The 68,643-nt window shown below is 51.6% G+C and overlaps 2 protein-coding genes across 2 annotated transcripts; one reads left to right on the forward strand and one right to left on the reverse strand.

The window, feature by feature from the left end:
- The first annotated feature begins 14,120 nt into the window (after positions 1-14,120).
- LRIG2 (leucine rich repeats and immunoglobulin like domains 2) lies at positions 14,121-38,459 on the forward strand. The gene is made up of 18 exons (XM_051808541.1): positions 14,121-14,385; positions 19,614-19,685; positions 20,180-20,254; positions 20,738-20,872; positions 21,387-21,530; positions 21,657-21,800; positions 22,535-22,678; positions 22,914-23,057; positions 25,699-25,779; positions 26,558-26,629; positions 26,762-26,830; positions 28,164-28,327; positions 29,667-29,987; positions 31,086-31,367; positions 32,283-32,732; positions 33,227-33,376; positions 34,240-34,521; positions 35,386-38,459. The coding sequence occupies exons 1-18, from the start codon at positions 14,132-14,134 to the stop codon at positions 35,601-35,603; spliced, it is 3,201 nt and encodes a 1,066-aa protein (XP_051664501.1). The 5' UTR covers positions 14,121-14,131; the 3' UTR covers positions 35,604-38,459.
- Positions 38,460-38,658: 199 nt separating this feature from the next.
- On the reverse strand, positions 38,659-45,102 carry LOC127480401 (uncharacterized). Its single transcript, XM_051808518.1, has 2 exons — positions 44,716-45,102; positions 38,659-39,285 (listed from the first exon to the last, which is right to left on the reverse strand). Exons 1-2 carry the CDS (start codon positions 45,082-45,084, stop codon positions 38,659-38,661), a joined length of 996 nt encoding a protein of 331 aa, XP_051664478.1. The 5' UTR covers positions 45,085-45,102.
- Positions 45,103-68,643: the final 23,541 nt, after the last annotated feature.

Below are 68,643 nucleotides of genomic sequence, written 5' to 3' on the forward strand. Positions count from 1 at the left end.
AGTCTGGAGGATTATTTTCCTTAGGTATTTTTAAACTGGAGCCTGGCAAGTACCAGAGGGCTGGGATTTCCTGGCTTGAGCCCACGGCCGTGGACGGCGTGGAGCCTGCTCCTGCCACTCCACCTGGGAGCCCTGTTTGCCAGTGCAGCTGCACTGGGATGGCCAAGTTGGCAAGCCCTTGGGAAAGAAGCCACTGGTGGAGTAGGCCATGAGGGTCAGCCCAGGGCCATGTGTGCAGCTCCCCAGGGATGAGCACCCATCCATCCTTGAGGGAGGCACCGAGACCTCTCCCTCTGCCAGGCTGGCACCAGTGCAGATCCCTGTGCTGTGGAGCCTGGGCTGCTCCATGTCTGGGAGACTGTCAGGGAGGAAAGGCAGAAACTGCAGGGAGGAAGGCAGGGACATGCTCCCATTCTCCTGCACCACTAAAGGGGATGCAGAGCCCTCATGAGCTCCTGGTGGTTCAGACTGAGTGTCTGAGCAGGAGCACCTCTGGAGCCACATTTATGTGTGTGGAGTGAACATGACCCTGCTCATGGGGCTGCGGGGAGGTGGAGGGGACAACAGTCTGTGTATTGTTCCCTGGCATCCCTGCCCAGGTGCCCCTGCCACTCCTGCCCAAAGGGATGGCAGCAGTGTGGGACCATCCAGCCCCACTCTCCTTCTCTGGGCCAGCTCAATACCTGAATATTCCCCCAACATAACCCCCCAGAGCCCATCAGTGATGAGAAGGGAGAGAAAGGCAGGACCTGTGGCATGTTGTGCCAGCAACACCCCAGACGGAGCAGCTGCCTGTCCCTTCCCTGCAGACACCACTTTCCTGGCCACATTCCCAGCACTGCCACAGGGCACTGGGCACTGCTCTGCTGTGAGATCACGGGGCACAGGGGAGAGCAGAGCCTGGCTCGGAGGAGCAGGGGAGGTGTTTAAATACCCAGCCCTCAGCCCATCAGGCTGCAAGGAGGTGATATGGATAACAGGAAAGCAAATGCTGGCAGTTTCCTCGTGGCTGAATGTGGCTGCTGTTTCCATCTTCCCCTCGCTGGTAGGGCCTGGCAGCAGGATGGACACGATGTGCTCTCATCCTGCGCTGTGAGCACACAACCCATTGTGTCCACGTGTAAATACACATTTGTGCTGCTTGTTCCAAAACCCCACTTGCTTCGTTCCCAAAGAGCCAGGACTGACAATGTCAGGAAAGCCTCTGACCCCCTGGCTTTGTTCGACTGTGCTTGTTTGGAGGAAAGATCCCCGGAGAGGAGCTCGCAGCCGCTCCGTGCCCTGACACAGGCTTGCTGCTGACAGGGAGCAGCCCCCAGCTGTGGACAGGCAGGACACCCTGCAGGCTCTGCTCCCTCCTGCCCAGCCCTGGGAAGGAGGGAGCAGGGAGCAGTGCCCGTGGTTGGCAGTGGGGCCCCAGGCACTGGCCGGAGCCCGTCCCAAAGGCTCGCTTGGAGCGGCTTCTTCTGAAGTGAGTCAGGTGCTTTCCCTGCACAAACACGGGCCTAAGTCTGGCACCACCAAAGTACACTGACAGCTGGAGGCAGCCCTGGCCCCAGGACAGGCTTTGGGGACTTTGCCTTTTGCTGCCTTTTGCCTTTTGAGAGTGGGGCAGGTGGGGATTTCATGCCGTGCCAGCAGCAAGGCTCGGGGTGGGAGGCAGGTGGTTTGTCCCTGGGAAACTGGTGCTGCTGCTTCTTCAGGGGCCTGTTCACTGCCACATTCACCACTCATCAGCACCCACCCCATCCCACTAGGATGCTCTGCCCATTCTGCCCTCTCTGCCCACTGTGCACATCATCACAGCACCATAGAAATATTTGGGTTGGAAGTGACTTTACAGATCATTTCACTTCCAACCCCACACCATGGGCAGGGATGCCACTCACTAGATCAGGTCCCACTCCTCCCTCTGAAATAGTGCTGTCCATAGTGGTGAGCAGCAAGAAGGTTGTTTTGGGAGACAAAACACATTTACAGACCTCAAATCCTGCCTTGCAAGTCCACATTAACACGGATAAGGTTTGGGTAAACACTGTGAAGTGTCCATCCAAACTAGCTCCCGATGGCAAATTCAGTCCTGCCTCGTTCACATGCTGTTTGTGTTGGTCTTACACACACTCCAGAGGCTGAGCTCTACAGGCAGGAGGAATTGCATAAAGCAATTTAATGAACCTTATGTGCAAGCCAGAACTGCTTCCTCACCTGGGCAGGTGCCCTGTGAACTGACTTCTGACCCACCGTGGCAGCACAACCACCCACAGCTCGACTGCTACACGGGCACAGGGCAGGTGCACCGTGCTGACTCCAAAAACCCTCAGCAGAAAATCCTTGCAACAGCCCCAGCAACAAATCCCAGATCTTCCATAATCAGAGAACAGGGTTAAATGTGCCTAATAAGCTGCTCGTTCCGAATTGCCATCCCCTCTCTAATAATAGCTGATAAGCCAGTCTTTTGTGGGACAACAAACATTTCTGTTATTCCCCAAGCCCAGCTTGGGGATAAATAAAGCCAGCCCTTGTTTTAAAGCAGGAGGTCATGCTTCATCTTAGGATAAAGGCGCTGCTACCCTTTGCCTGGTTTACAGGCTTAAAGGAACAAAATGCACTGAGTGACACAAAAAGTCAGAAAAATTTAGAAAATTAGAGCAGGAGCAGCTGAAGACAAGTCAGACACAGTGGCACTGAGCTCCCTCCACATGTGTGTTTAGCAGATAATTTGTTATCATCCCAGTTCAAAGTTAACCTGCTGGAAAGCTGCTGGGGGAGATTTGGCTGATCTGCGGTGTTTCAGATTTCCATGTTTCAGCCGGGCACAAACAAACCAAAAAACACCCCAGAAGCTTGTTTTTGATTAAACCTGTTTCTGCCGGGTACAAATACTTATTTTCTGGGTGGAAGTTCGTTATGGCACAAACACCAAAGATGATTAATCCCCGGGAACACACACACTGCGTGCCCGGTGCTGTGGCTCGGGCGGTGGCAGCTCTTGATGGTGCCCTTTTTTCACTTCCCCATCCCGAGGGAGGAAGAGGAAGGAAGATGACAGTTTTCTACCACCCTCTGGCTTGAGGGATCCAGCCCTGGTGGGCTGGGGTCTCACACCCCTGCACCGGCCACCCTCCCCTCCTGGCAGTGCCCCGAGTGCCCGTTTGGCCGCGGGTGCCCCAGTGCGGGACAGTCTCCACCAGCTCCATCTCGTCGGGGCAGTGGCAGGAAGCTGCGGTCGCTCGCGGTTGTTTGTCTGCCCCAGCTCATCTGCTATTCTTACACACGTCGGGGGGGCGAGCCGTGTTTTCGCTGCCTCTGAGGCGGGCTTCGCCTCCGTTGTGCCTTGGAAAAGCGGCCAACTTGCGGTGCAGGGAGCGGAGGGGGAGGCGCGCGGTCTGGGCTCGCAGGAGGGGTTTGTCACAGGGCCAGCAGCAGCCGCAGACCCCGCTCCCAGGTCTCCTGCAGCACCCCAGCCCCGCCAGCCCCCTCTGCCTCGCAGGATGCCCTGACCGTGCTTCCCGGGATGTTCAGGTCTCCCAGGAGGGAGAATTTCCCTCTCTAGGTCTGAGCTCTGCCGAAACCAGCCCAACACTGGTGCTGCGTCCCGGGCTGGGTGGCCACTTCTTCCCTCTGCCCAGGGGTGACACCCCAGCCCCAGTGCCACCAGGGCAGGAATGGCCACACTGCCACATGCCAATGCTCCTCGTGCACCTTCCACAAAGCCCGGGCATCATGTCCCAGCCTCTTGTGTGCCTTGGAGAACCCCAGGTCCCAGCTGGCACCAGCCACCCTTGGCTAACTGACCCCTCCTCTGCCATCTGGTCTCAGACTGAGCCTCGGCAAAGGGACATCCCAGGCAGGTCCTCATGTGTCACCAGCCCTGGGCACAACAGGGCTGCGCGTGCACGTGGCTGTGTAATGCCCTAACGAGATTACCCTGTGACATGATGGCTGTGAAATAATCCACAGTATCATTCAGTAAATCCCGGGATCCAATTACCCTCCCACATGACACCCCTCCCCGGGCGCGGGGAGGCCGGGGGGCTGCAGCCCAGCTCCCTGCCCCTCCAGCAGCCTCCTCCGTTCGGTGCCGCGGTGTCATTTGAGATTATCAAAGTTTGCGTTTCCCCGCGGGAGCCCCGACCCTCTGCCAGGCTCTGCTGTGCTTCCTCGCCCGGCTGTTCGCTCCCCAGCACCGCTGCCCAGCCAGCCTCAGCTCCCTCACCACCCTGGCAGCACCTGACCCAGCTGAGCAGCTCCCGGAGGGGGCCAGCCTGGCTGGCCGGGGGGTTCCTCTGGACACGGGAATGCTGAGCACGCTGCGATGCTGTACCCGGGAGAGCCCCCGCGCGCTCCCACGGCAGCGCTGCTGTTTGCAAACATTTTTATTTATTTTATTTTTTTTTCCCCAAGGGCATTTTCCTGGCCCTGGCAGCCGCTCCCTGCAGCCAGCGTATCCCTTTCTGTGAGAATAAAGCTCGGGGCACAGGTACGGCGGTGCCAGGGCACGCACGGTGCCCCGCGGCCGGCCCGGCGCGCTCCTGGCCCTGGCAGGTGTTCAGACACCGGCGCTGCTGCCAAGCCAGGCAGGGAGTGTGGCCAGCTGCAAATTTCGGCTTCGTTCTCTTGGAGCCGTTGAATCGCTGGCCGCCCGCCAGGGTTGTTATTTGTTAGTCTAAGTGTTGGTTGTTTTTTTTGTTGGTTTTTTTTTTTTTTTTTCCCAAGTGAATTTCAAGCTGGATCCGGGCGGGGTGGGGTGGGGTGAGAGGGGGAACACCTTGATATCTTGAGAGTGGGAGGAGTGGGGGTGAGGGCAGGACGCTGTGGAGTGGTCTGCCCTGCCCGAGAGACCCCAGGCTGCAGGGCAGTGGGCTGCAGTGGTGCTGGCAGAGCCTTCGCACCAGGAAACCTTTAATTTTTCATCCCTCGTGAGGGAAACTCCCACTCCTGGGGTGGAATCCATGGACCAACCTGTCTGAACCTGTGCATATCCCTAAAGCTGCCCAGGCCTTGGTGAGGTGTCAGAGGCTGTGACCCCAGGCGTGGATCCCTGGGGTGAGCAGGGGATTCATAACACCCATTTCTGCCTGAAAAAACCCCAAATCCCACCTGAAGCAGGGCTGAGGCCATATCAAAGCTGGGGGCTGTGTCCCAGGTGGATGCTGGAGCCCACAAACTCTGGCCCTGCTCTGAGCTCCCACACTGCACACCCACCCTCTGGCACGGGGGGATGCTCTGAGCTGCAGCTTCATGCTCGGCCAGTTTGCACTTGCTGAGTCCAGGGGTGCAGGCAGGTCCCTTGGAAAAGCAGCCGGCTCCTGCATCCAGCAGAACCATGGGCAGAGCTCACGGTGGGCTCCCACTCTTCAGGGTGGCCCTGGGTGCCAGCAGGAGCCACCACAGTGCCTGTGACCTGCCCGGGGGGGCAGCAGCCCCGGCTTCCAAAGCTCTGTGAGCAGAGTCAGGAAACAAAACAAAACGGGGGCAATTTGCGGGGGAAGAGATTGCTTTTCCACCTTGGAAACCTGAGCCTCAGATCCATCGGTCTCCAGAGAAGGGAAACAAAGGCTTTGGGAGGGAAGGGCCAGGCAGCTGCCTGGGAGGGCAGGGAGCTGTGGAGCAGGGATGGAACTGTGGCCAGAGGCAAGTGACAGCAGGAGGGGGCTCTGGCAGGGGCAGGGCAGAGGGGACTGGAGCATGTCCTGTCATTCTCCCCCGCATTTCCCAGCTTCCCACGGTCTTCCCTGTCATTGTTCGGCAGCCCCGGGGGTGAGGCACAGCGTGGAGAGAGGCTGCCCTTCCTCCTGCCTCCTGCCTGCCCTTCCGTCCAGGACATGTGCCACCAGCTCCTCAGGGACACGGGTCTGGGGCACCCTCTGCTCCTGCCTGCCCTGACACCCCTCCACTGTGGGGAGCAGCAGCTGGCTCGTCCCAGGACAGGGTGACAGTGACCAGCACCTCCTCAGGAGCCAGTCCACGGCCAGGAACAGGGTCAGGATCTGGCCCCACACAGCCAGGGACACCCACAGCAGTCAGAGGGGCTCTGGCGATCCCCTGGTGCCCCACGGGCCTCTCTGTTTAGATGGATAAATCCTCCGTGATCCCATCTGCAGGCAAAGCCATTTCTGTCACGTTGCCTCATTCCCCTGACATTCATGTGGATTTTGTAAGGGACGTTTCCACTGAGCTGCCTGAGTGTCTTTCCTGTGGCTCAGCAGTGGCCACTCCACGGCCACCACAGCCACATCAACCTCTGTCCCACCTCTGTTCCAAAGGCAATCCCAGCCCACATGATGGCAGATTGAAAGGCTGCTCCTGCTGATGGAGTGGGAGAGACATCAGTGCCCAGTACCTGGTGCAGTGGCCTGCAAATCTGTGCTGGGGGCCAGTCCAGACCCTTGGACACTGACCCCACTGGCACTGAGCACAGAGCTGGCAGCTCATAGCCCAGGAAGCCTCGCAGGCAGCAAAGGTACCGGGCAGGGGGGCACGCGGGAGCCCCCAGTGCTGCAAGTCCCACACGAGCCTGAAAGATTAATGACCTTTTTCCAGTGTTTGCTTTAGGCAGAGGCTCGTGCTCCAGGGCTTTGCTCAGATAACGGTCTGGTATGAGAATGAGCTCCCCTGGTGAGGTGCAATTTGGAGAACTTGAATGGGGGCTCCAAAACCGGTTGCAAAGAAGGAGATTAAGATCAGTATTTGTCCTTTTCTTTTCCTTTTTCCTTCCTAGTAGAGCAAAAATATTCCTGTTTATTGCTATAAACCCTTGGGGGCTGTATGGTAAACTCCCAGCGGGAATTACTGTCTCAGGAGATCAGAGTTCCCGAGAACATCCCCTTGCCAAATTTACACTTATTGTTACCTCTAATCAGCCTTGTTTATCTCTCCCTGCGGTGGTATTTGAGCAACCAGCTCAGGTCAAACACGGGGCACTATTGTTACCAGATATCCCAAATCTGCCTTGAGGCCACACCGAATCCCTCACTTGTGGACACCTTTCCTCACACCTCTCCCAGATCCTGGCTCTGGGATTCCATGTGTCAGGGCCCAGCGAGCAAAGGGCTGCTCCTGCTCCAAGGGAGCTGCTGGGAAAAGACCAGGAGAGGAGGAGACCCCGTTATCCCAACCACAGCACAGCCCCCAGGCCTCCCCAGCCGCTCAGCTGCGACGCCTGGGTGTGCTCACACCCTCCCTGCTCTATATTCTTCCTAAGAAAATAAAGCATCACTGTGCTATTAATTATGTGAGTTCTGGAGCAATATTTTTCCCAGAGTCACCTACTGGTTCACATATTCGTTTTCCAGGCAGCTTAGCCAGTAGCCTGGCAACAGGGTGACCTTATGCTCTGCTCAGCTTTGAGCATTTTATTAGCCACACTGGACTCTCTCCACCGCTCCATATTGCTGAGTCCCTCATTAGTACAATTAATAAGCTGCTTCTGTCAATTCAATCAAATGCCAGGCTCGACAGCAGGAGAAAGCTTTGGCAGATCAAGTAGGGGAGATTCTGGGTAGCACTGGGAAATTGTAGGAAACCTTTCATCTCCCCCAAGGAGCCGAACAAGAATGGAATTGTGGGATTGGGATTCTCTCAGGTCATGTTTATTTATCGCTGGCTCGTTAGTATAATAAATCAGGTCCCCTGTCACTTTGAATGAAGTCATAGGTTTGCTGGAAGGAACTTGGCAGAACACCTTGATATTATTAGTGGTGGTGTGGACAAAGCCCCATGAAAGGCGATGCCCTGGCTGGGGCACACGGACACCCTCACACGCACTGGGGGCCGGCGCGGTCATCCCAGGGGACGGGGATGGTCTCGGGACACACCACACAGCATGTCCCAGGTAGCTGGTAACCACAGGAAGGGATGCTTCTCCCTGCTCCTGTGCCTGCTCCAGGAGACATGCATGGTGGGAGACATCCCTGTCCTGTGCCTGCTCCAGGAGAAATGCATGGTGGGAGACATCCCCATCCCGGCCCCGCTCTCCACGCGTGTCATCAGTGCAGAGCACTGTGGGTGACGTCCTGTGCCCACAGTCACGTGGATCGGGCACATGTGACAGCACTTTGCCTTTCACACCTCTCTGTGTCCTGCCAGACTTTGTCCCTGGCTCTGACGTCGGTGTGCTCTTTGGATCTCACGCTGGCTCCTGGAGCTCCTGCCGCGGCGGTGCCAAGAGCTGCTGGACAGGACACGGCTGTGGGGCACAGGGGTGGCAGCAGAAGGCCCGGTGCTCACATGGTTGCAGCTCCTGAGCCTGATCCCTGTGCCCTCTGAGCAGGACCTGCCAGCAGCAAGGGATGAGAAGGTGGCTTTGCAGAGCCTTTGGTGTGGCACCGCCCCAAGCACTCTGTCGTGGTGGTCTGCCAGAGATGCTGGGCGGTCATGGTCTCTTTCTCCCTGCCTGGATCCGGTGCTTTTCCACACCAGAGAGCAGATCTACAGGGTGGTTCCAGCCCTATCACTGGAAATAACGCTGGGTGATGGGAAGGAAGAGTTGTGGCTGGTTGCATAGGCTGAGTGCCCCAACTAAAGTAACATCACAGGTGTATGTCCCAAAAACACTCCTCAAATAAATTCCCCAGGAGACCCTTTGATCTGGTCTGATGGTGAAAACGTAAATGTGAATAAAGCCAGAACTTTTAAGAGATTGATTTCCATTTAGTTTAAATATAGCTTAAAGACTATAAACCAACAGCTCTGTTTTGTTGTTTAATTCATCACAGTATTCAGTCTCTACACTGGGATAAATATTAAACTGCTCCTAATTTTTTTACCCACTTTCACCATGGGTTGATTCCATGGTCTCTGCACTGGACCTGCACCACCCTTGAAACCTGGGGATTCCCGACTCAGCTGTGTGCTGCAGAGCATTCCCCAGGCCAACCCCTTCCCATTCCCACCCCATTCCCATCCCCAGTCCCTAACAGCCTGGGGAGTGCCCAGGGCCATGCTCCTGCTCATTAGCTCTCCTGACTCCAGCTGACCTATAAATGCCAAAGGAAACAAAACAAACTGCTGGGAGGGAGAGGAAGGGCTGTAGGTGTTGGCCATATGTCAGCAGAGCCAAGATGAAGATGCTATTGTGTTGCACTGATTTCCCTGGAAAAAACCAGGTCTGGATATCTCCTCACTGTTCCTGGGAAGCACTTGATGACCGGGAGGGTGTGGATTTCGGGGCAGCCCAAAGGCTGCGGGGGGGTTTTGGGGCTTTTGCTGTTACTTCATGATGATGCTGTGAATGTGACCCTGAGCAGAGAGGACTGCAAAGCCACAGCTCTGTGTCTCCTGCACAGCAGCAGTGCTGGATGAGGCACCGGTGCCCACTCACATGGCTGGCAGTGCCAAGGCTTGGCTCCGGCTCCTGACCAGAAAACATGGTCTGAAAGGATGTGCAGACACTGCACTTGGAGAGTTGCAGGGATAGAGGCACATCAGCTGCTGTGGGTGGTGGTCCAGTGGCCACCAAACCCACAGACCTGGGGCCAGGGAGGAGGTTGTGGCAGTGGGGTGTCTCCATGTGTGCTGTGAGCAAGGCCTGTGAGCCCTGGCCAGGCCCACAGCGGCTGCTCTTTGGACTTTGCCGGCCCTTTGAAGGGCAACATCAAAAGTCCAGTCCTAGTTTGTTGTCAGAGTAGATGTGGGAAGCTCAGTGTCCCTCTCCAGCCTTCGGGTCGACCCTCTGGAGCGGGTGTGTGGCAGGTTGCTGCATCCTGGGGGTGCTCAGGGGAGGCAGCAGTGCCACCAGTCCTGGCACTCACCCCTTCCTCCCAGCCAAGCACAGTGCCCTGGACAGGAGGGCACATAGCCAGGATCACCCACTTGCATCCCGCCCCTCGGGGCTGGGGTGGTGCAGACACCCTGGGAATGGGCTGGAGGGGATGGGGACACTCCACCAAGTCTCAGTCAGAGCCCATCCACGCCCCATGCCCACAGGAGGGTCTGTGGGTGATAGAGTCCTCCCTGCAGTGCCAGTTGTCTCCAAGTCTTCTCAGGCAAATCATTTTTTCAAAGTCTGGCCTAACCCACCACCTGAGCATGCCATGGATCCCCAGTCACTGCCCTTGCTCAGCGTGGTACATGGGAGGCTGTCTGGGGACACAATGCTGTCCCTCTCCTGCACCACAGGGGAACCTCCTGCATCCGCCACCCCTGGACAACCAGAAAATGCCCCCTCCCTCCTTATCTTTCCTTTAGCAGCAGGGGTCTTGGCATCTCCTTAGCCCCCGTTTCCTCTCCCAGCTCCTGTTGACACGGTGGCCCTGGGAGAACAATGGGGCCAAGGGCAGCAGAGAGACACCCTGTCCCTTCCTCTGGCTGCCCGCTCACCCTCCTGGGCACAGCTGGGGTGCCAGACCCCACGGACCCTCAGCACAGCTGGGGCAAAGCCAGGGCAGGGTGACCCCACAGGGGAGCCACAGCCTGGGCACTCTGGTGCTGCCCCACCCCAACACCACATCACCGGGCACGAGGCCACCTGGATGCTGGGAAGGGACACAGAGGTACCTCTGTGCTGGTGAGACCCCCAGAGATGGGAGAACAGGGCTGTGAGGGCGACAGGGGCAGACAGAAAAGTGGCTGGTCAGGGATTGTGGAGAGAGAGGGGGTTTTGTTGTGAGTTATTGGCCAGGCTGGCACCCTCTGCCTCCCAGCAGAGTTGCTGGCACGAAGGACAACATTAAATAAAGAGCCTGTTTCAGCCCGTGCTTTTCAAGGCCAGCAGGTTCAAAAACCTCCCTGGAATTCCAGCCTGTGAGGAGCAGGGAGGTGAAGTCGCCCTTATCTGCAGGGAGTGCTGGTCAGGAAGAGCCTTGGGTGCTCCCGAGGAGCGGCCAAACGCCCGGAGGTGCAGCAGATACCGTCCAGCCAAGGTCAGAGTCCCGCTCCGAGCCAGTCACGAGCATTCCCGAGGGCAGCGAGGAGGGAGCACACCTGTGGAGCTGGGAGTCCAGCACCTCCCAGCACCTCTTGGCACCCTCTCAGCACCCGCCGACACACCCAGCCCGGAGCTGACAGGGTTTTGCTCAGCTCTCGCAGGACCACCCAGGCTCCTCTGCCGAGGCTCGTGTGCCATCCAGTGGTGAAGGCACAGGCTGAGCCTTCCCAGCACAGGCTGAGCCTTCCCACGCTGCAGCTCAGCGCCGAGGAGAGAATGCTGGGCTGGAGACATGCTGGCCTGGAGCCTGGGAAGCATCTTCCCCAGGGAGGACCCTCTGCAGAGGCTGCAGACAGCAAGGGGATGTGCTGAATCTCCACTGCCACCCAGCCAGGGAGGCATTCCCCTTCCAGGGATGCTCCTGGAAGGACTGGGGTTCTCTGGCAGATGCTGCAACAGGATCCCAGGCTTCCCCTCGGGATGCTCAGGGAGCAGTCCAGGTGCTGGGAGAGGAGAGTGGCCCAAGGGGGTTGAGCAGGGCTGGGCTGCAGCAGAGCCTCCTGCCCCTGCCACCTGTGAGTGACCTGTGATGGGGAAGAGGGACACTCCTCATCTCAGGGACAGGGAGACATGCAAGTGCTTCCCTGGAGAGCCCCTGGCCACTCCACCCCTCTTGAACCAGCCAGGGACAGGACAGGCACCGAGTGCCTCCCCCATGTTAAACCACACCAGCCCTGCTGGGCAGGCTTGAAGTACCTCCAGCAGGATCGTTTCGTCTGGAACCCCCGGGTGTGCAACTGCCTCCTGCTCTGCAAGGGCTTGTGCCCAAGCACGGTCAGCAGGGCTGGGATTTGGGGTACCTGGAGGGAAGCACAGGCAATCCTGGGCACACAGGAGGTGCCCTGCATACAGCACCAGCCCTGCGTGTGCAGATGGCTCCCAGAGGCAGGATGAGAGCCCAGGATTTCACTGCTAAATGGATGCTGTGGGCGACTGCACAGATTCCAGGAGCTGCACCGGATTGGGACTGGCAGAGGGAGCAGGAAGGAGAGCTTTAAGGAACTTGGCTGGGAAGGCAGGGCCTCCAGCAGTGGCAGTTGCAGCTCCATGAATCACAGCAGGCTCCTTTCTGCTCCGAGGCATTAGGAGCAGCTCAACAATTAAGACTGGCTTCTATTAATATGCAAATTTATGCTGCCATGGCAATACTCTTGTAAATGCAAATTGCAGTGGGAACTATTGTTGGAGAGACCTGTGCTGGACTTTGTCTGAGCAGATGCTCTTTATTGAGCTCCCCTGGGCAGCCCGGACTGCACTTCCAGCGGCCACCCCGATGCAGGGAGCAGATTCCCAGCTGGCAGCATCCCTGTCCCTGCTCAGAGCTGGGGCGTGTTTGCACAGACCACAGCATCAGAGAACATCCTGAGCTGGAAGGGACCCACAGGGATCATCCAGCCCAACTCCTGGCCCTGTACAGGACACCCCAACAATCCCACACTGTGCCTGAGATCATTGTCCAAACACTCCTGAAGCTCTCCCAGCCTTGGGGCCGTGACCACTGCCCTGGGGAGCCTGTTCAGTGCCCGACCACCCTCTGGGGGGAGAACCTTTCCCTGAGATCCAACCCAACCCTCCCCTGGCACAGCTCCAGCCGTTCCCTTGGGTCCTGTCCCTGGTCACAGAGAGCAGTTTCCTCCTCTCAGGTCTGAACAGCCCAAGTGACCTCAGTCACTCCCCGTATGGCCCCTCCAGACCCTGCACCATCTTCACAGCCCTCCTTTGGACACTCTCTGACAGCTTTACATCGCTGCCAATGTGCCAGCAGCAACAGGGCAGGGCGGCTCAGCCTCGCTGCTCCGTGGGAATCTCCTTCCACCTGCCACCGGCATCCCATTCCAGTGTCTGCAGCCGGCAGCAGCCGTGCCCTGAGCCGCTCTGGGAAGCAGGGAAGTGCGCGGCTCCCTCCGCCTTCCCCACGCAGCCAGACTCGCCCGGGGCAGGACCTGGCTGCTGCCCAGCCCCGCTGCGAGGCTGGGGCTGGCCCGGCACCGCGGGCGCTGCGAGCACCGGCACCGGCTTGCCCTGCCCGAGGGCAGCGCTGAGCTGCACATCCCGGCCCGAGGGCAGAGGATCGGGGTGTTTTTTTTCCCGAGCCTGCTCGGGATGGAGCCTCGGGCAGCCCCGCACCGACCGGGCGGGCTGGGCTCGCGGTGCCCGTGTCCCACGTCTCGCCCGCTCCAGGCGGGCTGCGGGGCTGCCGTGCCCCGGGAGAGCCGGGCACACGCCTCCCTTCCCGGCCGGGGCCGGGACCACGAGGTGGCAGTGCCTGAACAGCAAGGACGATGCCCGAGGCTCCCACCAGCTGTCTGTCTGTCCCACCACCTCGCTGCCTGCTAGGGGACATCTCCCCAGCGCCCGCAACCCCGGGACGGGGTGACACACTGGCGACAACACCCGGCTCGTGGGGACAGGGAATCACAGGATGGTTCAGATCGGAAGGGACCACAGCGGGTCACTTGGTGCCACCTCCCTGCTCACCAGGGTCATCCCAGAGCACACGGCACAGGGCTGTGTCCAGACTGTCTCCAGTAAGGGAGACTCCACACCCTCTCTGGGCAACCTGTTCAGTGCTCGGTCACTGCACAGTGAAGTTGTTCTTCCTCATGTTCAGCTGGAACTTCCAGGGCATCAGTTCCTGCCCGTCGCCTCTTGTCCCATTGCTGGGCACCCCCGAGCAGAGCCTGGCCCAGCCTCTGACCCTGGTGACACTGGTGGCCACCGACACGACGTGCCCAGGTCGCCATCGCGACAGGGCGTCTCTTGTCCTGCCCCCGCCCCTTGATAGCCCCGCCCCTCACTGCCCCGAGATGTGAGCGGAGTGGGGCGGGGCTTGACGTGACCCCGCCCTTCTCCGCCTTCAACCGACGTTACTATTGGGAGTGGGCGGGGCGAACGTAAGCCGCACCCTCTCTTGGCCCCGCCCCCTGCGACCATCGCGAGCGGGGAACGGGCGGGGCTTGCGATGGCTCCTCATCTCCTGACTCCGCCCCTCTCATCGTGGCCCCGCCCCCTCCCCGCCTACAAAGCGCAGTTGCCGAGCGAACGGGGCGTGGCTCGTGCTGCAGCCACGCCCCCTCCCGACCCCGCCCCTCGCTGCCGGCCCGCTGTTGTACCGCCCTGCGTGGGCGGGGCCGACGCAAGCCCCGCCCCTCGCCGCCTGCGCGCTGCGGTGTCCGCGGGCGGGCGGCGGGGCCGGGCCGGGCGATGCGGGGAGCGGGGCCGGCCGTGCGGGCCGCCCGCGGGGCGCTGCCGCCGGCCCTGCCCGTGCTGCCGCCGCTGCTGCTGCTGGGGCTGGGGGTGCTGGCGGCCGCGGCGCTCTGTGTGCGGGCCGCCGCCGCCGAGCCCTGCGCCGCGCCCTGCTCGTGCCGCCGCGGCCTGCTGGATTGCAGCCGCCACCGTCTACCCGGCGCGCCGGGCCCGCGCTGGATCCCGCCGCTGCCCGCCGGCACCACGGGGCTGTGAGTGAGCGCCGAGGGGTGTGCACAGGCCTGGCGGGGGCGAGGGGTGCGGGCCCGGGGCCCGGCGGGGTCGGTGCGGGGCAGGGCATGAGCGGGGCGGGGGCTCGGGGCCCTTCTCGCTCTGTACAACTCCCTGACGGGAGGGGGGGGCTGGGCTCTGCTCCGGGGAACGAGGGACAGGAGGAGAGGACACGGCCTCCAGCTGTGCCAGGGGAGGGTCAGGTTGGACATCAGGAGGAATTTCTCCATGGGAGGGGGGTCAGGCCTTGGCAGGGGCTGCCCAGGGAGGTTTGGAGTCCCCACCCCTGGAGGTGTCCAAGGAAGGACTGGACGTGGCACTCAGTGCTCTGGGCTGGGGGACAAGGTGAGTATCGGGCACAGGGTGGACTCGATGGTCTCGGAGGTCTTTTCCCAGCAAATTGGTTCTGTGGTTCTGCCCGCGGGGTGTTAAGAACGGGTTCGGAGCAGCTCCGAGGGCAGGGTGGCCCCGGCTCTGGGTCGTGGCTCACGGGGAGAAGCGTCGAGGGTCCTCGTGGGTCCCTTCCAACTCGGAATCTTCTGTGATTCCTTAAGAGTGAAAGGCTGGAGCGGAACCGTGGAGAGAAAGAGGGTCTGCCCCTCAAGGCTCCATGTGCCGGGGTCACAGGGAGCAGTTTCACGCTGGCCTTGCCCTGCTCTGTGCCAGAGGAGTGTGGAAGCAGGTTGTGGTTGGGAAGGCTGTAGGTGTTGCCAGTCAGCTCAGGGCTTAACGTTGTCTCAGGTCAGGCTGTAGGACACAGTCCCTTAGGATTGTGCTCGGAAGTGTTCCTTCCACCCCGACCTCAGCACCTCCTGCTGCTCCTGGTCTCCTCTGCATCCCTTTGCAGCTCAGGGACTCCCTCCTTTCCCCTCCGTTAAACCTTTGTGGACTCTCCTTGACATTTGCCGTTGTTATTCCAAAGAAATCCCACAGAGCAATTAAGAGCCATCTGTAGTCTCTGCTCCCAAGTGTTTAATTAGACAGTGTGCTAAATAGTGTTCACACAGGTCAAGCCTTTGTCCTTCCTTGACTGTTGCTGTCACAGTCACGGTTGCTTTTGTCACCTTTGGCTACAACATACTCAGGTGGAAGAGGTGCTGGAATATGAGGGATATCAAAACCTGCTTCTGTGCACAGAGTTCTCTGTCCCTCCTGGAGTGATTGTGTTTCCCAGTTGATAGGAATGGCATTATTCCAGACCAAGAGAAAATTAAACCTGTTGGGCAGGTACTATAAACACACAAACCACTGTTCAGTTAACTCCAGGAATTCCACTAGCAGGACTCAAGAGTCTGATGTGTGTCAAAAACTAGACATGTCCAAGGAAGTTTGTCACCTTCTTGCTCTTTTGTGGTTCTCTCCTTTCCCTGCACAATCAGCCAGTGGAAATGTTTAGGGAAAAAAATGTGCATTTCAGCATAGAAATACAACTTGTATGTGCAACCTTTCATGTTTAGAGAGGCACAAGGATATTGTAACTTGTCAGGGAGGGTGTCAGCACCTGGAGAAGGGAGTTGGCAGTTCATCAGGAGGCTAATAAGCAAAATGATATCCATGTTGTTTGAAGAGCAAGTTTTCAAGCTTCAACAAATACTTGTATCTTTCTCCAAGCTGATGGAGGGTGTGTTTGAAGCTGCTTGGCACAACTTGTGCGGTGGGAAGAAGCGGGGCTGGCACCGTGCTGTGTTGTGCAATCTGAGGTGCTGCAAACACTAAGGGTATGAGACTGGTTTGGGTTGGAAGGGACATTAAAGATCATCTTGTTCCGCTCCCTGCCATGGGCAGGGACACCTTCCACTAGCCCAGGTTGCTCCAAGCCCTGTCCAACCTGGCCTTGGACACTTCCAGGGATGGGGCAGCCACAGCTTCTCTGGGCAACCTGTGCCAGGGCCTCACCACCATTACAGGGACCAGTTCCTTCCCAATATCCCATCTGACCCTGCCCTTTGGCAGTGGGAAGCCATTCCCCCTTGTCCTGTCCTTCCATCCCTTGTCCCCAGTCCCTCTCCAGCTTTCCTGGAGCCCCTTTAGGCCCTGGAAGGGGCTCTCAGGTCTCCCTGGAGCCTTCCCTTCTCCAGGTGAGCACCCCCAGCTCTCCCAGCCTGGCTCCAGAGCAGAGGGGCTCCAGCCCTTGGAGCATCTCCATGGCATCTCTGGACTCACTCCAACAGCTCCATATCCTCCAGATGTTGTTCCCAGAGCTGGAGGCAGCTCTGCAGGTGGGGTCTCACCTGAGCTGGGCAGAGGGGCAGAATCCCCCCTCCCCTGCTGCCCACACTGTGGGATCAGCCCAGCACACGGGGGAGGTTTCTGGGCTGCAGACACACATTTCTGGGTCCTCTTGAGGTTCTCATCCACCAACACCCCCAAGTCCTTCTCCTCAGGGCTGCTCTCCATCCATTCTGTGTCTGTCTCTGTTGTGGCTTTCAGGATTTTGGCACATGAAGTGTGGGTGACGTTTTTTCTTCGCTAGGACTGCTCTGGCAGTCCTCAATCTAAACGAGCTATAATGCTTTCCAGCTGTTTAAAATTAATCAAAGCCTAATTTTTCTCACATGATGAAGTCTCTGATCTGCTTTTCTCTTAGTTCTGTGATGTCACTTCACCTGGCTTTGAGGAGAAAAAATTCTTTTTTCCTAACTCTTTCAAACTACTTGCAGGTGATGCTTCCATTGTGTGTGGGGGGTTGGTTTTCTCTTAGGGTTTTGTTTTTAATAAGGCCAGGAGAGCACTTTTGGAACTTATTTTCACAATGGAAGTATGCAGGCATCTGTAACTTCGTTTTTCCTGTGAAGATGTATGTTTTGTGGATTACTTGGCAGGTGATGAAAAGGGTAGGGAAGTCTAGGAGTTAGGAAATATTTTTTTTTATATGTCTGCATCTTAACACATTAGATTCTTTAGAACAAGGAATTCCAGCCCTGTTTGAAGGATGGGTGTGTGAAGGGGGAGAGGGAAGCACGATGCTGGTGGTCGCTGCCTCCAGTCCAAGTGTGTTTATATATCCTGGTAACTAGAGAGATGATGAATAAAAGTAGATTAGGTATCACTTAATTAGTTCAGCAAGTTCCATTCACAGCAGGTTTTTTTGGGTGAGCTCAAATGACTCCCTGCATTGACACCTGTACCAGCACAGTGCCACAGCTCAGCTGGGCTGAGTTAAGGTCGTTCTCCATCACCCATAATCAGTTTGGTGTGTATATTCTGTTTTATTTACTTAGGAGATGAAAACCACTTGGGTTCAAAATGAATGTTTAGATATGTTATACACAATACCAGATGAATCTTCTAAAATACAAATTTTGCGTGTTTGCTCTGGCTCCTGCACAGCCTGGGCCTCCCAGTTCCAGTGCAAGGGCTGATAAAATGATGGATTCTTCCATTTTGGCATTTCCAGAGCAAGGGAATTGCATCTGGTTCTGCAGGATAACAGGAATCTTAGCTGTGTGATTGAATGATCTCTAAACACAGAAAATCAGCCAGTGAATTTCACTCTGTATTTAGTGATCAGTTGGTCTGTTTGAAAAATAAAAGTATCAGTAACAAAACATTAAATTATATATATATATAATATGATATAAATATATCATGTATATATATAAATATATATATATCAGATATAAATAATTTCAGAACTGGTTTAAATATGAGCTATACCCAACTTCTTGAAAGAGGACTTACTGCAATGAAAACTTTGTTGTAGTCCAGATTTGACTAATACTAGAAAAAATATTTTTCTGGGCATTTTCTAAATTAAAATCTTAATTTCTAATTTGATAATCAGACAGTAGGCTTTTGTTAGCAGGTCCTCATGGCTGTCAGTGTTTTGGAGGCATTTGGGCAGTGTCCTGAATAACTTGCTTTAACTTTTGGCCAGCCCTGAGGTGGTCAGGCAGCTGGACTAGAGCATTGTTGTAGGTCACCTCCAGCTGAAATATTCTGTGATGTTCTCCCTGGGAGCCTTAGAAAAATTCAGGTTCAGTTTTCTCTGTGTACTAATCTGACTCCCCAGATCTTTGTCAGTGCCCACTGGCCGTGCCTGACACACAGGTTGGTCTGGCTCAGCACCCCTGGCATGGTTTTGCTCATCAGTGGAGCATCTGCTCCCCTCCAGGGGTGTGTTGTTATCTTCCATGTCCATTGTCTCGTCCTTCCTCCATGGGCTGGGCTCAAATCCTTTGGGAACAGCCTGGCTTGGTACTGCCCTCTCTGGTTAAACCCACTGCTCCAGGATTGGGCTCCTCAGCACTGGATTTGGGATCAGCACTCCCTCCACCAAGGGCTCCTGAGGGTGCCCGGGGGCTGAGCTGGGCAATCCAGGCATCCCAGGAGGGTGTCCTGAGCACTCAGCATCCCTGGGGAGGGAAGGCTGCTCAGGAGCAGCTCACACTCCGTTGTTTTTGTGTGGCTGGCACTTAGGATTGCCTTAATTACCACATGTGCCAGGGGAGCCAGCCTGCAGAGCAGCGTTTGGCCACTGCAGTTGTTCTCTTCTCCAGGTTCTCTTCATTATTTTTTTTTTTTAATTGTAGGAATGAATAATTGTTTGCAAACCTGCTTGCTGCTCTATCTCTGTAATTTGCATCTCGATGTAATTAAAAGAATACATTAACAACTGCCTGACTTGCCATGACACCCAGGATTTTAATAATTCACGGCTAGGACAGAATCTTTAAGCTGAACCTGAGGGGAAGTTAACAACAAATAGTCTGTCAGGTGTCAAGTCCTTGCTCTCTCCTAATAAGTTTTGGCCTTACAGATCAAAAGGAGCCTGCCAGAGCACAGGGGATGTTTGGACAACGCTCTGAGGCACATGGTGGGATTTTGGGATTGTCCTGTGCAGGGCCAGGAGTTGGGCTTGGTGATCCTTGTGGGATCAGGTTTGGCCCTCGGTGTATTTGGAGTCAAAGCTATTGCAGGAGCAGAGGAGTGTGTGGGTGCTGTGGCTGCCCAAGCCTGGTTGTCAATGGAAATAGTTTTAAATATTCTCAGCTACATTTTAATATTCATTTTAATAGGTACATGGTAGTTTTGGTTGTAAGGGGTGATTTTCTCTCCTGTGTCAGCATAGCTGCTGCCTGCCTGATAAGCTTAAAAATAGCTGTGATAAATATGTATTGTGTTGTACAAAGCATACATGGTTTGGTTGTTTTTTTTTTTAAATTTATTTTATTCCAGGAGCTAAATAATTTTTCTCTCTGTTCTCTAGGGATTTAAGTCATAATCATTTATTATCATCCAACTGGAGCATTGATTTCTCTGTTCATACATTGCAAGAAGTGTAAGTTGGTTTTTATGTGGATAAACTCTAGAGATATCCTACCTAATTCTAATTAGAACATTTCATTGCATGTAGAGATACTTCATCTGACTTGTAGAAATATTCAGTGCAAGTTAATTAAAAATGGATGCTCTGTGTTGGCAGCATACTTTATGTATAAAATTGCTGCTTTGTGAGCAGAAAATTTTTTCATAAAAGATTAAAAGACCAGTATTTTAAAGAGAAATGAGACATTGTTTTGGCTATAGCTGATTTTAAATGAAAGAGAAGTAATAGTATCCATGAAAATGGGGAAAACTAGCATGTTTTACTGTTAAATTGTTCAAATTATTAGCATTTAAACTTTTAGTGATCTTTTTTGTCAACTACTCAGTATTAATAATGTAATAAACTTGTTTAATGTGTTGTGATATGAATTATTTCTGCTGTGTACAGAAGGGTTTTTCTTCTCTTTGAAGCGCCAGTAATTTTTTTTTTTTTAATCTCTTTTTAAGGAAAATGAATTACAATGAGCTGAGTGAAATTCCGTATTTTGGAGAAACAACTTCCAATATAACTCTTCTCTCATTGTAAGTAACAGCTCATCTGCCTTTTAACAAAGGGGAGAATCTTGTTAGAGTTCTGCCATCAAATTGCAGGAAAACATCTTCTTTTGTCTTGAAATACTGCTCCTCTGAAGGACTTTAGGGAATATGTAAGCACTCTTTAAAGAAATACAAATCAGTTGGACAATCAAGTCACCCTAAATTACCAATAAAATGCAGTCAACCAAGGCAGGCAGCTTTGAAGGGGAGGGATTCAGTCTGGGAATGACAGTTCCCACAAGGAACAGCCCAGCTACAGGCCTCAGAATTTGAATCTGTTCATATGTCAAGGTGGCAAATAGCTCTGGGATTTGCAGTATTGCTTTAGGAACTAACACTTTTGGAAGCATGTGGTGCATGTCCCACTGGGGAGGCTCCCTGATGTTGATACACAGAATCCTGTGACTGTTTCAGCTGGATGACTGGGAGGATGTTTGGATAATCATATTTATTGCTGATCTTTTTCAGGGTGCACAATACCATTCCAGAAATAAATGCTGAGCAGCTCCAGGTCTACCTTTCACTGGAAAATCTAGATCTTAGTTCTAACCTTATCTCAGAAATTAAAGCCTCCTCTTTTCCACGGATGCAACTGAAGTACCTGTAAGTACAAGGGAGCTGTTGTGCCAGGGAGTCCTGGCTCTCCAATGATAGTGTTGGACACCTCACTACTCTGAAGTTACTATCTTAAAGTAGGGGAGGCTTTGCATATCTTTGGACTGGTAGCAGTGCTTCATGGAGCTATAAATGTGCATGAAATAAAATATTTTTCGTACCAATCCATATGGCATTTTCCCAAATAACATGGAAAACAGCTACTCCTGCTGTCAAAGTGCAGCCAGCAGGGACAGGGGGTGATTTCTGCCCTGTGTGAGTAGATCACTGGGGACACTGTCTCAACCATGTCTAACTGAAGCACAGGCATGCAGTAAAAACCAGCTCCTTGCACTGATTCCTTTGGAAAAAAAGGATTTGGTGTCCCAGAATTCAGATTCCCGACGTGACTTCACAGGGATCTGAAGTTCTCATAACCAGTGGCCTGCCTGGGGTGCTTGTGCCATTGTGTTCATAAAATTCCCCCTGTTCTGAAAGGCCTCTTTCCCCCTTCCTTTCCCAGGAATCTGAGTAACAACAGGATAACCACTCTAGAAGCAGGTTGCCTTGATAACCTATCGAGCTCACTGATGGTGGTAAAGCTGAACAGGAACAGGATTAGTGTGATTCCACCAAAGATCTTCAAATTGCCTCACGTGCAGTTTCTGTGAGTAACAGCCCCGAGAGCATAAAACCAACATTTACAGCTGTGTTGTTCATCTCAGCACGTTATCATTTCACAGTGGTGCCTGTTGGAAGGTGTGTTAATATTTGAATGTCATCTTTATAAAAGGGAACTGAAAAGGAACCGGATTAAAATAGTGGAAAGCCTTACATTCCAAGGGCTGGAATCCTTAAAATCCTTGAAAATGCAGCGCAATGGGATTAGCAGACTGATGGATGGAGCATTCTTTGGCCTGGGTAATATAGAGGAATTGTGAGTATGCCTAATTGTGGAATTTCTTTAAGGGTCTGACTCTGGAGGGTTTGTCCTGAATGGCTTCCCTTACAGCAAGGCTGTGCTGAGGTATTGAAGAAATCATAGGAAAAGAGTATTTTTGCATTATTTTTATGTCATATTTTTACTTCAGAGGTGGAAAGATAGATTTCCCCATCCCTGAAATGTTCAAGGCCAGGTTGGACGGGGCTTGGAGCAGCCTGGGATAGTGGCAGGTGTCCTTGCCCATGGCAGGGATTGGAACTGGGTGATCTTTAAGGTCCCTTCCAACCCAAACCATTCTGTGATTCCATGATATTGGTGTTCTTCCCAGCCTCTTCCCACTTGGTGATCACAAAGGTTGGACTCTGTAGCTGCTTTTTTGCTGGTTTTCATTTGCAGTCCCCATGACATGGGGCTTTGCTCTGTGACTTTGACAGAGCAAACACCAGGGTGTGCCATGCAGTGTTAGCAAAAAAGAAATTACCTTTGAAAACAGAGATTGCAGTTTTGTTTCTGGCACTGGATCCCTGAAGCTGGTGTTGGGTTACTCAGTTCTTCATATACTTTAATTCAATATTTTGCTTTCAATGGAATCTGGATATAATTGTGCATTTTGTGTTTTCTAATGCTCCATGTTAGTAAATAATTTTGAGACCCACAAGGTGAAAGTTTCTAAATAGATGTTTCATTGATTATCTGCTTGACAAATGTTTTTCCTTCTAATTCCTTAGAGAACTGGAACATAATAACTTAACAGAAGTAAACAAGGGCTGGCTGTATGGGCTGAGAACATTGCAACAACTCTATGTTAGCCAGAATGCCATCACCAGGATCAGCCCAGATGCATGGGAATTCTGCCAAAGACTTGCTGAGCTGTAAGTCCTGGGCTGCTTTTCACTGGGGATTTTGGAATGTTGCAATAGCAGATTGGCAAGAAGGAATTACCAAAGGAAGCACTCCATTTCCTTGTCAGGCCCATGATAAGTGCTCTGTATTTTACTTATGAGTAAATTTCTGTTAGAGAAATTAATCAAAACACAATGGTTAATCAAGTCAGATAGTATCTTCATAATTAATCCCCCCTTTAAATTGTGTGTACTGTGTTTCCAGGGACTTGTCCTACAACCAGCTCACTCGCCTCAAGGAATCTGCCTTTGTGGGACTTGGCTTGTTGGAGAAGCTAAACCTGGGTGACAATCACATCAGTCACATTGCTGATGGTGTCTTTAGGGGTCTGACAAATCTTCAAACCTTGTAAGTACAGAAAAACATCTGATTGAAATTTCACTTTAACGCAGCTTTAACGGAGCTTTTGGGAATAAGGACAATGGGTATTGCACTGAGCTCACTGCTGGGCTGTCCTGCCTGCAGGTGTGGCAGGGCTGATAATCTTTTGGTTTGCCAAGATAACAGAATTCCAGCCCAGCCAAAACAAACCAACTGCTCAGTTTTAGTGGTGGTGAGAAACAGTGACTTGGTGACCCTGAGTGCCCAGATGTGCCCCAGTGGTTCTGAGAGGTGTGGGTAACCTGGGTAAATGCCACTTGTGGAGCAAATAGCCTGGAGCTCTTTGTTCCAGACGGTTTTGTGTTAAGGTTGGAACCTCAGAAACCAAGTGGTGAGGCCTTTTGTGTTGCAGGAGGTGTGGTTTAGGCCACCCTGCCTGTGTGCTGGAGTCACACACTAACAGGAGGTGTTGGGTTCCTCTTGCTGTCACAGGCTCAGCTCTGCACTTGCCAGGACCTTTCACAGCAGCTGCAGCTGTTGGGTATTTCTGAAAAGACCCAATCCTGCCCCAAGTAGATCTGAACAGTTGTAATTATCCTAAACAATGGTACTTGAGAAAGGAGTGAAAGTTTATAACCCCTCTGTCACTTCATTAAATAAATGCTTAAATAAGCAAACTCACCAGAGAGATTTATGTAAGCAGTCATATTCTGTTAACCTTAATGCAACCTTTTAATGAAATAATTAAACCTAATTTCTTAGGTTTAGAGCAGCATGAAAAAGAACAAGAGCAGATTAATTAGTAGGTTTTCCTGGGCTCTCAGGGGCGTCAACAGCCCAGGGCCTGGCCCTTTCCTTTGGGGCTGGAATGTGCAGCACGGGGGGCAGTGGTGATTAACAAGGCTCCAGGCATTCGTGCCCAGCCAGGCATGAGGAGCCAACTCCTCTGCTCACACAATGAGGGGCTTTTCTTTTGGGTTGCTGGCTCGTTTTGCTAAGTGGTCTGAGTAGTGGAGTGTAAAAATACTTCAAACAACAGGAGACACCGTGTGGCTGCAGGATTAGTCCCATTGTTGGTTGTGTGCTGGTTGTTTCAGGGCTAAGGCTGATGTAAATATTTCTCTATGTTCAGCTCCTGCCACTCTGTTGGAGAATAAACTGTAAAACTGATATTAACTGCAAGGTAGAATTAAAAGCGTGTCTAAAAAACAGCACTGAAGTTTTCCATCTTACCCCATTATTTACTCCATAATACTGTGATTAGCTTGGCATTTGTGTTCTCCAGCATTCACCATCTAACATTCTGAAGCAGACCTCGAGATAATTCTGGAAACAAGTTTTTAAATCACAAGAATTAGCAACGTGGAAATAAATTTGGCGTATTATTCATCTGGTCACTCTCATTAGATCACATCCATGTCAAGTACTTTAGCTTGAATAATTTTTAAAGAGGAAAATATTTAATGTGAGCAAGTTTCAAGGCCATATTTCTTCAGACCTTGTGATGCATGAAACATGGAATTCTTTTTATTTTTGTCCTAAAATTTAACGTGCATATGTATTAATTGTGGAAATGGCTACTGCCAAGACTTTCATATTTCAAAGAATTATCAGAAAGTAATGTTACTGCTGATGGTGTTCTGGAGGTTAATCCAAGTCTCTTCCAGGATGGGGTTTTACACAGTTCACAGTCTCACCCGAGGGAAAGTAGATACTTCATTTTTCCCCCATTAGCACAGGGGAAAAAGGTGTTTATATGAGTGATATACACAGTTGCCTGTGTATGTAGCTAGTTTTGTGTCAGCTGACTCATTTGGAAGCTCCACAAGCTGTTGCATAGAAACACAGTACAGATTATTCTTTATTAGTGTGATTTCCTTTAAACACTCCTGTCTGCAGGGACTTCTGTGCATGGTGGTATCACAACATGCTCTTGGCTCAGTCCGTCCCATTCAGGCTAAAAATGCAACTGAATTTATTTCTTCTTCACTCTAAAAAGCATTTAATCCTCTCCAAACCAGATTGCTCTATTGCTTTTGCTGTTTAGACCTCTCTTCTCCATAAGGGGCTGAAGTGCTGTGCAGAGGTCAATCAGAAATCCCATTAGCTGATAACGAGATTTGTGAACAGAATATCAACTTCATTCTGAAAATCCACCCCTGTGTGCCTGGCAGCCCTACACTGTAACCTGTGTGTAATCTCTTAATATGCTAATGCTGTTATAAGCCTGTTACTGGGGAAGATTAATTCTTGCTGGTGTATTGCTTAATTCCCTTACATGAACCAACTTGCTTCAGGAGCCTCTCCCAGCTCTTGGCAAATACTCCATCACATGACAAGTGCTGGTCAGACTGGGGCTTTCCTTAAATACCACATCAAGAAGTCTTACTGCAGAATTTGTTTGTGGTTCTGGCTGCAGCACTGATCAGGAACAGTTTTCCCTTGCACCTCTGAAGTGGGATATTCATCTCCTGACAAGCTTAGTTTTGTGAAAGATTTGAGACCTTCCAGGGGATGCTGTGCCAGAGCACTGTCCCCAGCCCCTACAGCACTAATCCCTTCCCCAGCTCACTGCTAAGCCTGGTCATGATGATGTTCCAAGGCTTCTTTCTAAGAAAAAAACTTAGTTCCAGGAAGCTTCTTGTCTAAGACAGCTCTTCTCCTGCAGGGACTTGAGGAACAACGAGATCTCCTGGGCCATAGAAGATGCAAATGAAGCATTTGTGGGACTCAGCAGGCTGGATAAACTGTATGTATTACAAAGCATGGGAATGACAGCACTTCCCAGGCATGCAGAGGAGAGGGAGAGCAAAATATTAAGCAATTGTAAATCAGTGACAAGGCAGAAAGCCTGTTTTAGTGGCAGCTGTTCTGTGTTTCCACTTGTGTGCCACAACCTGCTGATATGAGCTTGGGTTCCACGTTCAGGAATGTTGGATTGCAGCACCAATTTGAAGAAATTAAGCAGAAGAACTTGACTTCATTTATTACTGAATAGCTCCCTCCCTCTGTGTGATGATTATCAATTCCTGTGCTTCTTTAGTTTGGCTAAAAGTTACTGCTTTTCAAAAAAACAACCCCAAACCACAAAGTATTTTTGAGGAAATGTGGAACACCATTGAATTAACAACTTTTCAGTACTTGGACTATGCACTTTTCATCCAGTGCCACGTGCTTTGTAGGAAGCTCCATCCTGTGGACCTACAGACATGGCTTATAACAAATAGCCTGGTGTGAGGGTGCAGTCCAGGAGCTCATGTGATGGTTCTTTTTATCACTGTTTCATTCTCCTGACTTAAATTATCTTCTGACATCTCTAACCCGAGTCTCTAATGTAAAAACAGAAATGAAACACTGTTTGTGGGAAAATTAGTTGAGCCTTTAAGCTAAAAAAAAGAAGCATTTAATCTTTTAGCTCAGCTAGAAATAGAAAAAACTGTAGTTAAGCATTATGGGGAACTTCTTTTGGGTCCTGTTTGTGAACTCATATTGACATTCAGACTGGGATCTGGGGCTTTGTCTTTCAGAATCTTGCAAGGAAACCAGATAAAGTCCATTACCAAAAAAGCATTCTCTGGTCTGGAGGGGCTTGAACATCTGTAAGTACTTTACACTGTAGAACTTGTAATTATTTGTCAACTTCAGTCTTACATTCTCTGTCAAATTTTCAAGAGTTTAGCTGAAGGTACCACATGAAATCACACTGACCCATTATTTTGCTTAACTTGCAGAGATCTAAGCAACAATGCAGTAATGTCCATCCAAGAAAATGCCTTTGCCCAGGCTCAGCTGAAGGAGCTGTAAGTTCATGACAATTATTTAGAGATTTTTTTACAAGCCCTGCCTTGGAAAGAATCCTTCAGCCATTGTAGGGTTGTCTGAAGTTCAAATGTGAAATATTTGCAGCAATGCTGGTAAATTATGAACTCAAATATATTTAGGATTAAGGTTTGATAAAATCTGCACCTTAGTTGCAATTAGGAGGAGATTTTTTTTTTGCCAGTGTTGAACCATTAAGTTTTTCCTATCTTATGATTTCACAGCACTCACTTGCACGTGGGCAGGGAACAAAAGAAATAATTGGTCAGAAATGTTTTTGAGAGGGGTTAGCAAACCCTACATATTGACTTCCTATTTTTGGGGCTAGGGAAAGGCTTTAAAATTCACAGCTACATGAGACTTTTTACATGCTCAGCAGATATTTAAGCTGCTAGAGCCTCTTGTGGTCTCCAGACATTTGAAGTATTATAGTGTGAAGTGACCTTCACACCCGAGACTAATCTTACTGTAACACAGTCCTTTCTGTGAGATAAAGTCTGTGAATATCATGTAGTCTGGTCTAAAACTGTTATTCCATTAGTTAGTCTCAGCCAGATGGATTTAATCTGCAAGATCTGCCAGTGTGAGGAGACACATTTTAGGTGTTAAAGATTTCTTTGCCTTCTCTGATGTATTTTAAAAGTGAGGAATCATTGGTATGTGCAGGCAAAGAGCAGGGTGGAATCCTGGCTTGTCTGGTGCCTCTCCTTTCCCACTGCTGGATTCATCTTGTAGCAGGTCTCCAATCAGTCATAACTCATACATAATATTTAGGAAACTTTGGAAGCAGGTGGTGGGGAAAAAGTTGAGCCATCATTATTTCCCACTGGCAGTTTTTCTGTGGAGCAGAGAAAATGATCTGCAGTTGATACCTGTATGAAACAAATCGCTCTTAAATATTTATCAGCTGGCATGAAAATGAGAATTGAGGCTTCTACTCATTTTATGATGGCAAGTGTGCTTAGTTTGAGACATGGAGCTGCTCTGCAGTGTTGTTCTTTTAATTGCTTTGGAGAGGGATGAGATAATTGTAAAGACAGGCTTAGTGTTTTTGGGGTATTTTTTTTAGAAGTTGAAACTCCAAGGTTATGTTCTCCAGAATTAAAAAGAAATTTAAGGTTTTAATGCTGATGCAGAGGAGTTATTTCTGTCACAAATAGCTAAGATTTTATAATACCCACGGGTGCAAAATAATACTGTAAATCTTGACAGTTCTGAACGTGTATGCTTTAAGTTGTTTTGCTGCATGAAATCACAGGTGTAGGAATGTGAAATGCACTTTATTCACCCCGTTGTTCTGCCTTGTTTCTGCAGAGTTCTGAACACAAGCAGCTTGCTTTGTGATTGCCAGTTGAAGTGGCTGCCCCAGTGGCTCACTGAGAGCCATTTGCAGCAGGCTGTGAATGTCACCTGTGCCCACCCTGAGTGGTTGGCAGGACAAAGCCTTCTCAGTGTGGACCCTGATGACTTCGTCTGTGGTTTGTATTTTTAACTGGTATAATATTTTATTTGGTATAAAAGCATATTTTTAATTTGGTATAAAAGCATGGTGATGTGAGTCTGTGCAGCTGAAATCAGGCTGTGGTGCTGTGGAGGTGCTTGGTTTTGGCTGTGGTGCACGTGTGGGCCTGTGTACATCAGTTTGGGGTTTCATTCTGCTTCTCTTGGCTCTGTTTTGTGGTGTTTGAGCACTGAAGCCAACCTGAGGGAGCAATGCCGTGAGACTGCATTGTTTTTTATTTAGGTTGCTATTAAAAAGCAGTTATGCTTCCATTCTCCCTGCTCTTGAATGCCATGAGCTGTTTGACACTTCCTGGTTCTTGTCCATACCAGCAAGGCTGGAGTATCAAAGAATCATGGAAGGGACCTTAAAGATCACCCAGTCCCACCCCCTGCCATGGGCAGGGACACCTTCCACTAGCCCAGGTTGCTCAAAGCCCTGTCCAACCTGGCCTTGGACACTTCCAGGGATGGGGCAGCCACAGCTTCTCTGGACAACAATTAGAGTAGTTCACACACTGGTGCACTTTCTGGTGCTCCATATTTGGGATGTTCATCCAGTTTCTGCCACCACAGTTTCAGACATAAACCTGTTTATTTTTGTGACTGAACTGTGAGATGAAAAACTGAGAGACTCTTCACCCGGAGTCCTGGATGAAGTCTCTGGCAGGCCTGGAATTAATCTGGTGTTCCCTTTTCTGGGTGAGCAGTCTGATAATGGTTACTTGAGTGTATGCAATTCTTTTATTGCTTTGATGGTAGAGGCTACAGTAATCATCATGTACAGATGCAAGCACCCTCTTCTCCACTCCAGCATCACCACTGTGGTGCCTGACAGAACTCTGTGTGTGCCTGTGAGAGTCTCTGCTGAAATAATGAGTATTGAAGTCACCCTCACTGAGTGGGATGAGATAGTGAACTGCCAGCTTGTTATGCTTTATACTTGTAGAACTTAAAGGCTCTTCAGGATATTTAAAATATCTGAAAGTAAGTGTCAGCCCTTCATAAAATAGCCTGGCTCTTCAGCTGAGCAGGGCTTTTGGGTGTGAGCTAAATATAGCAAGTTCCAGACAGCTGGGCTGCTCAGCACCACATTTGCACACTGATTGTTCCCAGTGCTGATTCTTCTGCCTACCTGTGGTTCTAACCCTCCTTCCCAGCTTCATTTCCAGCTGGAAGCAGCTGAATCTGCACACCTCCAACCGGACATCTCTTCCCAAAACTTCCTTTCTATTTACATTGAGCGAGTTTTCCCTACAATATTAACTCGAGTCGAAGGGGAAAGCAGGAGCTGATCTGGGTGGTTTTTCTTTTCAGACAACTTCCCAAAGCCTCAGATCAGGGTTCACCCCGAGAGCACGGTGGCCCTGCGGGGCATGAACGTGACGCTGACGTGCAGCGCCGTGAGCAGCAGCGACTCCCCCATGGCCACGGCCTGGCGCAAGGACAGCGAGGTCCTCTACGATGCAGAGGTGGAGAACTTTGCCAGGTACCAGCAGCAGAGTGCTGAGGTGCTGGAATACACCACGGTCCTGCACCTCTTCAACGTGAACTTCACCGACGAGGGGAAGTACCAGTGCATTGTCACCAACCACTTCGGCTCCAACTACTCCAACAAAGCCAAGCTGACTGTCAATGGTGAGTGACCTAAATCTTTATTTGAATATCTGCAAGTCTATTTTTCACTAGAGCCGGCCCAAAATGCTCTTGCAAGTCTGTCTAACTGAGATTTAGAAATATCAAACATCTTTTTGTAAAGCAGGAAACAAATGTTTTGGGTGATTTTTTTTTTTTTTTTTGTGGGTGAAAAGCCTCCGTTTGCTTTTTGAAAGTGGCAGCTGCCTCCCGTGCTTTATTAGGAGACAATTAGTTGTTCATCTAGTTAATTGGAGGTGGAATTCTTTAAACTGAAAGCTCCCTCTGCTGTCTCCTCAGAACTCAGCACCTTTCCCACATGTTTGTAGAACCGGGGAAGACTCAGCTGAAAATAAGTGGTGGGACTGGAAACACTCTGGAAAGTGAAAAGTGAAGTGTTTTTTTATTTTTAGCAGTCGGAATTCTGTTTATTTTACCTCGAGGGAAGGGAGGTGAGAAGTCAATGTCCACAGCAGTCAGCAGGCTACTGATACCCATGGTACCTGAGAGGAGAAACAATGAGAGGCATGTTGACCTTTTCTGTTACCAGGGGAAAAAAAAAGTGTGACAGGTTTTAGGAAGGAGGCTAAACCTTTTCCCTGTCTGTTCCCCATGAGAAATCTTGTTCTTCACGTCACCTGAAATGAAATTAATGGCTTTAAACTGAAAGAGAGTAGGTTTGTATTGGATATTAGGAAGAAATTCCATATGAGGGTGGTAAGACCATGGCACAAGTTGTCTGGAGAAGCTGTGGTTGCCCCATCCTTGGAAGTGTCCAAGGCCAGGTTGGATGGGGCTTGGAGCAACCTGGTCTAGTGGAAGGTGTCCCTGCCCATGGCAGGGGGGTGGAACTGGATGAGCTTTAAAAAGGTCCCTTCCAACCCAAACCATTCCATCATTCTGTGAACACTGTAGATACTGTGTTTAAATTCGGAGGACAGGCTCTTAGAAATGACCTCTGAAAATTTGATTCTTCAGAAGAATCTGCCCCTCTCCCTCAGGGACAACTTCAGGTGTGTTCCAGATGTGCACGTTTCCAGATTTTCTCTCTGCTGTGGACTTTTGACTGCTTTTTACCTGAAACTGTCTCCTTTGATCCAGAGCTCCCTTCTTTCCTGAAAACCCCCATGGATCTCACCATCCGCACCGGGGCCATGGCCCGGCTGGAATGTGCTGCCGAGGGACACCCCACCCCACAGATCTCCTGGCAGAAGGACGGGGGCACAGACTTCCCAGCTGCCAGGGAGAGGAGGATGCACGTCATGCCTGAGGACGACGTGTTCTTCATTGCAAACGTGAAGATGGAGGACATGGGGATCTACAGCTGCATGGCCCAGAACATCGCGGGGGGACTGTCGGCCAACGCCACCCTCACCGTGCTGGGTGAGTCCTGTGCTGACCCAGGCCAGCACATGGATCCCTGTGTGTCTGCAGGGGTAATGAAAGCCCAGAAAATGAGGTTAAAATACAAAGAGCAGCACTTGGTATGACTTTAGAAGCTGAGCTACAGGGCTGGCCAGTGGAGCTGGAGTTCGTGTGATCTTTGCAGGGGTCTAAGGGGCATATCTCAGTGCAGCAGTGGAGATTAGGCAGGTAATTTGCGTTGCCTCAGGGCAAATTTAGTTGCAGGTAACATGAACTTGTGGCCAAGAAGGCCAGTGGGATCCTGGGCTCGCTGGGAAGAGCATTGCCAGCAGGTCAGGGAGGTGATTCTACCTCTCTCCTCCTCCCTAGTGAGGTGCATCTGGAGTGCTGTGTCCAGTTCTGGGCTCCTCTGGATAAGAGATAGGGAGCTTCTGGAGTGGGTCCAGCACAGGGCAACAAAGATGATGAAGGGACTGGAGCATCTCTTTTAGAAGGAAATGGTGAACAGCTGGAATCGATGATCTTAGAGGTCTTTTCCAACTTAAATGATTCCATGAAGGTCTCAGGGAGCTGGGCCTGTTCAGCCTTGAGAGAAGATGGCTGAGAAGGAACCTCATCCATATCTATCACTATTTGCAGGGAGCTGTCAGAGGGCAGGGTTAGATTGGATATTAGGAAGAAATTCTTCCCTGTGAGGGTGGTGAGGCCCTGGCACAGGTTGCCCAGAGGAGCTGTGGCTGCCCCATCCCTGGCAGTGTCCAAGACCAGGTTGGACAAGGCTTGGAGCAACCTGGGCTAGTGGGAGGTGTCCCTGCCCAGGGACAGGGCAGGGGGCAGAACCAGATGAGCTTTAGGGTGCCTTCCAACCCAAACCATTTTGTGATTCTATGAAATTATCTTACAGTTTAATTTTTTTCCCCTCCGCTATCCCAGAAACTCCTTCCTTCGTGAGGCCCCTGGAGGACAGGACGGTGACCCGAGGTGAGACTGCTGTCCTGCAGTGCATAGCTGGGGGCAGCCCTGCCCCTCGCCTCAACTGGACCAAGGACGACGGGCCCCTCGCCGTCACAGAGCGGCATTTCTTCGCCGCGGCAAACCAGCTGCTCATCATCGTGGATGCTGGGCTGGAGGACGCTGGGAAGTACACCTGCATCATGTCCAACACCCTGGGCACCGAGCGTGGCCACATTTACCTCAGTGTCCTGGCTTCCCCCAACTGTGACTCTTCCCAGAGTGGCATTGTCCACGAGGAGGACGGCTGGACAACCGTGGGCATCGTCATCATCGTCGTCGTGTGCTGCGTGGTGGGGACGTCCCTGGTGTGGGTCATCGTCATCTACCACATGAGGAGGAGGAACGAGGATTACAGCATCACTAACACAGGTAAAGTTGCAAAAAGCAACAGTCTTTGGCCCCGTTTTTTTAATCCAAAACACTTGAAATTTCTGGATCCATTACAAGTGGATAAGATTAAAGAACCGAAGATTTCCTTCTCAAATCTCTTCGGGGATTTGCTCAAATTCCTTCCATTTTAGAGGTTCTTTTAAATACCAAAAGTGTGCTAATTCTATTCCTTATATTCTAGATTTGTCCTACATTGAGGGGAAACAGTAAAGTTTGCAAGTAAATATTTGACTGAACTTAAAAAGATTTTTGGGACCTGGAATAATGTGTGTAAATTTCCATTCCCTGTAAGTTTGGAAAGGGCTGTGTGGATTTTTAATCACTGATGTAGGAAAAAAGATAACTAGGTAGGAAAGAAGATATCTACATGTGAATTGAAATTCTGGTTGTTCTTGTTGATTTGGGGAACAGTGCTGGTAATACCTTGAAATCTTCATGCTGTTGATGTCATCGGTGTTAATTCTGCCTTGCAGAGGAGATGAACCTTCCTGCCGACATTCCCAGCTACCTGTCCTCCCAAGGAACTCTGTCAGAGCCTCAGGAAGGCTACAGCAACTCAGAGGCAGGGAGCCATCAGCAGCTGATGCCTCCAGCTGGCAGCTACGTGCACAAAGGCACAGATGGTAAGCAGAGCCCTCAGGTGTGTTACCTGGGCCTCAGCTGATGCCAGGGCACAGTCTTGTCCTCACAGGTTAAATGCCAAGGTAGATTTTGATCCTGCTTCTTTCCTTTGGCATCTCAAGAGCCCAGGCTATAGAGGTGGAAATAGAGTTTGCTGGGATGATGACTTGCTGTACCTCTTGGTGTCAAATTCCTGCCTCTCCAGGCATCCACTTGACTGCACTATTATATATATAAAGGGTCTGCACTATTCCCTGTCTTGTTGGGACACTTTTCAGGATACTTGTGTCACTGAGATTACAGAGATGCTATTTTTTACCATCCAGATGCTGAGGAGCCATCAGTCTTTATGTAGACTGACTTGAAAATTGATCCCTCAGAGTTTTTCACACCTGCCTTATGATCCATTCCCTCTGGTGTAGTCCCACTGCACTAGAGTCTGTGTCAGGAAGGAGCTGAGAAGCAGCTCATCTCGGTGACCAGTTTGCCATCAGGTGTGTGGGCATGGAGGGATGAGTCAGGTCCAGGAGCGGGTGTGAACAGGTAACAGGTATCCCTGTTTGATCCCAGGGCTGTTTCAGCCTGGTTCCCGGTCTGGCTGGACTTGCAGGGAACCCTTTTACTTGTGCAATAGGGGAGCATGTCCATGGTTTCCCCTGGTCACCCTCAGAAGGGCAATGCTGTGGAGAATTTGGGTGAGGAGAGCCTGGGGATTTCTCACGTGACCTCTCGAGCCTGAACTGTATAAAGGCCCTTCAAACTGTGGTGCTGTAACCCATGATCACACCAGGACATAAAGCCTATGGAAATCAGGCACCCTCGTCCTTTTTGAGAGTATTTTTGTTCTTTCCATCATGTTCCTCAGGTGGGGCAGCACCACTGGTGATCTGCTCAGACTGTTACGACAACGCGAACATCTACTCCCGCACCCGGGAGTACTGTCCCTATGCCTTCATCTCCGAGGAGGAGCCCCTGGATCAAACACTCCCCAGCCTCATGGTGCAGGTGCCCAAGGAAGTGTACACAGCACGCACCCAGCACGAAAGCAGTGCTCTGGATAACCTCCTGGCAGACAGAGACGTGCCTGTCTTCCTTACCAACCACGACAAAATCGGTGAAAAGAAAACCTCCTCCCAGCAGATTAATGGTGAGTGTCCCCTTTTCCTTTTGTTGCTTTGTATTCCTTTGGCTTTCCTTGTGCTGCCCTTCCCTGTTGACACACAGCTAATCCTTCAAGTGCCTGTAGTCTGTGGAGTAACTTTTTATTAACCACCTGATCTCCAGACTAGCTCTCAGTTTGCATCCACTACCCGAGATTGAAGAGGGTGATGTTAAAAATACAGAATTTCTGCAGTTCAGCTCTCAAACTTCGTGGAATGTGAGTCTTTGAATGTACTTCAAGGACATCTATTAACCAAAAGTTGGAGCTTCACTTGAGAAATTCAAATAGCCCTTCTGCTTGAGCTGGCCTGAGGTTCAAAGAACTCCCTAAATTGGTTGGTTTTCAGTTGACTTTCTTCCAGATCGCCTTTTTAAAAATTCACACTGAAACTGTGTGTGTTTCTGGTTACTGGAACAGATTGCTGGAAAGGGAGAACATCCAGCAAAATATGCTCTCAAAACCAGCAAAAATAACCCCAGAATGACTGTTACTGCTGAGTCACACAGCTCAAACCTGCCTAAAATCTGAGTGTGATTGATCTCTGCTCTCTGTGACCAGGGACAGGACCCCAGGGAATGGCTGGAGCTGTGTCAGGGGAGGGTTAGGCTGGATATTAGAAAAAGGTTCTTCCCCCAGAGAGTGGTTGGGCACTGAACAGGCTCCCCAGGGCAGTGGGCACGGCCTGAAAGCTGCCAGAGCTCTGGGAGTGTTTGGAGAGAGGGACAAGGTGGGATTTGGGGTTGGATGACGGGGTTTGGACTGGATGATCCTTGTGGGTCCCTTCCAGCTCAGCACATTCTGTGACTCTATGAACTCGCTCCTGTTCACCTTCTGATTTTCCTTCCTCAGAGCCCTTCCAGGTCCCTCTGTGGGGGGTCAGCAAAGACCTGGCTCACCCTCACCCCCATTTCCTGCACCCCCCACGGCCCCCCCGGAGCGACGGAGCCGCCGAGGGCGAGCGGGACCAGGCCCAGGGCTCGCCCAGGCCCTCCTGCCACAGGCCCCGCGAGCACAGCCTGGACTTTACCCGGACACGGAACAGTCACGGCCACAGCGAGGCCACGTAAGGCACTGAGGGGGCCTCACGAGCGGATCCACATCAACTGACTGTGTTTTCTACCTCAGGACTAACCCCAAGGCCAAAGATTCTCGTGTTGTGTGTGTGTGTCTGCAGTTACTAAAGAGACTCTTCTTGGAGTCTCTTCTTCACGTGCCCTTTTTCCTTGGATTTCTCTTTTGGGAGGTTGGAACGTGCACCGGAGAACACGTGGGTGATCGGTGCTGTCTGCAAAAATAGCATTAAAGCATGGATTGTGTGGTGCTGGAAGCAGCCCTTGTGTTGGTGCATGCCTTGGAAAGCTCTCAAGAATGTGTGTAGCTATTTCACAGTGCTTTGTCTGCTTGGAAACAAACCATCAGGGCCTCCTCATGGAATTCCCCAGGAACTGTAAGCATAAAACTCTTGGCCAGCTTTTCCTTCCTTAGACTGTTGGCAGGTGCCTGTTACCAGTCTGAGTTTGGGCCTTGTTTTCTCCAATGAATAATGGACTCTAACTGTAAATAAATTTGCATTTATAAATATTTTGTATACACTAAGCATATAAATGTGTTGGCTGTAATGTAAATATATTTTTTAATATGCCAAAGTATGTATCATACTGTTAGTCTTGACAGCTGCATATCAAGCCATATGGGAGGTTTTGGGGGGACTGAAAGCTTGTTTGTGAGGGGATAGAGCTGTCTTTGTTTTGGAAAGGAGTGAATTTACTTATAGATATGTGGTGAAACTGTGATATTGATGCATTTCATTGTTGCCTACAACTCTGTGTGCATTAAGCCTGGCTGCAAGCTGATGCATTTCGTGATATTAGCAGAATTCCAAGTTTTATCTAATCTTTTACCTTTAAAAAAACCCCCTTCATATTGTGTATGTTGAGAGGTCTCCATGTATTTTTCAAAGCTGACAGTTAAGTGAACTTTTAGAAAGAATGTGATGATGGAAAGGATCAGGTAAATTGGGAGAGCACTTGATAAATACTTAGTGAACTATACTGTGGGTTTCCTGTTTCCTCTGCACAGCCAAAGGCATAAAACACTTGTGTCTTTTTCTGTTGTAAAATATCAGGCTGAATTGTTGAACTCAGCGTGGCCTTAGACCTCAGTGTAGCCAAAATGTTTAAATATTTGACAGGTGAGAAATTAAACAATGGAGGGAACCACTCAACACTGAAAACCCTGAGACAGAGGAAGTGCAAACTTCGTGGTTCCAGTGGGATGTGCCTGACAAAATTAGGAGGAAGAACACTGTAAAGACTTCTGAGAAGTTCTTTCTTCTGGGAGAGTGTCCTGTCGTGTAGAAGGGGTTAAAGACTCCTCAGGGATGGGTTTTCAGCAGGTGCTTTGTGCTCAGCCTGTGCTCTGTGCTCACACCTGAAGAGCAAGGTGGCCTTCCTGGTCACTGGTGCCTTTTTTTGGAGCTGTAGGATTTGTACCCAAATAAAACCAGCTGTGTGGTATTTTTGTAGAGACAGAAAACCCCTTTTGGCCCGGCCCATGACAGGTACGTGGGACTTCCCATCGATCCATCCCTAGAGTGGAGGCTGTGTGACTAAGTGTGAGGTGCAGTCGTGCAGAATCACAGCTCAGACTTTACAGGCTGTGGAGTATTTGAGTAAATGAGTGAGGAAACACTGGGACTAATGATTCTTTTCCCACGGCTCTTTGGACATGAATAATAGTCAGATCTGTGCAAATGAGCAAATATTATCAAGGGCTCTTCCCATGCTCTCAAAGCCAGCGTGGCTGCTTTGATAGCAGCTTTAGTGGGAAGAGCATCCAATTGTCCTTGACCTTTGGGTAAAGCAGAAACACACAGGTGTGTTAATTTTTGGGTTCTGACAGCTGAAATGTTTTAATAACATAAAAAAAAGAATCTTAAGTTCGCTCCTTTCTGGTTTTATTTCCTCCAGGCTTTTCTTTCCCAGACAGCATTTAAGACACGGTGCTTATTCTCAATCCAAAGTGATCCGTGCTGTGGGAACCCAGTACTGTCAGTTTAAATCCAGATGAGAAAGGTCACATCATGAAACCACAGCAGCAGCAAAGCCCCATCCTCCTGGGCTGCTCTCTGCAGGCACTCACTCGGGGTGCAGCTGGAACGTGTGATTCCCAAGAGTGGGAAAACAGCATCCCAGCTGCTGCCCTGTCTCCCATCACCGTTTGGGAGACACTTGCTCCTTTTTCTTTCATCCCTCTCTCTCCTCCGAGCAGCTGAGCTCCCTCAGGTCTGTCACAGTGCAGCTGGGGATGCCCAAACCTTGGGAATACCTGGGGCACAACTCCCTGGAGCGAGGGAATTCCCGTTAGGGAGGTGAGACCTGCTTGGCCAGGACCAAGGCTTTAAAATCACTGCTGTCTGCACCAGGCCAGTGCTGGCTCTTGGAGCCTCTGAGGAGCTAAAGCTGCTCTGATTTCTGTGAGAGAGGGGCCTGGAAAAGCTGCCTCCGTGAATCAGGACATTTACAGCCTTCCATGAGCATTTAAAGTCCATAAGCTGGTTGTAAATAGCTGATGATTGTAAGTAGGTGTCACTTTGCTGCACTGTGGAAAAGCTTCCTTGGTAGACTTGGATTCAAATCATGTGTCTCTTCTCTCCCTTTGCTCCAGGGGTGCAGAGGGGACAGAGTGGCCTTTCTTTTTTCAGTAAAAACAAGCAGTTTCTTCAATCAATGCCAAAGCACTACCGGTACAGGAACTGGGGGTTCAGAGGCAGCAAGAGCAAAGCTGCTCCTGTTCCCTGTTGCTATTTCCTAGTGTCTATTTATATTTTTTTCACATAAGAATGTATATTTTGTATAGCATGTGTAATATATGTTTGTCTATTGTAATATACGTCCATTCAATAAAATGCTGTATACACTGAGCATCCAGTGTGAGTCTCTTAGTTTGCAGATAGAATAATTAAATCTTGATCTATGATATTTAATTTTGATAGGGGGGGAAAAATTAGAGTAAACTTTGCTGTCTGGGCGTGGTCCTGGGAATCTGGCTCCAAGGGCTGGACAAGGTGACTTCCAGAGGGTTCTTCCACCTCAACCATTTACTGATTCTGTGATTCTCATTTCAGTTTTCCTGCAGGAAGCACCTGTACCCCCTTTGGAAAACGTGGGGTGGTTCTCCCACAGTGCTGTGGACTCTGGGCCAGGAGCCTCGTGGATCAGTGTGCTCCCAACACTGTCCTCCTGTGCTTCCAGTGCTGCCTTCCTGCCACTTGGATCCTCCGAAGTACCAAGGAGATTTTTCTTTCCAGCAACAAACTGTCAGCATGAGTTGGTGAGAGCATCTTGCAGGTACCTGCTGCAGGAGGTGCCTCCAGATTCCATCCTTCCTCAAAGCCAATGTGAGTTTTTTGTCCCTTTGAATAACTCCCTCTCTCTCTCTTGCTGCATTCTTCTGCTGGTTGATGTTCTGATAATTAATCACCTTTGCTCTCCTGTGCTCTGTTCTTTGTTCTTCACTGTTAATCCTGTTCACAGCTCTCAGCATCATGTACCTCTCCCAGGTTAACCCGAGCTCCTGCAGCTGCCTCGTCCCCTGTTCTTGCTCACAGTGACATTGGCACCCAGGGCAAGGGCTCCCCAGAGCTGTGTGTGCCTTGTCACCTGCCCTGACTGTGACTTCTGTGCTTGTTCTGGAGGGGGACTTTGCACAAGGGCAGGTAGTGACAGGACAGGCTGGAACAGCCTTAAGCTGAAGGAGGGCAGGTTTAGATTAGATATTGGGAAGAAATTCCTCCCTGTGAGGGTGGGGAGGCCCTGGCACAGGTTGCCCAGAGAAGCTGTGGCTGCCCCATCCCTGGAAGTGTCCAAGGCCAGGTTGGACAGGGCTTGGAGCAGCCTGGGCTAGTGGAAGGTGTCCCTGCCCATGGCAGGGGGTGGAACAAGATGAGCTTTAAGGTCCCTTCCAACCCAAACCATTCTGTGATTTAGGAGTTCACATTGCTGATAACCAGGGATCCTTCCAGCCTCTGCCTGGACTGGGGCAGTACCTGGCTGAGCAGGGCACAGCAGAGCCAGCTCACCACCTCACAGCAGCTCAGGAGGCTCCCCTCATATTTATAAACCATGTTGGGGTTTCTCTGGAGCTGAAGCATTCACAGATTGTCCACAGCATTCCCCACATCCCAGCTTTTTGTGTGCTCTTATGTCTTTTCAAGCCACCGCAATTGCAAGGGAATGGCCTCCATGATCCAAGCCTGCCCCACAAGCCTTGATTTATCCAGGAGTGTTGTGGAACCCCACCCCATCCTGTGATCATGTCAACAAGATGCTCAGGAAAAACCTGCTGTTGCCTTCCCTGGTAAGTTCAGCTCTCCCTGGCACAGTGTCAGAGCCAACAGCTATTGCAGATAAGATCATGAATAGTTAATGTTCTCAGTTACCCAAGCATATTTAAAAATTAACACAAGCCTGGTGCTGATGGGACTAAAAAACTGGGTCATCAAAGAGAGGAAAAAAAACCCCAAAAAACAATTGCATCTACCCTCGGGCTTCACTAATGACTGAGTTTTTGTGGAGCATCCTATCCCTTCCTCTCTTTAATCCTTCAGTGGTTTAATGATGCTTCATTAAAGCACCTTCCCTCCTGCCTGCCAGGTTCTCCTCCCTCCTCTCCTGCAGGAGTTCTGTGGCCCCTTTGGATGAGTCTCCAGTCTCAGGAGTGATAGTTGGTGCCATGAGCAGCTGCCCCACACACGTGCCTGGATGGGAGCCTGGGCACCACAGAGTGAGGGAGCTGATGGGAATGGTGTGGTGGGCAGGGGCTGGATGCAACCCCCCCTGGGAGCAGCCCCATCTATCCCTGGATCTTGGAAAAGTTGCCCCCTCGTTTTTGGGCCAGCAGCTTCACCTCCTGCCAAATGGAGCCCCAAGTTCCTTTAGGTCTGGGCTTAAGCAAATAGGTGAGATGGCAGGAGAAGACAATCCTGGGGTCTGTGGAACCCCCAGCCTTAGAGGTTTTGGACTCCAATCCCAAGGCAGCCACAGGTCCTGCAGTAGGAGCCCCTGAGCTCCAGGCTGCTGTTCCCCACATGTAGGAAGGTGGAAGAGACACAGGATCCTGTTTCAGAATGAAACAGGCATTCATGGTCAGACAGGAGTATTAGGGAACAAGTAAACTCCAAATCCTAATTTTTAAGGCTGCTACCCTGAAGTAGCCAACTGGGAACACCAGCAGTGGGGAGCTGGTGGAGAGCATCAGGTGCCTTCAGGCAGACTTGGGCATGTGGGATCTCTGGGTCTGGATGGGATGGGTCACACAGGGATGTCTGACAGGGTGGGCAGTGATGGGCATGTGAATGTGCTGTGGGTGCTCCCCTAGGGATCCCCTGGTGAGCAAAGGGGTGGTCAGCTCCTGTCATGCACTGGAGATCAGGGTTCCAACACCCTTTAGGAGAGTGGGTGACACTGAGGGAGGAGGGAAGCAGCTCCCCAGAGGGCCCTGGGCTCCCACCACTCAATGTGGCTCCATCTGCTTCTCCTTCCAGAGGAGAGCAACGAGGCTGGTGAAGGGACTGGAGCACAAGTCCTATGAGGAGAGGCTGAGCGAGCTGGGGCTGTTCAGCCTGGAGAAGAGGAGGCTCAGGGGAGACCTCCTCACTCTCTGCAACTCCCTGACAGGAGGGGGGAGCCAGGGGGGGTTGGTCTCTTCTCCCAGGCAACTCTCAGCAAGACAAGAGGGCTGGGTCTTAAGCTGTGCCAGGGGAGGTTTAGGTTGGATATTAGGAAGAAATTCTTTACTGAAAGGGTAATCAGCCATTGGAATGGGCTGCCCAGGGAAGGGGTGGATTCTCCATCCCTGGAGGTTTTTAAGATGGGACTGGATGTGGCATCAGTGCCATGGGCTGGGAACCACAGCGGGGTTGGATCAAGGGTTGGACTTGATGATCTCAGAGGTCCCTTCCAACCCAGCTGATTCTGTGATTCTGTCATTCCTGTGTCTGACCCATCTGGTGCTGGATCTTCTCATTCTCTCTGCTCTGAGCCAGCCAGGATGGAAACAGGAGGAAACAGCACAGCAGAGAAGGGACAACCTCAGAGCATGTCCTTTCATCCAAGGGCCTTTTCCTCCTGCAGCCAGAGGCAGAGGCAGCCCCAGCCAGGGTTGCTGTTGGAGGGCAATGGAGCGCTATTAAGGCCACTGTTTATCTCGTTTTCTCCCGATGAGTTGCCATTGATTTGCTCCATGAGGGACACATGGATTGAATCCAGAGCAGTTATCGACAGGCACTGCCCCAGGGTCACTCCTACCCTGCCCTCCGGTCTCCTGGTGATGTTTCATGCTGGATTTCTCTCTCAAAGGGTCTGTGTGTGTGCCCTCAAAGGGCAACAGCAACACGAGGCAGAGCTGGGCCAAGGGAAGGGTTAAAGCTCCCTTCCCAGAGCCCTGAAGCAGGGATCAGAGCTCTCATGTCGCTTAAATGAGGGCTCTGGATTCCAGCTCAATTCTCTTGGATCAGAGCTCTCATTCCAGCTCATCTCTCTTGGCAAAGGCAGATCTTCTCTGACCGAGATCCTCTTGCGCATAACTCGCGTGTAACTCGGGATAACTGCTCTGCTCATCACTGGGAAGCTTTGATTTCACATCAGGTTCAGCATCTCTTCTGAAGACTTATCCCTGTAATTCACCCCAGCAGTTGGAGAAACCTCCCCTGTCCTTGCTCAGATTTATCTCTGAAGCTGGATGTTGCAGGAGCATCTGTGGAGAGGGGGGCTGTGATTTGTGACTCGCCAAAGGGGATTTCAGGATGCAGAAGTGAATGTGCCCTGCTCCATTAATAGCTGACAGCCTGCTGAGAGCATCCCTGGCAGCGTGTGGGGCTTGGGAGAGGACTGGCTGAACAGAGTGAGAGCTGTTCTGCAGAGCAGGACCCATCCCGGCCTGAAAAATTTTAATTAACTTAAAATAAATGCCCAGGAAAGGGCCAGCCATTAGTGCTGTTGCTTCCCGAGCCTCATCCCTGCCAATTAAGCAGTGTGTCAGTGTGAGTGACCTACAGCTACCACAGCACCCAATTTGCATTTAAATTAAAAACCGTATTTTTAAAATAAAGGTTTCATTAAGCCCTGTTTGTTTGTCTTTCCAGGCACACACATTATCAAACCCTTCCCTGTTTTTTATTGACTGGCAGCAACTCTTACGAGCCTGGATAGCACAGGAGGTGTCCTCTCCCCCTTGGATGCTGCGACGTGGCCGGAGCCAGAGAACTTTTTGGCTGAGCCTCTGCTTCCAGAGGCCCTGGAAGCTGTTCCTCCATAGGATGGTGCCTCTGACGGTGAGGGGCTCTCGGTGTCCTTCCAACTGGGATGTCCCTCCTCTTCCTGGTGTTTTTCCTCCCCATCTTGGCACTGCCCACAGCTGCAGAGGTCTGCGGCTCCCCGGCGGTGTCGGGCTGGGGCTGTGCCAGTGATTTTCCAGAGAGGTTTTCCCTCTGCTGCTTCCCAATGCAGCACCTGCCCGGCCAGTCGGGCTGCCCAGGGCTGCTGCAATATTCATGAGCGGGTTGTGTAACGGGTGTCACGACCCCGCAGTGACTTTTGCTAAACAGAGTGCCTGGAGGGAGGAGGAGCATCCAGCCTGGGAGAGAGGAGTGTCCGGCTCTGCAGGGTCCTGGCTCCAGAGGGGATGGGGTTTGAATGGTTGTTTACTCCATGTTTGTGGCTGCCCCATCCCTGGAAGTGTCCAAGGCCAGGTTGGATGGGCCTTGGAGCAACCTGTTCCAGTGGAAGTTGTCCCTGCCCATGGCATGAGGTGGAACGAGATGAGCTTTAAGGTCCCTTCCAAGTTAAACAATTCTGGGATTTTGTGTTGCATCCTGCAGGTATCAGCACAGCAGGGATGGAGAGGGGAACCTCAGACAGGCAGCAGGAGGTGTTGTTCCTGCTTGGCTTCGTGGTGGGGATTACAGGCTTCAGTCAGGGCTCCCCCAGCCCCTCACACCGAGCGTCCACCTGCAGCACCACCCGCCCTGCTGTCAGTGTTAGCCCAGCACCAGGGGATCCCCGAGGTCCTTAGCAAGACTCAGGGATGCCCTGTCTGGAGGAGAGGGTCTGTGTGAGGGGATGGGTTGGAAACATTTCTGGTTAATGGGATTCTCTCACTTGGCAGAGGCCAATAACTCAGGGAAATGCTCTGGCGCTGCCTCTCCCCGGACAGGCCTCAGCCATGGCTCTATTCTTGTGTTAACGTGGTTCATAACACACAGCCCGTATTCAAAAGGAGATCAGGTCCTCACTGGGGCCTCTCTCTTTCTCACTCTCATTTTTTCATTATAAGTATTGAGGCATAGCAGACTCTTAATGAGATCTGTGGTTGACGCCGACATTCCCACGGGCCGGAGTGGTGCCGCTCGGCTCCTCCCTGGGGAGGACCTGGGGGCTTTGGCTGTGCTGGGCAGGTCTCTCCTGGCAGCAGCACCAGTGATGGGATTTGAACTTTGGTGGGCAAAATTAAATTACTGAACAGGGGCTGGTTACGTGTAGGTGACACACAAACATCCCTAAATCAGGGGAAAATCAGGCCAAGCCTTACCCGGGCATGTCTCGGTGGCCTGAGCCCTGTGGTGCTCTCAGCAGTGACACATCTGCTCTGGTCCTGGACTGGGGAGAGAATGGGCTCTGGAGGCTGTCCACCAGCCCCCAGGACTGTTGCTGCATCCCACTCAACTCTCACAGCTACACTGAGCTCCAGAGACCACCAGTGCTGCCTCCTGAGACATGTCCCCTCTTCCCTGGTGTCAGCAGAGCTGTCCCCACAGGATTGGTGGTCCCCCCTCTGCAGAAGGTGTCCCAGGACTGCTTCCCTGTGCCTGAACCCTTCCTGTGAGCTCCTGGGCCGCAGATCTCAGGTTGCTGAGCTGGCACATCCCCAGGGAGCCTGGGCTGCCCTGGACACCTCTCATCCCTCTGTCTTTCAGCACCATCAGATGTCCTCTGGCTCATTTTCATAGTGACTGACGCAGCAGTGCCTGGCCCAGCTCCATCCCCCTCCCAGCCAGCCCGGGTGACAGGTCCCAGCCCTGCAGCAGCCTTGGCACATAGATCCTTGTGCCCAGCTCCCCCTGTGCCCAGTCACACCAGAGGGCACCGGGTCCTGCCGTGGTGGATGTGCAGCGTTACTTACCTGGGGCACGGTGGTGCCTCTCCCTCTCCTGGGCTCCGTGGCCCTGGAGCTGGCACGTTGCTGAGCTGGCCGTGGTGACACCGGTGTCTCCATCGTGTTGGTGACAGCGGGATCCTCTCGTCCTCCCTGTGTCCCCATCCCAAGCTGAGCTCCCACGATGACCAGAATCCCCCACGGGCAGTGGTACCTGGCTGCCCACTGCGGTCCTGCCCTCCCTTTCAACCTCTGCTGGGGCCTGACAGCTCTGATTTCTTGCTCCTGGTTAGGGAACATGAGGTTTTTGACAGCTGCCTTTGCCATTATTCTTCCCTTAATGCTGTTGTTGTTTTGTGTTACTGTCAAATCGCATCTTATTAAAGTCCTTCCCATCCTGTCAGCGGCGGATGAGGCGCACGAAGGGCTGAGTAATGCCCCGGCTCTGTCTGGGGAAATTGCCTTTTATTATTGATAAGGCAGCACTGCCTTTGGAGGACGTGACTCTGCCTGGAGCGGGAGCAGGGGAGCAGCACTCGGCCCTGCTCCCGGGGAGGTCATCCTGCCTCTGGCCTGAGCAGATGGGGAGAAGAGCCAAGGAATGCCACGGCGAGGCGGGTGCTGGGATGCTCTGGGCGGGCACCGCGCCTGGGGGAGCTGCCTGCTGTGGGAAAGGGGCTGATCCTGCTTGGAGCATCCCAGCTACTCCTCCTGCGCCTCAGCAGGGAGCAGGGCATCCACCTCCCTACCCTGTACTTGTGGGTAGTGTGGCACCTGCAGACACGTGTCCGCCTTGGCTCAAGGAGGAGCCCTGCGAGGATGGGGCAGCGGGCAGGGAAAATGTGAAGATGTGCCATCCTGGCTGATTTGGGCTGGGGGCTGCCGTGGGCACAGCGGGGGCCACGCGTGTCCGTGGCCACGCTCCCACCCCACACAACCCCCTGGGGTCCCAGCGGGGTGTCTGGGGGAAAGAAATCTGGGTCATGGCAAAAACTCTCTCTCCGAGCATGAAATATTCATGTGTGTTTACGGCGTGCTCCTGCTCCCGGCTGCAGAGGAGGGGCCGCGGTGCCCGGAGCAGCTCGTGAGCACACACGTGAGCACACACGTGAGCACACACGTGTCGTGGGGCGAAGGCACTGGTGTGACGAGGTGGCCACGGGCCTTTCAGCCATCTGTGACCCAGAGCTGGCTGGCCCTGGGCCTGGCCCACGTGCCTGTGGCTCTGCTGCTGCGCTCGGAGGGTCTCGGCCACGCTGAGGTTAAAATTAGTACTGGGTAACAGCCCCATGGGGTAACTGGTCCTGGGAGCTGAAAGCACAGGAGCAGGAGGTCGGTTGCTGGTTGGGAAGGGAACACACAAGGGGAGGACACTGAGAGCTGATATCCCCTTCCCAGGGTGGATCCTGGTCCGCAGATGAGCTCCGGTTACGCTTCGTTCCGTGAACAGTCGCACCTTTGCGGGGCGACTGACATGTCCCACGGTTTGCTAAAAATTCCTTGGCACCAGAGCGGCTCCTGCAGCTTTGTTCAGCTGGAGCAGGCTGTTCACACCCCCAGAGCTCTGTACAACACACTGGGCACTGCTGGGCTGCTGCAGGGCTGGAGGAGCGGGGCAGATCCTGCTCCTGGGTGTGGGAAGCGTCAGCTCAGGGATCTGGCAGGCACAGGACAGGGGGTGTAACGGGTGGTGGTATCCTGGGATGCAGCTTTACAGGGACTGCCTGGATCTTCCTGTGCACATTTATACCCTCCCTGCCCCCGTAAAGGTGTGGCCATTGCTCACCTGTTCCCTCAGCCTCTCTCCCAGGGAGCCACACAGGGATCTGCCTGCAGTGGGCACAGGGATGGCACCGCCGGGATCCTCCACAGGAGCCCCAGGTCCTGCTGCCACCACTGGTGTGTGTCACAGGCTGTGTCACCTCGTAGGAGCTGTGGAACAGGACAGACTGATGGTCCCCTGGGCTCAGCATCCAGCTGCCCAGAAAGGATCTGGCTGTGGATCCAAGCTCTTTGCAGCACTGAGCTCATTGTGACCCCACAAAGGTCATTCCCTTGGCATTCTCTCCTCCTGCTTGGCTTGTCTGTGGAAATCCCAAGGCTGAGGTGGTCCATGTCCTGGTGCTGCTGCGACTGGAGCCCCCAGGGCTGGGAAGGGGCTGAGGGCTCTGTGCCAGAGCCCTTTGGTGATGGATTGGGCTGGAATCTGCCGAGTCAGCAGGAGCCCAGCGGAATGCTCCTGTTGGAAGCCACCATAGCGAGCGCTGCTATTTTGCTGATAAATCTGATTTTTAAATGAGCTGCATGTCAGGCTGGTAAATAATGCATCTTGTAAATGAGGAGAGCTGGAACCAGGCTGGAACGAGCAGCCGGTGCTGCAGGTACAGCGAGTCCTGCGCTGCAGGGAGAGCAGCAGTCCCTGGGAGCACATTCCCTCCTGCACTGCTTCTCAAATTGCCTTTTAAAGTCTTCAGTTCCCACAACACATTCCATCAGCTTTTCCCATAAGCATAAATCCGGGAGTAGCTTTGATGGGAACATAAAGGCTTTATATGTATGAACTTCAGAGAGCAGTAGGGAAAGCAGGAGGCTCTGGAGGCACCAGACCTTGGGAGAGAGCAGATCTCTCTCCTTTTCGGAGCATTTGCAGCCACATCAGAGCCATCCCAGTGGGTGCCTTGCTCCAGATCCCAGCAGGCAGCTTTCCCTAGACCCTTGCCACCAAGATTTGAGTAGGACAGATTGTTAATTACTACTAAAAGTCCCAGGAGCTGCACAGTACTGTGTACTGCCTGCCTGCCTGGAACAAATGGGCAGCACTTCCTTGAGGTCTCGGATTCAGGTGGGTTTGTGCTGGATAAAACTCCCTGTGACCTCCAGCTTTTTGGTGGGGTAACCCAGTCCTGCGTGGGCCATTCTGGGGGGTCTGTCCTGGGTGCAGCCACGAGCTCAGTGCTGTGATCTGAAGGGCAAGAGCGTCACCTCACCTTGTCTGCTCAGCCTTGAAAGTCACCTATGCCAAGGGCTGTCACTGGCTGCTCGTGGCACATCCCCATGCATGTGCTGGCCATACAGAGCCCTGGGGCTGTCCCATTTGGGTTCCAGCTCCTCCACAGATGCTTTAGGTGGCTTTGGGCACAGCAGCCACAGAACAGACGTGTGCAAGGGAAGGATTTGGAGTCAGAAAGTGCTCGGACTGGAGCTGCCTGACAGACAGGTTTCCTCATGGCTGCAGGGGAGTAAACCTGGGACAGATCACACTTTGTTTCATGAGTCCTGTCACCATCCCATGTGGTGGGGACCCAGGATCTTCTGCACAGCAGGAGCACCAGCACAGAGCAGCACCACAGCAAACACCCCCAGCACGGGACTGGGGGGGCTCAGTGGTTCAGTGGTAAAGCTCTGGAGGGACTGTGGCTTCCCAGGAAGGCTGAGAATGGGGGGTTTGGCCCATCCATGAGCTCTGGAATGGCACTGGCACAGGTTGCCCAGAGAAGCTGTGGCTGCCCCACCCCTGGAAGTGTCCAAGGCCAGGTCGGACGGGGCTTGGAGCAACCTGGGCTAGTGGAAGGTGTCCCTGCCCATGGCAGGGGGTGGAATGAGATGAGCTTTAAGGTCCTTTCCAACACAAACCAGTGTGGGATTCTATGACCTCCGGGCAGGCTGCAGGAGCAGGGCTGGTCGGTGATGAATGATGTGCTGCCATCGGAAGCAATTACTGGTCAGCAAAGTGCCGAGAGGCAGCGGGAGGAGCCTGCGGGAGGGAGGTGAAATCAGTACCGCTGGCTCCTTGAGTGCTGCTGAATGCACAGGGAACAGTTAATGGCTAATTAAAACTCTGGATGGTTTCCAGGAATAAACAAAACGAGAGAGTCAAGGTGCTCGTGAACCGGTGTTAAAAGACAAATCCTTCGCTGTGGGGGTTGAGCTGCTGCGGCTGCAGCTGCCCAGCATCCTCCTGCCCAATGCCCCTCATGCCAGGGCCGTGCCAAGCCCGTGGCTAAGGGGTGGTGTGGGTGGGTGCAGACCCTGCTACAAGGCCCAGGGTCCTGCCTGGATGGTGCAGGGGTTCATGGCTTGGCTGGAAACAGGGAGGAGGAGAAGCAGAGCTGAACCTCACAGCAGCCATCCAGCCACGGCCGCTGGCTCAGTTTAAACTCTGCAGCAGATTTCCCACAAAGGTAATTTTCTGCTTCTCTGACTTAATTCTGTTCGTCTTTTAGAGGGTAATTAGCATCACTTCGGTGTTCTTTTGTGCCCAACTAATTGCACCTTGTTTCAGGAGCAAAAGTTAGTGCCTCTCCATGTAGGTTAGCGTGGCAATTTATGATGATGGATGGGGCCAGGCAGGGGTGGGGACAAGGGACACCTTCCACTCGACCAGGTTGCTCCAAGCCCCATCCAACCTGGCCTTGAACACTTCCAGGGATGGAGGAACACTTCCAGAGATGGGGGAACACTTCCAGGGATCGAGCACTTCCAGGATGGCTGTTTGGCCTCCTTTCCCTACAACTGCCAAGGCCTTTTTCTGCAGGGTGAAATCACACCCCTGCCAAACCCGACACCAAAGCCTCCAGGACCCAGCTCTGGACATGTGGCAGGGCTCAGCCCTGCAAATGGTGCCCAGCAAATGCCAACCAGGCAACGTGTTTGGAGGCCTCATTTGTGGAGCTGCTGATGAGGCATCAGTGACTTTGGTAGCGTCAAGGACTAGAAAGTAAACACTTCCACTCTAAATCTTGTCTGCTTTAAAAGTAGGTTATACTTTCAAAGAGCTTTAGTTCTTAGGAATTTAATATTGCCATGTCAATTGTAAGACAAGTAATTGGATGGGGAGAAGGTTGTTACTGGAACCTGAGATTAAAGGCAGGATTTGAAACGCTGTGTTGTGTGCGGGTGGGTGTTTTTGTTCACTGCAAATGTGACTCTGGAGGTTTCTCAGGCAGCGTTTCTGTTTGAAGTCATAGAATCAGAGAATATCTTGAGATGGAAGGGACCCACAAGGATCATCAGCCCAACTCCTGATCCTGCACAGGACAATCCCAAGATCCCACCATGTGCCTGAGAGCGTTGTCCAAACACTCCTGGAGCTCTGGCAGCCTTGGGGACGTGCCCACTGCCCTGGGGAGCCTGGTCAGTGCCCGACCACCCTCTGAGGGAAGAACCTTTTCCTGATACTCAACCTGAACCTCTCTTCACCCACGGGATGACCCCAGTGGAGGAGATCACTCTCCCAGCCGTGCCCAGGGTGCTCATATGTCCATGGAGGGAGCAGCTCCAGACCTGGGCTTAACCCTGCCCGTGAGTGGGTTGCTTTAATCTCACCGAGCAGTTTATACTGAGGTTATTAAAAGCTCTTTGTGCCCACGCTGGGAGAAACTCAGGCTGCTCCCAGGGAAGCCTCTGCCTCCTCCTGCCCTCACTCACCCCCTCCTGCCTGGGGATGGAGTTTCTGACATCCCAGGAGCAGCACTTCCCTGATCTGCCCATTTCCAAACCAGGAGCTGCACTAGTATGAGTTGGCAGCAAGTCTCCGAGGTGAGCAGGAGCTGGCTGAACCCAAGCCTTCCCTGTGGGGACCAGAGTCCTAGGAGGGATGAAGCAGCACTGGTGGAGGTCCTGGGGCACTGGGAATTGTACTCCCTGAGCTCTGCTCTCACCTGAGGGGTGCCAGGACCCCTTTACCCAGCCTGGCTGAGCAGAGAGGGAAATGGGCTTGGATTAATGATAAGACTTTGCTATTCCAGTCCTAACCCTTCTGTAAACCAGCAGCTGCAGGACAGGTGAGCTGGGCAGCTGTGCCTAATGTAGATGGATGGCAGATCAGCTTTTCTGTCTTAATTTGCTTATGACCTAGAGAATTAGCAGAGAGGATCTGTTATCCTGCCAGTGCACTAATGACTCCTGCAAAAGAAGGGCTCCCCAGGGAAGCAGTGGTATTTGCTAACCTTTCCCTGGCTGGTTTTACATAATAGCACACTCCTCCAAATGTCCTCGGCGTGACTGGCCATCCCCCTTTGCCTGCACTCGCCTCGGTATTCGCTTTTTAAATTCCGAGACTCCTGCACGGTAAGAAAAGGTGCTGAATTCCTCGTGTCATTCATCTCCCCTCTCCCTCCGGAGGCTATTCTTAGCCGCGCCGGCCGTTTAGCAATTCAAAGGGAGGCACTTTTCCTTTCAAGGTCTCCAAAGATTTCTTGTATCCATATGTCCAGGTAGAAAAGAAAAACAACCCGAATCTGCCTTCCAGTCTGCTCATCAGTCTGCTGGTTTTCTCCAAAACGTGTTGCAAGGCTGAGGGCAGAACAGAGGCTCTTTCCGAGGGCATTTCTGGAGGCAATGGAACAGATGAGCTGTTCCAGGGTGCTGAGGATCAGGCAGGACACTCATCATCCCAGTGAGTGACATGACAGCACAATATATCATGGAGCAGCCCTGGGGAGGAGGACTTGGAGGTGCTGGTGCGTGAGAGGCTGGACATGACCCAGCCCAGAAACCTCTCCATGTCCTGGGCTGATCCCACAGTGTGGGCATCAGGGGAGGGGGGAATTCTGCCCCTCTGCCCCCTCAGGTGAGACCTCCCCCTGCAGATCTGCCTCCAGCCCTGGGAACAACAGCACAGAAAGCACATGAAGCTGCTGGAGCGAGTCCAGAGAGGCCACAGAGATGCCCCAAGGGCTGGAGCCCCTCTGCTCTGGAGCCAGGCTGGGAGAGCTGGGGGGGCTCACCTGGAGAAAAGAAGGCTCCAGGGAGACCTGAGAGCCCCTTCCAGGGCCTAAAGAGGCTCCAGGAGAGCTGGAGAGGAACTGGGGACAAAGGATGGAGGGACAGGACAAGGGCAGGGTCAGATGGGATATTGGGAAGAAATTGGTCCCTGTGAGGGTGGGGAGGCCCTGGCACAGGTTGCCCAGAGAAGCTGTGGCTGCCCCATCCCTGGAAGTGTCCAAGGCCAGGTTGGATGGAGCTCTGAGCAACCTGGGCTAGTGGAAGGTGTCCCTGCTCATGGCAGGGGGTGGAACAAGGTGAACTTCGATGTCCCTTCCAACCCAAACCATTCCATGATTCTGTGATAATAATAACTGACTTCTGGCTTTACTTGTGAAAGTAACACGAAAATTCCCTTTGATATTTCAGACACCCTGGTTTTAGTCATCCTGAGGACAAAATCAGCGGCTCCCCAGGCTGTGAGTTTTTTTGCTGCATTTTTTTTCAACACGTTGGGTTTTGGTTTTTCTTTTTAATAATAGCCTTAACCTTTTGCATGTTTGATTTCCTGCACTGCTCAAATGCCTCGCCAGGAAAAAGAATGTCCCTGTTCAGCTGAGTGCAAACAGGTAGCACTGAGCTCTTCTGCATTACATTAAGCACCTTTGGTAATTCAAGAACAAACCTAAGCTGGTCCAGGACAGCAGGTTGCCCAGCAAATGCTGGAAAAGAAGTGGAGTCTCATAATCTGCAGTCATGAGACCAGGAATTCAATCAGAAATTGTGCCACCGCAATTTTTTGGGCACGACTTCATGTTCCCAGGCTATGCAGGTTAATGTGCAGCTGGAGAACAAAAGCTGTCATCCCTGCGTAAATCTGGAGGTAAATAGAACCTGCTTCTGGTCTATTTTTGGGGTTGGCTTGGCAGAAGCTGTGCTGGCACCATCACGGGTTGTGGCAGGAGCTGGCAGCCCCCTCCTGCTGACAGGAGCCTCAGGGGGCTCTGGGGGTGCTGCCCCAGCCCCTCCACCTTTATTTGTGTGTCTAGACAGGAGTGTGAAGCCTGTGTGGTGTCTCCACGTGTGTGTGGCCTCACTTGCTGCCCACCTGCAATTCCCACGTGGTGTCCACAGGCATTTCCCACCTGCCACGTCCTGGGAGCCCGGAGGATGGAGCAGCCACGCTGCTGAGGATGGTCCAGAGGCATCATCCTCAGCTCAGGCTTCCACTGCTGGGTTTTTACCCACTAATCAGCCAGGTATTATTCTCAGTGAGTTCCATCCTGTCTCTCTGAGAGGGCTGTGGGGCATCCAGCTATGGAACAGAGTGGGTGATTCCTTTTAGTGCTCTTAGAGATAAGAAAGAGCCTGTGAGTGGCACAGAGCCTCACTTAGAAAGGATGAAACCATTCACTGAAGTTAAAAAGAGTGTGAAGGAAGATAAGGAGCTAAAATGAGAATAAAATAAAGGTAGGAGACAGAGAGCAGACAAGTAATCAGTGGAAATTCATTAGTTTTTCAGGCACAGGCAATGGGAGTGGAGGCAGGAGCCCAAAAGGCTGAATGCAATCGCTAGTGCTGAACCAGAGAAAATGGAAATTAATTTTCCCTCTCTGCATGTTGTTGCAGAGAGGGAACTGCTGCAAAGCAGAGACCAGCACTGCTCCTCTGCTCAGAAGCAGCCCTGCCCAACGTCCTGGCACCCTTGAGTGGGAGGTGACTGGTTGGACCCTCTGTCCTGGCACTGTCAGACCCGCTGGTGGAGCAGGTGGGACTCCCTGGCAAACCCTCCCCCAGGGCTGCAGCACTCACAGCAGCACTCCAGCCAGGTAGGACAAAGCACTGAGAAATGAATCAACTAATTAAATGAATTAACTAATTACGTATGCACTGGCCCAGGCTCCTGCTCCCCTCCCTCCCAAGCAGCCGCTCTCTGCAGCGAAGCTCACGGGTTTGGTACCCCCGGGGTGGGTGCTGTACAAACAGGGGTGCTGAATGGAGGTTGCCACCATCACCTCAGACACCTTTCTCAGCCCTCCAGCCTCCCTGCACACCCACCACCCTCCTCACCTTCCCCAGGAATCAGGGCAACCCTCTCCCTGACAGCCCAGTCCCGGCACCAGCAGGTAAAACCATCACCGTTCCACGCTGCCGTTTATGGGTGGTTTCATTTCTGCAGCTTCTTGCCATTAAAAGCCCGTAATGAAGATAATTAGAACAAAGACATTTGCCTTTTAATCAGCATCTATTTCAATAAGATGTTTTCATTTACAGGCGAAAGTTCTGAACTTATTATTTAAATAACATTATATCTGTATTGACAGCACGCTGGCAGTGCCAGGGAAGCATTTATAGATCCAACTCATTTAGGGTATTTATGATGTTTGTTTCTTTTTTAATCCCTTTCAATTTGATGAACACACATCAAACCCCCAGGAAATGACAGAGTGGCTCCCCAGGGAAGCCAGGTCTGAGCTGTGGCCATGGCAGAGCTCTGTGTTGGCTCTGGGATTGCCTGTGGGGAGGCTCTTTGCAGAGGTACAGCTTGGTCAAGGTGCTGCAGTGATCATGGAATTAGAGAATATCCTGAGCTGGAAGGGACCCACGAGCATCATTGAGTCCAATTCCTGGCCCTGCACAGGACAACCCTAAAATCCCACCCTGTGCCTGAGAGTGTTGTCCAAACACCCCTTGAGCTCTGGCAGGTTTGGGGCCGTGACCATGCCCTGGGGAGCCTGTTCAGTGTCCGTGATATTTTACAGCACGAGCTTGGGTGGCCTCAAATCTCTCCAAAACGCTTGAGAGGTTCTGGCTCTGGGAAATGATTTCTCACTTCACTGTGTCAGGGGCTGTTGGAAACAGCTGCTGTCAGCATCCCAGAGTTCCTGTGTGCCAGCGGTGGGGCGGGAGGTGGGAAGGAGTTGGCTGCCCATTCTGCTGAAGGAGCTGGAGCATCTCCTGCATTCCCAGCACTGCTCTCCATCCTTGGCACCAGGAGCAGCCCCCCAGGCAGCTGTCCTTGCCCTGCACCAGCCAGGGGGTTGCAGAGCTGTCCTGTCTGCTTGTGCCTCAACGAGACACATCCCTGCAGAACAGGCAGCACCGATGGCAGGCTCTGCCTCACTCCTCCTCTAGACCCAGAAACTGCCTTTTTTTCCCCCAGCAATGTCCTTGGGAAGGTTTTTTGCAGTGACATTGTCCCCGTGAAGGTTGGTGTCACCCCAACCTGCCAGGGCAGTGCCTGGGGCCGGGCTCCTGCCGAGGACAGGGACGGGGAGGGTGGTGTCACCAGTGTCACCGGTGTCCCCGTGCTGGCTCCCGGGTACCAAGTGTCCGCTCCGCTTCACCTGACAGTGCTACAGAACACAATGCACCTTCCCTCAAGAGCTGGCTGCAGCTGGCAGCCCTTCATTCCCCGGGCTTAAAAATAGTCACAGGCATTATAAACAACCTTGCATGGAACACGACTGAAAACTTGTTTTTCATCCTCTCCGTGTTCCTTGTGGGAACAAATGCTCTTATCTCCTTTCTGTGCTCGGTTGACTGCTCTGTGCAGGGGAGGGACATGAACAATACGGCACATCCAGCACCCGGCCCCGTGTAAAGGGAATGATCTATTTATTTATTTCTTCTTCTGCGATGCTCCAAGTTCTTCAGGGGCCCCAGGATGAACCAGCAGCTCAGCAGCCACCAGAGAATCGCTCCAAGCCCGGTTGCCACCAGGCTCTGAGCTTTCAAAAAAAAAAAAAATAAAATAAAAAATCTGCTTACTGAGGACAGACTTTGGCTCTTTCTCAAGAGCTCCTTCCAAATCCAGGGGCTGTCTGGCAGACTCACGTTAATAAACACTCTCACATTAGCAGTTGTGAAGTTTTTATCTCCTGCTAAAAAGGTATGAATTATGCAGCAGGGAAGTACATGAGTTAGCGGTGTGTGAAGCACTTGGAGCAGCCCACGGGACCCGCCGTGCGGAGCTGCCACGGGGAGCCCCGGGGTGCTCCCGCCTCTGCCAGCCCCGCTCCGGCTGCCGGCAAGTCGGCACAGGGGCTCCAGCTCCGGTTTGGTGCCTGCTGGTTCCCAGGCTGGCCTGGGAAGTTCTGAGGGCATGTCTGGCCCTGCTCTGCCTGGGAAGGGCACGGCTGCCCCACAGCTCGGTGCTGCCAGTGCTGGTCCTGCCCTCGCCGTGCCGCATCAGGCTTCCCCCACCGAGGGGCAGTGATGAAATCCAGAGCCGCGCTACTTTTGCTGGAATAAGGTATTTTCCGTAATCCCTCAGAGCCTTCCCTTCACTGCCACAGGGGAAAGCTCTCAGTGGTGGCTTTAAGCCTGGCAGCGGGTTTGGTTTTTGGGGACCTGCCCGTGCAGGGCTGGCTGGTGCATCCCACCCACACACTGCAGCTACGGCAGCGCTGCCTTCCCGGCCCTGCTCCCTGAACCAGCTGCTCTCTAGGCTTTGTTTAATGCTCTCTGCAATGTGCTGAGTGTTGCAGTGTAAAGGTTCTTATTTATTACTTGGCAGACAGGAGTCTGTTAAAGTCCAGCTGGAAGTGAGATGTGGGAAGATGGGGATCTTTTGCCTGTTCTGATGGGACAGGAGCAGGGAGAGGGGACTCCTGCACCCCACATCACTGCCCTGGGGATAAGGGACAGCAATTAACCAAATTAACTTCATAGAACCCCACAATGGTTTGTGTTGGCAGGGCCCTTAAAGCTCATCTCATTCCACCCCCTGCCATGGGCACGGACACCTTCCCCAGACCGGGTTGCTCAGCCCCACGCAGGACTCTGTGCCACGTCTCCCAGGTCGTGCTGTGCCTCTCACAGCCACGTTACTCTCCTGCTTTATGTACCCATTAATCCTGAAAGATTTCCTGTCTTTTTCCTCTTCCTCCTTTCCACGCACAGCCACCTACCTGCCTACTGCTCTGTGTGGAATTCTTGCTGGTGTAACGTGTATTTTGACAGGGACCGTGAGGGCCTGAGGGTGATGGAGATATTAATTACCACACCGAATTTTCCATTTGTCATTAGGAGAAATCTTCCCCTGACATAATTCACGAGTGGAAGAGATGCTGAGGTAGCTGCTTCTCTGGAATAGTCTCCAGGCTTCCGTGAGCTGAAGGAGAGAGTTACAAACGAGCAACAGGCAAACAGTTGGACATAGTTTTATTTTCTCCCAGCAGCACTGTGATCCGTGAGCCATAACAGGCAGATCTTTCCAAAGCAGCTATAAGAGCTCATTAATATTCATGGTGTTTAATCATGAGGCAGCAATGGTGCAGCAGCGATAACACCTGATGTATTTTGATGTGTTTTGATGCACTGAGCTCACGTCCCTGGAGGCTCTGGCCCCGTCAGCCGGGCTGCTGGGTGATGGACAAGATGCTCTGCTGCTCTCATCTCTCTAAGGCTTGTCTCTCACCTATCCAGCCACTGCTGTTCCCCATCAGTCTGCATCTCCCAGCTGGAGGTTGTGCCCTGGGAAAAACCCCGCTGCTGTGTTCTCCCGTGCGAGCCAATCCTCAGAACCTGCTTCATGGCACCAGGCAGCCTTCGACATGAACCTGCAGTTAATTACATGTTCTTGCTAAAAATAATTGAGTAGCCGACGTTCTGATCGCTGTAATTGCATCCTAATGAATTTATGTGTCAACTTGTTACGTGCAACTCGGGTGCGTTCTGTAAATACCAAATTAGGTTCATCTCTCAGTCTCCAGGCGCCCGAGGCACAGGGACTCCAGAGCCAACCTCCCGAGCTGAGAAGGCTGGGCTTGATGGTCTTGGAGGCCTTTTCCAACCTTAATGATTCTGTGATTCTTTCCTGTGATTATTCCAGGGGCTCAGCTGAAGGAGGGCTCAGTGCCCGACCTCACCAGAGAGGGATGTGGCTCCAGTCCCAGTCTGGAGCTGAGCACCCTCTGCCACCCACCCCAGCTGCTGGAAAACTCTGCCAGTCCATGGAAGGGGTTCCTGGACAGCCAAAGGAGAAGCTACAAAACCATGAATTAACCCAGAGAACAGAAGAGTGTAATCCTATTGACTTCAGTGAGAGTTACAAGCAAATAATGCTGCTTGGTGTTGACTGTTATGACTGAACAAGACCAGAATTCCAACCTGTGCTCCGTGAAGGAAAAAGAAGCTTTGGCAAAAGTTGCCCAGATGATGCTGTGCTCCCATAACAGCTCTTTACAGAACATTACTTATTGACAATGTTTTTCATGTTTGCTACCAAAATACCAACTACAGCTCCCTACAAAGCTGTGCATGTTAGTTAACCTCATTAAATCCTGAAGGATTAGTCAGCTGTTCCTCAACCACAGAACTGTTAGGAAACATCTAAAGCTCAAAGTTATGTGGCTTGGAAAGTGATTTTCTAATATGCAAACTTCAAAAGAATTTTGAAATCCTGCAGTGTAAGCGAGGCAGATGAATGTTAATCCACTGGAGTGCTGCTTAATGGCCTGTTTAATTTTTGTCCTGCTCTGTCTCTGTGAGCAGCTGGGCATGAAGGCTGCCTGTGATAAGCTGAGGTTCTGCTTCCCCTCGTACCACCCCACTCATCAGGCACAGATGTTATGGAATCATGGAATCATGGAACCAACTGGGTTGGAAAAGACCTCTGAGATCATCAGGTCCAACCCTTGATCCAACCCCGCTGTGGTTACCAGCCCATGGCACTGATGCCACATCCAGTCTCATCTTAAAGACCTCCAGGGATGGAGAATCCACCACCTCCATGGGCAGCCCATTCCAATGTCCTCTTCCTCATGGATGACAGCACGTGAAGGCACCATCAGATGTGCTCCTGTGGCTACACACAGACACAAACCCACCTGGGGAGGGTCTCCCTGGGCCCACTGGTGGGGCATCACAGACTCAGGGTTGAAAAGGACCTTGAAGCTCATCTCATTCCACCCCCCGCCATGGGCAGGGACACCTTCCACCAGCCCAGGTTGCTCCAAGCCCCGTCCAACCTGGCCTTGGACACTTCCAGGGGTGGGGCAGCCACAGCTTCTCTGGGCAACCTGTGCCAGGGCCTCCCCACCCTCACAGGGGAGAATTTCTCCCTAACATCTACTCTAAATCTCCCCTCTCTTAGCTGGTGTTGGGGAGCACAGGGAGTCTGTGCCTGCCCAGTGCACGGTGTGGCAGCGGGAACACAGGCTTGGGGGGGACCACCCTGACTGAAATAAATAATTCTATTAACCGTGAAGCAATGAAGGAATTAAACACACTGCATTTTGAGAGCACAAAGCACCGAAACCCACAAATTAATTAAAGCTTCACGGCCCCCTGTGAGACGCAAAGGTAATTGCTCTGTTCACGGTGCGTGTGGGAGAAGAGAAAAAGGGATTTAGTGAGGTGGTGGAAGCTCTGTAATGTAACAGCAGGAGCACAAGCAGTGCTTCAGCCCCAAGAAGCCTCTCCTGCCTCACCTACATCTCCCAGGGCTCACAGGGAGCTGGAGGAGCCAGGAGTGTGCATTCCAGAGCTGCTTTGAGCCGGACAGGGATCCCTGGCTCTGGTCCCATCCCGTTGCCTCTCCCTGCTGAGCCCTGTGGCATTGCCCACGTTTGTGCCAGGACACTCAGGCAAATCCTGTGATCCCCACTTGTAAATGTTGGAGGATCTTAGTGTAATGGAGACAGCAGTCAGTGAGCCAGGCTGAATAATGTATTCACTGGTGTGTTATCAGCTGGGAAACCTGTTAGTAATAAAAATACATGAGAAGAAGCAAGAGGACATGAATGTTTAATGGGATAAGGGCATCCTCGAGGATCTCTGACACTTAGGCAGGCCCAGTGTGAGGCTCCCGGGGTGTCAGACACATGAAAAGGCTGCTGTACAGCAGCATTTCTGTGTGTCTCATGTCCAGGCAGCACAGCTCTGCCTCGGGGGTCTTATTTCACTCACCTAAAAATGAAAAGCATCACATCATGCTCTGGAGAGGAAAAGATCCTGACATCGGACTCAAGGATCTTAAAGGTCTTTTCCGAGCTAAATGATTATCTCTTCTTCCAAGTAACAAGAGAGGAAACGGCCTCAGGTTGCACCAGGGGAGGTTTAGATGGGATATTACGAAAAATTTCTTCACCAAAAGGGTTGTCCAGCCCTGCCACAGCTGCCCAGGGCAGTGGTGGAGTCACCATCCCTGGAGGGATTGAAAATACATGTAGGTGTGGCACTTGGGGACATGGTTTAGTGGTGGTCTTGGCGGTGCTGGGTTAATGGTTGGACTTCATTGGTTGGATCTCAGGGAAAGGTTCTTCCCCCAGAGAATGGTTGGGCACTGAACAGGGTCCCCCAGGCAGTGGTCATGACCCCAAGGCTGCCAGAGCTCCAGGAGCATTTGGACAATGCTCTCAGGGACAGGGTGGGATTTTGGGGTGTCCTGTGCATTGGACTCAATGACCCTTGTGGGTCTCTTCCAGCTCAGGATATTTTATGATTCTGTGATTCCATCTTATGCAACGATTGCTAGATAATATCTACATTGCTCAAGGTTTTTTTCCAACCTAAATGATTCCCTGATTCTGTGTTTCCTGACCCTTATGTCAATAACAGGCAGAGTCTGAGCCCGCAGGAGCCATCCACCAACAGGACACTCTCTTTTTTTTCTTTTCTTTCTTAGCAAAATTGGTTTTGAGGGCTGACAGTGAAAAATGAAGCACAGTGTACTCCATCCCCACCCCCGTCCTTCCCAGTGAGGTCGAGCCGAGCAGGGGAAGCTGAGAAGTGATATCTGTTAAACAGATCCATCAGCAAAGAGAGAAAAGTCCCTGCTTTGTGAGAGGGAAATTAATTTTGACATCTTAATTATAAGTCAGAGGAAAGGTTGGTGCTGGAATGGTGAGCTTTGAAGATTATCATATTGTCATTATTCATTAATGACTACAAAAGAAACTACCTCTAAATGATAATGGTGGAGTATAATGGCAAACCTATGAAGCTTCTATTAGATCCCATTTACTCCCAAGGAGTCCTTTGCTAATAACCTGTTAACAAAACCCAGCAGTACTAATCAGGTTTTGGCTACAGTGACATGTGTTGCTGAACAAACACTGCCAGGAAGAAAAAAAGAACCTAGAAAAACTCTCTGCCTGCATTTAGAGCAGTAATTTTAAAACTGAATTAAAATAGAACAGGACTTCCAGAGTTACGGATGCCATAAGGTAGTGGGGGGGATTTTTGTGTGGCTGATAGGGGAGGGACAAAATAATGTAGGGAAAGGTGTCTCACCAGTGCTCTTGGAGGAAGAGTGACACTGGTACAAGGCCCCTGGTTCTGAGATGGCCTCTGCAACGTGCTGAAACCCACAGGGAATGGGAGAAACCCGACCTAGAACTGGACATGGTGCAGTGGGAAGGCAGCAATTTATTTCTCAGTAGGTGCTCAGCAAGGTTGTTGTGGAGGCCACAGAAAATAAGGAGACCTTTACTTCTTGAGCATGGGGAGCTCTGGGTGAGCTGCATCCACATACAACCCCACTCTGAGGTGGCTCTGAACCCCAGGTATATATTTTTTCCCAAGTTCTCCCTCCATGGTAGCCACACCTGGGTGACCCCTCCCTTGAGATGAACTCCATTCTGTCAGAGTGAGTTATTCCTCTTCTTGTACTAAAATGTAAATGAACTTAAAGCCACTGTAAGCAGCTTATTTCAATGAGCTGTAATTACTGCTGGGGCTGTAAAAAAAAAGCATTCTTTAAAACTTTTATCAAAGTTATTTTGTGTTATTATTGCTTTCTGTGATGTGTCTGGATTTTCCAAACAGCAAATAATTCTGCACTTATCTCGGTTCCTTTGATAATACTTTTTATGGCAGATCTACTGAGACTCTAACTACATTATTAGCATTCAAAAAGGAAGAATGGGGACAGTCTCTTTCTAAATAAGTCTGTAAAAACCCTGGCATGCCATTGCTGCTGCTTAAATACTAATCATGGGAAGACAAGGGATGTGTTAATCATATAGATTTGTACCAGTAATGTAACCAGATCTGTGGGAGCTGCTGCTTGGAATAACGAGCGCAGCCACCCTTCATCTGGGCAAGGCTGATCTGCTCAAACGAGGCTTCCTGCCAGGTTCAACCAGTTGGGAGAGTGGCAGAGGGACAAAGCCAGTGGTGTTGTCAACAGCAGCCAAGGAAAGGCCCGTTGTGTCAGGCTGTGGTCACACCTGGGACACCAGGGAGTGACCCCTGAGAAGGATGGTGCAAACACAGGTTACCAGTGCCCCCTCCAAATGCAGGGGGGGGAAGGAGACGCGTTTTTCTGGTCCCAACACTCCACTGCCCCTCCCCTGTCCTGTTTTCTAGAAGTAAAGAGAGTTGTCAGTGTGTTGTTGCAGCTCAGACCACCCCCCTCCTCTGTCAGTAGGGTTGGTGGAACTGGAGAGGGCAGGACAACACATCAGCCTTCCATCAAGGCAAACACAGAGATGGTTCAGCCTGTGAACACGTGCAGGACTTGGGCTGGGAGGCAATGACAGACAGGAGTGGGCATCTGCTCTCCAGAAACTGGATTTTCCTCCTGCATTCTCCAGGGAAGTTTGACTGTGCATGGACACAGAGTGCTCCACAAGCTTGGGCTGCTCCTCCTTGTTTCCCCAGATACCCAGTGAGGAGAGAGAAAGTGACTGGTGAAAAGGAGCAGGAGTCAGAGAGGACCTGGGGATTACATTTATCAGGCAGAGACTGGGGTAGGCTTTTGGACCTTGTAAGCTATCCCAAATCCCTGTGAACAGGGTTATAAAACTTGACAAGGCTGCTATAGATATTTCAGATCCTATTAAAGATGTAAAACCACTGACAGCACTGAACCACTTACAGATGGTAACTCGCTGCTGGTGGAGGAGGCTGACACCAGGGAGAAGGTTCAAGCAAGGGATTTCAGTGGGTGATGATCAGGAGCACACCCAAAAGGGGAGAAATGGCTGAACTGATGAACATAAATGGATGAAATCGTGTACTTTGCCAGTCAGTCTTGTATGTGGCCTCTGACACACACACACTGGCCAGGGTTTTATCCCAGCACAGGCCACTCCCAGTCAATGAATTTAGAGCTACAAAGTTGACCACGGGACTGGAGCATCCCTTTTATGAGGAAAGGCTGAGGCAGTTGGGCCTGTTCAGCCTCAAGAAGAGGTGACTGATAGGGGACTTCATCAGTGTCTGTCAGTGTCTGCAGGGAGGGGTCACAGGATGGACCAGGCTCTGCTCAGGGGTGCCCAGCAATGGGACAAGAGGCAGTGGGCAGAAACTGATGTCCTGAATATGAGGAAGAGCTTCTTTAATGTGTGAGTGACCCAGCACTGGAACAGTGCTGAGAGAGTGTGGAGTCTCCCTCACTGGAGGTGTTCCAGAACCTTCTGGACACAGCTCTGTGCCATGTACTCTGGGATGACCCCGCTGGAGCAGGGAGGTGGGATCAGATGACCCACTGTGGTCCCTTCCAACCTGCCCCATTCTGTGATCTGTGATTCTGTAACTCAGCAGCAGAGGCTCTGCCACTGCAGCTCCCTGCCAACACTGCCTTGGCCCTCGCTGCCCAAATCCCTGGGTCATGCTCAGATCCCCCAGCCACGCCAGAGCATCCCGCCGCTCTTCTCCAGCCTCGATTTTTCTGCAAAGCACTAAGCTCCAGATCTAGACTTAAACACTCCATTACCACTTTTAGCCTTTAAATCCAACATGCAGGCTTCAAACCCGTGCTGTAATTCTGTGTGACTGCATGACTCTGGCTCCCTGTTTGCCTGGGCCTTTATCCCCACTTTGCATTCCTCGGCGTCAGCGGTGCCCGATCCCATCGTGCGCGGAGCGAGGGGCTGAGGGGTATTTGCATAGGCTGCTCCTTTATTCACTTTGACAAGTCCTCTTAGTTCATCTCATTAGCTCCACCACAGCACTTGCAGCGGGCATATGTGGAGCAATCTCTGCAGTTACTTTTTTTTATTTGTTCTGGAAGTTACTCTTGAGGGTGAGGCGTGCAGGGAATGGCAAAGGAGATGAGAAGTGCTTGAGAGCTATGACTGTGTGCTCTGTGCAACTCTGCTTGACACCTGATGGAAATTATTCCCCATCTTTTCAGCAGTGCCTTGTTTGTTGTTCTATCTTCCCCTCTTTTTTGTTGGGCCTTTTTTTTTTTTTTTTTGTCCAGATTGAGGATAACTAAACACTGCTGTCATTGTGCAAAGCAGTATCACACAGGTCAGGAGCAGTCTCATCTGATGTCCGAGCTTTTAAACTGTTGGCAGGTGTTTGTGTCATGCAAACAAACCTTTTGGTGTCTGTTTTCTTCCATGTTCTCTCCGTTGCAGGGTTGCACAGCCTCTTTCCACGGAGGTTTCTTTCATTTCATGAGCATTAGTTGAAAGGGATTTGTGGTGTTTTTCAGGTATGAAATATTGTTGAATGTGCAGCTGGGAAGTTGAGGCAACAGAGGATCTGTATTTACTGTCTGATTTACTCTAAAGTATTGGTCAAAACATCATAAATTCCCAGGCCAACAGTCCTGGTGTTTGAAAATTTTACAGGATTACTTAGGAGGTGTTCAACACTGATCTCTGCTCTCTGGTGACCAGTGAGAGAACAACATGGACCTGTGGCAGGGAAGTTGTAGGTTTGGATCTCAGGGAAAGGTTCTTCCCCCAGAGAATGGTTGGGCATGAACAGGGTCCCCCAGGCAGTGGTCACAGCCCCAAGGCTGCCAGAGCTCCAGGAGCATTTGGACAATGCTCTCAGGGACAGGGTGGGATTTTGGGGTGTCCTGTGCATTGGACTCAATGACCCTTGTGGGTCTCTTCCAGCTCAGGATATTTTATGATTCTGTGATTCCATCTTATGCAATGATTGCTAGATAATATCTACATTGCTCAAGGGTGGTTATTTATTTGTGGAAGGGGAGCAGAGACAGAAGGACACACCACTGCATGGATGCTATTCCTGCTGGTGCTGCCTCTCATTTGCCTGCTGTGCTGATGTGTTTATGAAATACAGGCAGATTTATGGAGCAGCTTTGCATCATTGAAGCATCCATTGATTCCCATCTGCAGCCTGCTGGGCTGATACACTCTCCATTCCCAGGTGAGGAGCCCAGACACCAGGGATTAGTCAGCCCAGGGTGACACAGATCTCTATTAAAGCTTGGATTTATTCTCTAAGCTTCACGAAATTCCCTGCTAAGATCTGCTTCCATGGCCGCTTTTTCTCCTGTACAAGTGAATTTTTGACAGGTTTAAAAGTTTGCCTTCAGATAAATGTATCCTAGGGTCACACAGGTTTCAAACAGGCAGTCCTGGATATGTCTGTCCACAGAACAGCAAGTGCCTGGCTTTGAACCACTCTTATCCAGCCGTGGCTTGTTTGTGTTTCCTCAGAGGCACAGAGCTTCCTGAATAATTTGTTACCCCGTGTTTGAGATGAGTGCTCTGTTAGGGAGGAACATTGTGCCCACTTCTCCTCCCTGGCAACTATTTTTGTTTTCAGTTAATGCAGTGCAGTCAACCACCACCACTGGTTCTCCCCAAAGCTGGAACAGTGTTGTGGTCAGGTAGTGTTGCTGTGAGATGACTGGAGCTCCTGCGTGCCCAGTCACACACTTCTGCACATACAAATGTCTGCACACTGCTCTGTGCTGGTGCAACCTGCTTTCATGTCATCCCTGCTGAGGATGGAGTTGTTCTTATTTTGTGTGTGTGTGTGTTGTGGGAGTATCTTACCTCTGTGGGAGTCTCTTCTCTGTAAGCACAGGACTGCTGACCCGCTCTGAGATTTGCATGACAAGTGTTGGGCACGAGGAAAAGGACTTCAGAGGAGTGCAAACATAACGCCACAATTCCTTTCCCAACCTCTCTGAGAAAGTGTGTCTTCATGCTCTAATTAAACAGCAGGTTGACATGTTTTTGCTGTTTTGATTGCCTTTGAACTTTGGCGGTGTGATAAACAAACTTTGCTTCCCTGCCTACCAAGAAGTTGCAGTGCCTTGAAGCAGTTTGTCTCTGTTCTGATGTGGCAGAGCTCGGCACCCTCCTCCAGTGGCATCCTACATGTGCTGCCAACAGCAGGGCGGGCTGGCAGCTGCCATGGTGTGACAGGTGATGAACTGGAGATGCTGGAGCTCTGATGTCTCTTTGATGGCCCCTTTTAGCTCGCTGAGATTTCAAACGCCAGCGCTCAGTAAACAAACGGTTCCTCAGCCCTCGGCAGGCTGGGGCTGGTGGGGGTGCAGAGCACATTCCCTTGGATTGTGGTGAGTGCAGACACTTCACGTGTCTGGGAGCTGAGATGAGTAATCTCAGGGGGGAGGAAGGAAAGCAGGACGAACGGACTGGTTGCCACGTGGCATAACGAGAACTAAAACTGTCAGCCAGCTCTAAAGCGGCTTGTTTGTGTTTCAAAGTTTGTCCACGGAGAACAGTACAGCAGGTCCCGTTGGGGGAGATGTGCTGTGTGGGGTGGGCTACCCCAAAATTGCACAGTGGCCTGGGGAGGGCTGCTCTGACCTCCAGCAGTGTCCCTCCATCAGAGATGACAACAGGAACCCTTGGACAGAGCCCCAAGGAGCCTCATAGGCTGTGGTCACTCTCTGAGTGGTGTCACACATCCCCTGGATTAGTAGATGCCAGAGCATCCACACATCAGGGGCTGAAGAGGAGATGGGGGATTAGCAAGTGGTGCAGAGAAAAGAAATACATCCAAACCCACTATTTACTCTCTCAGAATACGAGACTGGCAGGTAAACGTGCAGCTCCAGAAGAGGATTATGGTTCATGTGATGTACAATGAACCTGCCCAACTTGCCGGCATCATAAAATTTGCAGAGGATTAGGCAGCTTTTTCTGGCTTTTAAGTTTATATTGAAGCAAACCGTTAAAGACAGCAGGACTTTCACTGAAGGAACAGCAGCTTCATGACTTGCTCTTGGTACCAGTGTTATTAACTGGCACGTCGAGCTCAGCGTTTCTGCAGCTGTCCCCCATTTCATGTGTGTAAATGCACCGGGATTTCACTCCAGGGTTTGAAGACTAAGTCAGTGAAAAGAGTGAGCTGCATTTTCCTAAGATGAGGGGCGGACAAGCCGCCTGCTTAGGGGGATGGACAAACTGCCCACCCTGGAGCCAAGAGGACACTCATCTCCTCCTTGAGATGTCCACACTGCCTACACAGGACTGTGTGTATTCTCTGGATCATCTGGCACAAGCCACTGTCAGCAGCTCATAAATTACAGCTCATGCCTGGTGTCACAATTCCCGTGTGAAATACCGAAGGCTGGCTTTAAATAATGTGACAGTGTCCCTTTTCATGTCCACCTCGTGAGCGCCACAAAGCTTTCAGCCTCCTTGCTTCCATTCTGCAAGTGTGAAAGAAAATTTATCTCTGGCAGTTTTTTTCCGTGCCTGCTGGCAGGCGGCCCAACGTGCCTCAAATAGCAGCGAACACAATGAGCTGAACCTGTGCTTGTTGCAACTCCATTAATGCCGGAGGCACTACACCTCAGATGCATCAGGAGCATTTGGTTAATGTCCCCAAACAAGTTTGGATTACACTGCTTTACCTCAGCAAGCACGGTTTTATGATAAGGTTGGTGTTCTGACTTCTTTGGAAGCATTCTTGCCTTTTTTTTTTTTTTTGGTAATATCTACTATATAAGTCATAGATTAACAGGCCATAAAGGTAGAGGAATCTGTGAGAATTGGAAAATGCCTGGTTGTAGAAGTTATTGGTATTCGTTATGAGCAGGTTTCTTGGTGTTTTCACTTGCTGCTATTTACCATTGCCAAATTCAGTGTTGAAATCTGATACTTCTAACTCACCATGTGGTCCAAACTGAGGTGAACACAGGGACACAGCAATGGAAACAAAAACCCATTGTTTTACGACTCAGCAAACATTCTTTGGACTCTGCAGGTACTGGCTTCTTCACTTCCTCCTCCGGAGAGAAAAGAACTATTTGAGTTATGCAAAGTCACTCCTCTTTATTTGCAAACAATGGCAAGGCTACACCTTCTCAGGACTGGGTTTTATTGCAGCCCTGCTGCTCCTTAAGGACTTCAGCACAGCTGGAGCCTTCAAGACACTCCTAAAACATCCTAGACCTTGAAGAGATTTGCAGTGGAAATTCAGCCTCTGAGTAAGAAAAAAACAATTTGGGGACCGGGCAGTGAAATTTGCAATTTGAACCAGAGAGCTTTCAAAGGATTAATTTCCAGCTTTTATGGCGGTGACGTTGATTTCGAATGAACTTGCCTGCGGTTTGTAGTTTTTACTGTTTCATTTGTTCAGCAGCTGAGCTCCCGAACACTGGGATGTGCATGGCGAGTACCTGGCGTGTAATCCACACCCAGCATGAGCTGATTGCTGCGCTGAGGTCGGTGATACACAGCTAAATAAACGGGCTCATGTGGAGGGCAAACGCGCTGGGTTTGTGTTTTCCAGTTGAAGAAGTATTGTATGTAGATTGTACCCACTGTTCTGAGCTCTGCTTTGGCCCGAGGTGCTCGAGCGACTCTGAACCAACTGGTTCCAGGGATGGTGGCCAAGTGAAAATCCAAAATGGAGAGTGGAGCGTGGACACCCCACCTTGGCATGGACACCCCACCTCAACACTCACACCCCTCGCAGCACCCACATCCCACCTCCCGCCCAGCAAGGGACAGTGACGGGCACTGGGGCTGATGCTGGGAGGTACTGGTGGAGCGGCAGAGGGGAGATCCTGTCCAAGGGGTGATCCCAGTTGAAGGGAGATGCAGGCTGAGGGGACATCCTGAGTGAGGGGTGGTCCTGGCTTAGGGGTGCTCCTGGCTGAGGAGAGATTCTGAGTGAGGGGAGATCCTGAGTGAGGGGAGATCCTGGGTGAAGGAAGGTCCAGGCTGTGGTGGGAACTGGCTGGGGGCTCTCAGCTGAGGTAATGTCCTGGCTGAGGGGCTCCTCACTGAGGACAGATCCCGATGGACATCCTGACTGATGGGAGACCCGGCTGGGTGCTGATTGGGGTCTCCTGTCTGAAAGGAGATTCCTGGACAACTCTGGCCCTGTTTGAGCAGAGCCCCTGCCTGGGGTGGGAGCAACCAGGGGGTCTCTTGTCTGAGGGGGACTTCTGCCTGAGGAGAGCCCTGCCTGAGGGGAGACCCCGGCCGGGGCGGGCGCTGGCTGAGGGGTTCTTCCCAGGCGAGGGAGCCACACCCTGCCCGTGGCACGGCCCTGGGGGGGTCCCTGCCGGGGGGCCGAGCCCACAGACACAGCACCGTGTCC

The sequence above is a fragment of the Manacus candei genome, unplaced genomic scaffold (assembly GCF_025592945.1).
Source record: "Manacus candei isolate 608988 ecotype Guabito, Panama unplaced genomic scaffold, ASM2559294v1 h1tg000073l, whole genome shotgun sequence".
Taxonomy (NCBI): Eukaryota; Metazoa; Chordata; class Aves; order Passeriformes; family Pipridae; genus Manacus; species Manacus candei.

Coding starts and splice junctions, on each gene's coding strand:
- LRIG2 (XM_051808541.1), top strand. CDS start 14,132: ATGCGGGGAGCGGGGCCGGCCGTGCGGGCCGCCCGCGGGGCGCTGCCG. Junction 20,255..20,737: donor AATATAACTCTTCTCTCATT/GTAAGTAACAGC, acceptor GATCTTTTTCAG/GGTGCACAATACCATTCCAG. Junction 20,873..21,386: donor CGGATGCAACTGAAGTACCT/GTAAGTACAAGG, acceptor TTCCTTTCCCAG/GAATCTGAGTAACAACAGGA.
- LOC127480401 (XM_051808518.1), bottom strand. CDS start 45,084: ATGGGAAGGACTTTAATAAGATGCGATTTGACAGTAACACAAAACAAC. Junction 39,286..44,715: donor GAGGCACCACCGTGCCCCAG/GTAAGTAACGCT, acceptor GCCCTCCTTCAG/CTTAAGGCTGTTCCAGCCTG.